The sequence below is a fragment of the Stigmatopora argus genome, chromosome 6, assembly GCF_051989625.1.
Source record: "Stigmatopora argus isolate UIUO_Sarg chromosome 6, RoL_Sarg_1.0, whole genome shotgun sequence".
Taxonomy (NCBI): Eukaryota; Metazoa; Chordata; class Actinopteri; order Syngnathiformes; family Syngnathidae; genus Stigmatopora; species Stigmatopora argus.
The window spans coordinates 1,922,272-1,983,219 of NC_135392.1; the positions used below are offsets into that span (position 1 = coordinate 1,922,272).

Consider the following 60,948-nt stretch of genomic DNA (forward strand, 5'->3'; position numbering starts at 1 on the left):
TCCTAACACACACACACACACACACACACACACACACACACACACGCACGCACCCACACACATGCGCACACACCCCCGTGCGCACGAACAGGCACCGCCGTCTACGCTGCAAACAAGTCTGGACCGGCTTTGTATCTCATCCTCCTCTTTGGATAAACACATGCAGGAAATGAATGCGGTTTTACAATGATTCACCCCATACTGGAAGCATTTGCCGTCAGAGTCGCCTTCAAAGTGGCTTTCGTTCGGGTTGTTCTCGCTACGCTAACGCCGTGCCTAACGGACGGCCGTCGAGTCGCTCCGTCGGCGACTTAGTCGGAGTTTTGTCGACTTGTGAAGGAAAATATGTCACTTTAAAGTGATTTTGTGGGCGGATCCACCAGGGTGGCATTGGGAGGAGGGGGAGGGGCTTATTTCCATTCTTAAAAGACAGGTTTGCCATTCCAGTCAGTTCATTCTCACAAAGGTCGCGGGGGGTGCTGGAGCCAGCCAATTAACGGGCACTAGGTGAGGGGACGGCCTTCATCGGTGGACAGCCAATGGGAGGGCACAAGGAGACAAAGTTATAGCTAGGGGCAATTTAGAGTGTTAGCTAGCTAGCCTAACATGCATTTTTTGGGCCAGAGTACCCGGAGAAAAGCCATGTAAGCACAGGGAGGGACATGCAAACTCGAACCTTAACCTTTGACACCAGAACTGTGATTTGAATCTAAATTGATTAAAAATGTTGAATTATTTTAATTTGTGCCCAATAAAAAAAATTGTAATTTTCATCAACAAAAGACCAAAGTCACAATTTTAATGATCGTTGATGAAGGTTCGAAATATCCCGCGTTCTCACGGTAAAAAATGGAGGCCGAAAGTCACGATATGGAAAGGCCGCAATTTCATCGCTACCATCTTATGACCGGGCGGCGTGTCTGTCAATCATTTACGGACAATTTGGAGGTCAGCAGGGCGCTGACGTACGACGGCGAGGCGATTGGCGGCGTGACGAGGCCGGCATGATGATGTCATCGATGAAATCGGCGTGACGTCTTTAAGGGGCAGTATACTACCTTTCCATGAAGACAATAAAATGGGGGTCTTCCTCATCGATGACGGAAGATGATGATGATGTCACGGCATCGGGTCGGCAAGATTCCCTGAGAAACGCCAACATCTGTTGTCTGCGGGTGGGGGAGGGGCGAGGGGTGCGAGGGGTCCGCTCGACGGCTAATTGTTGAGAGAAAAAGTAATGACCCCCACTCGCCCCCTTTCAAACAGGCAGGCGCTTCCCCTCCCTTTGGAACTCCGGCACCCCCCACCCTCAAACACACACACACACACACACACACACACACATACACACACACACACACACATACACACACAGCATAGTCCAGACTCATCCTTGTAATTTAGATTAATTCCTTCCCCCGTTTCCTTTGGGATTAGGCTGTGAACCCATTAAGCCCCGCCCCCCCAGACCCCCCTTTTAATTGGCACATTTACTTTGTCTGGAGTTAAACTTTCCTTCAATTTGTTCACGGCAAAGGTGGAAAAGCAGAGGCCCGGGGGCCAAATCTGGCCCACCGTATCATTTTGTGTGGCCCCTGGGCTACCCGCAATTTTTTTCTAACTATTTATTTATTCATTTTTTAATTCATAAAAATGTGAAAATCCACACTGTCTTCCACTTGCTACTAGGACTCAGCATTGAATAAAAACAAAATTAAAAAAATTAAAACAGTAATTATAATAGGGGTGACCCTACTTTGCCATTTTTCAATTTTCACTGCCATGTTTGGTCGACATTAATTAAATATTCGGGATTACTGTACTTGAGTATTAATCGCGGGCTCAGCCAAACTATGGAAAATAGCGCGACTTATAGTCCAGAAAATACGGTAATATATTATCTTAAGGTAAGTTTATGGCCACCCAGGGCGCAAAATTAGCTTCTTATGTCATCTATGACTTCCATCTGTTTACGTTGCCAACAGCGACACAAGTCCGAATCCAGATTTTCTTTCCACGTACATGAACGCCCCGTCCGATACGAGGCCGTCATGTCCAAGTCGATTTAAAACGGCGAATAGCGAAGCTAACGAATCGGATTAGGGAAACTTGTTAAAGTGGAAAAGTGGCTTTTCTCAATGTACAACCTTCTTTGTTGGCGAGTTTCGCCCTTTTGGAGTTTTACTAGCAAACAATAGGACGCTTTTGGTCACGCTTAGTAGCCGTTCCATCATGGAAAATGATGAATGGCGTCATGCGGTATGAGAGGAAGGTTGCTCGCCCTTTCACAATAAGAGAGAGAGAGGACCGAGAAGACGTAATGGAGGTCACCGCTTGCCTGCTCGTTTTTTGTTGTTGTTGTTGTTTTTTAAAATTGGGAGGAAAACAGATGTGAGTGAGGTGAGCTCTTTTTTTAAATTTTATTTTGAAGGGATGATGAGAGAAAATACTGCACTTGCAAAACATCAGGAATGAAAAGAATTCAACACTTTCACTTAAATGTGGATTTATAGATCTATATTATTCATTTATACTATGTATTATTCATTTCATCCACTTTCAACACAGGGGTGTTTGCTATCAGGGGGTGCTGGAGCCTATCCCAGACCACAACTTTGTCGGTCGGGGGGGCACACACAGACAACCACTGTTTATTTAAAGCATCATGAAGATGCAAAAATTTGTAGGTGAATGACTGCACGTAGCTAAGAATCAAAAAGTGAATTTGTGTGTATGTTAAGATTCTCTCGCTACGTTTGTCCAAATCGTGCAACGTAGAGAGTTGAAATTTTTTATGGTGGCCAGAAACGGCTGTCAGATTCTAATAGACACCCATTTTTTAAAACTGATTTTTTTTAATAGCGCAAAAATTGTCTTTTGGTTCTTCTCCAGTCCACCCTGCTTGTTTATCTATATATTTTGTCCATCCCACGTGATATTAACCCTGAATTTTCCCATCAAGACCACCAAATCTGCACGTCACTCCGCCATAGCCAAAGTCTTTACATCAATCGTCATTCAAAGACCTGCCGAGAGATCCCATCAATCACCTCCGTGTTTTGTTGAGCTCGACCGGTCGTCAAAGTGCCGATCCAGCGCGCCGACGCTGACGCGTCCGGTCCAACCGGTTCTAAAGGGAGAGGCTCCAAAATAGCCGGCGAACACGTACTCGCTAAATGTTACGTTCGCGAATAACGAGCGCTTTCCCAGGCGGAAAGCCCGGGGTCAAAGGTCGCCAAACTAGCCGAAAGCTCTTAAAAGACATCAAAACGGACTAATCTTACATAAACATGTTTTTTTCCTCGTCTCATTGTGTATTTATAGCATCGCGCCCAGAAATGTGACGAATCCTTTACAATGGGGAATTTTGTCTTTTTATTATTTTTTTTATTTTGAAAAGAACCATGTGAGTCTTCCTCGAGCTTGAATGGTTTATTTTCCTGCTATTTTTGAATCTTTTCGCTCATTTCCAAAACAAAGACAAAAAATAACATGCTCGCTGGCTAACTGGCTACTCGATAGAAAACTAACCCGTTTGTTATAAAACACGTCGTCGTAAAAACCACACACCGAGAGAAAAACAACAACAAAAATAGTGAGCGTTATTTACAAAAAAAGACAGCCTGTTAAATTACAACATAAATTAAAAAAAATATTTACATCTGAGGAAAAGCTCATCGGGGGAGGGGGATAAAATTCTATGTTGGGATTTGGGGTCTAATTAGAAAGAAATATTTACATTTTTTTTCCACATGCTCACAACATACACACACGCAGGAGTAAACTCGTCAATATTTTTTTTAAATACTAAAAGGATGAACACATAACGTGGTAACAAATGAACATTTTAAAGGTGACGGATTATGACGGAAAATGTTGCAGGGGCCACCAAAATATCGCATTTTCCGGACTATAAATCACACTTTTCTTATTTTGGTTAAGGCTGCTAATTATAATATAGAATTGTGTATACAAAAATGTTAGCATTCTTACAATATGGATTGCTTTTTCACCGTAATACAGTTTTGCTAGCCATGGAAAAAAAATCTCCAGGCAATTTGACATTTACTAGGTAAAGCTCTAATTTCCGACTGCATTGAACGCACCACGAGTTCTACTTTACCACGGACTCTTATCGACTCCAACCATGTAATTTATCACGAAAACACATTAAAAATGAGATAAAAACGTCACTGGAACAATACCAGGATATTTTTTTTTGTTTTATGCGCAATTTTTTTCAAATTTAAGGCTCATAAAAACATATTTGCAGTCCATCATGACTGAAAAAAGACCAGAGTCGATAATGCAGTCCTCAAAATGATCTCGCCTCCCTGTCAATCTATTTTTTAGACCCGTCCCTGTGTTTTAACTACCCCAGTCTTGTCTGATTGAATGACCCTAGAGCGACTTATAGTCCAGAAAATACGGTAGATAGAATGTCTCCTTTAAGATGGTCAAAATGGAGGATTCAGTTGTGTGAGCCGTTCGTTCAAACGGCACAAAACGAAGCACGAGTAATAATAATAACGTTCGTTCTCATCAAAATAACAACGGAAAAAAAGTAGTCCTTTTGCGAGTCCGTCGAGACACAGGAAATCAGAGGATTTGCCTCCAGACGCCGTTGACGAGGAGGATGAGGAGGAGGAGGAAGAGGAGGAAGGAAGAGGAGCTCAAAGCGACTCATTTTGAAATGATGTCCTCTCGACGGGGGGAGAAAAATAACAAAAAAAACGAAACAACGAGCGCTACGAGTAGCTTTGTTAGCTAAAAGAGCGATGCTAGCCGTCCGAAAGACAGATTTGTCGTGCTTTGACGTTCTAACTTGTCGAGAAGTGACACTCATGATGTGAAAGTAATCACGTTAAAGTGAGAGAAATGCCGTGAAACGCGACGCGTTCAAGCGTATCGCGTTAAATGCAGAACTCATTACTTTAAAGCGTGAATTGTGTGACTTTTCACACTGGGATCGTCACTTTTGAATGGAAAACTCATTTGTTGTCGTGTTAAAGTTGACATGAAAATGTCAAAGGTTACGTAGAAATTCATCCTGGTAAAACACGTTACTTTAAAACTTGAATCTTGTCACGTTAAAACTGATCGTGTAAATTGTAGAGCTTATTTTATCACAACAATGTGAAACTTGCGTGTTAAAACAAAGAAGTCACGAATTTAACATGTAAAATTTAAAAGGTAACTTGTTAAAAAGTAGAATTTGTCACTTTTAACCATGTAAAAACTGAAAACCAGTTAAAACGGGACAAGAAACTTGTTTTCCCAAGTCATGTCATTAGCAGCTAGCTACTAGCTAGCTTGCCGGCTAGCTCGCTTCCTTCCGAATACGAGCGTTACGCTCAAAGTCTTTCAAGAAACAAGATTCCTCAAATGTGTTTCTCGGTATTTCAAGTCAAAATAGAAACAAAAAACACAAAAAAATAAAGAATGTAGCATCTTAAAGTGGCGTAATTCCAAGTTTAAGTTGAAGTGTTGTTAAAGGGGCGACTATATTATTTTAGGAAGCAGCCACGTGCGACAATACTTGTTTGTAAGGGTTGGGGGAGGGGCATTTGAAGTTCGCGGGGGAGAAGGGGTCCACGGTGGCGGGGGACGGGGGGGTTAATGGTTTCATTTCCTGTGCTTGTCCAGTTTGTCGGCGGATTTGCCGACGCCGTCGGCGCCCCCCTGAGCGTCGGAGTTCAGGTACATCTTGTCCACGTGTTTGAGGGCCTCGTTCAGGTAGTTCTGCAGCGACGTCATGGCGGCGCAGATGGCCGGCGAGCCGAAGCCGTGGCTGATCAGGCTGAAGTGGGTCAAGCACCCCTGGATGCCCGGTTCCAGGATGGGCGCCGGACGCGAGTTGCCCAGCGGGGAGCGGTCCTGCGTCAGCAGGTCGGTGAACTCCTTGCAGATTTGCCTGCAAAAGTCATTTCCTGCATTCAGTTTTTTGGGTTGTTTTTTTTTTACTTGAAAAGATACAGATGGAAATAATGAAGGGAGCTAGAAGAGGTTTTGATTTGATCAAAAAACTAAATCAAATAGTAGTAAGATGGGGGAAATGACGAGCTAAATGTGCATGTGTTAACATTGTTTTTTTTCATGTCATCAGTCTAAAATAAAAATGTAACTGGCTATATTGGTGGTCAGAGAGGGAAAAAAAACGCAAGTTGCCCTTGAGTATTAGTGGCAGGGCCAGCCAGCTAAACTAAATTTTATTTTAAAATAATTACATTTTTTTTTTAAATTTAAAAACACAAAATCCCACACTTAAATGTAAAAAAAAAATCCTCACTACCGTATTTTCCGGACTATAAGCCGCTTATAAAAAATAACCTTTTTTAAAGCGGCTTATAGTCCGGAAAATACGGTAGTGAGGATTTTTTTTTTTACATTTAAGTGTGGGATTTTGTGTTTTTGAATTTAAAAAAAAAAGGATTTTTTTTTAAATAAAATTTAGTTTAGCTGGCGGGCCCTGCGACTAATACTCAAGGGCAACTTGTGTTTTGTTGAAAAAATCCTCACTACCGTATTTTCCGGACTATAAGCCGCTTATAAAAAATAACCTTTTTTAAAGCGGCTTATAGTCCGGAAAATACGGTAGTAAGGATTTTTTTTTTACATTTAAGTGTTGGATTTTGTGTTTTTTTTCCTCCGATACACCCCACCGACCGCACTGACATGTTGTGAGAGAAAATTGTAAATTAAAAAATATTCTAAATAAAATAAAGATAAAACTTTTCAAAAATGTCATCAATAGGACAAAGTATAAAAAAAACAAAATGAAACAATCTACTGTAATAAATACGCAGTTCAACTCTAACATTGATGGCAATAGTCGTCCAAGGGTTCAAAATGCGTTTTCAAAACAAACCTTTTTGATTGGATGCCCAGCACCTCTTAATATCAAAGGCGACCCATCAAAGACCCCCCGCCAGATTTCCCAAAAACGACGGGCGAGCGACTCACTTGGCTGCCAGGAGCATATTCTTGCGCGAGTTGACCTCGTTGCGTTCGGCGTGCGGCCGGCCCAGGTACTCGGCGATGGCCTTGGCGGGGAACTCCGTCTCGCACACGTATCCGAAGTCACGGGCTAGATGAACGGCTTCGCCTGAAGGGGGGACGGAGACGAGACGGCCGTGAGAAGGCGCTTCTTTCCATCGTTCAAGCGCGCCAGGCCGCCGCCAAACTCGGACCCGGCGGCGAACAACCCCGCGCCCGATAACAAGGACGTATTCACGCGGCCTATTCCCAAAATAACCGCGGTCATCAGACTTTTGGATCAAAGCGAAGACGCGGCGTCCTTGTGACCGTCATGGCCGCGGGGCCCAAAGATGCCCCGCCCACCCGTGTTTACAACGGTGAGGTCTAAAGAAAAGATGGACGGGCGATATAAGCGGAATGAATTGGACCGCTTGTCCGCTGACGAGGCAGGGGCGGAGCTAAGGAGATGGTACGGCCGGGCCCGGGACCCCCGGGGGTGGGTTGAATGGGGGTCTGGTGGGGTGGCGGGGTGGGAAGAGAGCGTAAAACAAAGGTTAAGGTGACGCGCAGAGCTATAATATAGTGTTTAAGTGTTCAAATAGGTCTGTGACTCCGCCCCCTGTCCCCTCGCCAGTGAGGGATAATTGGCTCCTTCGCTTGGAGGGTCCCTCTTTGTCTTAAAGGGCCCTCAAGTGACCATTTATTTAGGATATTTGGATATGGTGGTTGATGTAGATCAGACATGGCCACAGAAGACAAAGGACTTGGACTAAAACTTTTTTATTTATTTTTTATTTATAGCAAGGGTGTCAGACTCGGGTTGGTTTGTGGGCCGCATTAACGTCGACTCGATTTCATGTGGGCCGGACTATTTTAGATATAATATTTAGATTTTTTTTATAAATGGATTAAATGAACTGGATTAAAGGACCTGAATATACAGTTTTTTTTATAGATCTAAAACAATGTTTATTTTAGCTTTTTTAAAATATATTTTTAGAGTTTACAAAATGATTTTTGAACTAAAAACACAGAAAAATGGATTTAAAAATTAAAATTATTGATTTAAAAGGGGGAAAATTTCAGGAAATTTAATATACATCTATACTCTTCATTTTATTTTGATCCTAAAATAGAAAGTCGGCACTCATGATTGACTTTCTCGGGCCACACAAAATAATGCGACGGGCCAGATTTGGCCCCCGGGCCGCCACTTTGACACATGTGATTTATAGTAAGTGGAGAACAACTATTTTCACTGTGAGTACAGTATTTAAAGTAGTTACATTTTTAAAAATACACATTATATTTAGATATTAATTACATTTTGACATGCTTATAGCTGTAATATTTAATAAATGTACACTTTGATCATTTTACTTGGGTAAAAATATGAATTGTGGTACAGTAATCCCTCGAATATTGCGGTTAATATGGACCAGACATGGCCGTGATGATCGAAAAACTGCGAAATAGGGTCACCCCTATTAAAAAAAAAAATAAAATAAAAAAATCCCATACGGGATGAAATAAAGTTCTAATCTAAAAAAAATCTACTCTAAAAAATCAGTCACTTCTGGTTCCGAGTTTCAGCATGGATTTTAACATTTTTATGAACTTTTAAAAAGTAAATAAAAAAAAATAAATAAATAAAAATACATTTTCAGAAAAAAATCCACGATGTAGCGAAGCCGCGAAAGTTGAACCGCGAAATGGCGAGGGATTACTGTAGTTCAGAAAGAGTTGAGAAACCCGATGGGACCGTTTTCCAATGTTATTTTACAGCGGCGGGTCACATGACGCAAGCAAGGCTCACGACAAACCGGTCAACCTGGGTGAGATTATCCCATTCCTTGCAGAAGATGAAGAATGTAGCTTTTTGCGCGTATCGCGTCGCAAAGCCGTTTTTTAGTGGTTTTGAAGAGTCGGAGTTTCCGTGCTGTTGTTCAATTGCTAAGAATGTCAACCATGAGTGGCGTTCAGGGCACGGCGGTCACGCCGTTCCCACATTCTCGCTTTATTGTGGCAGCATTCCAGCGGCTCGCTAATTACAGCGGACGAGGAAGACGCGGAGGCGACGCACGGCGACGCATCTCACCTTCCACCAGCGACGTTAGCAGAGTGACGTTGGCCGCCTTCCGTCTTCCCGCCGGCAAGTTGAGGCCGATTTTGTCCAGTTTTTCCCGCAGCGAGCGTCCACCGTTTTTCGATTTGGCTCTGTGAACACAAACAAGCTAACATTTTAAAGCAAATCTTTCCAAAAAGAACATCACAATCGATATTTAGGATATCTTATCTCATCTGGTAGTCTGATTAGACATCACTACTTATTTATTATGTTGACTACTTTTTTATGTATGACTTATTTATTGATTATTTATCTGTTTGTGGTTCTTTTGTGGTTGTTATTTATGCACTCCCTACTTATTTATGTTGTTGACATACTCTTCATTTGAATTTGATCCTAAAACAGAAAGTTGGCACTCATGATTGACTTTCCCGGGCCACACAAAATGATAAGGCGGGCCAGATTTGGCCCCCGAGCCGCCACTTTGACACCTGTGGTGTAGAATGACAATAAAAGCGTTCATCTCATCTCATTTTCCGGACTGTTTTATCCTCATCAGGGTTGCAGGGGGTGCTGGAGCCAATCCCAGCTGTCTCTGGGCCAGACTTGGGGGACACCCTAGATCAGTGGCCAGCCAATCGCAGGGCACAACGAGACAAACAACCAATCAGTCTTACCTAAGGGCAATTTAGTGTTAGCCAGCTAGCCTAGCATGCATGTTTTTGGAATGTGGGAGGAAAGCGGAGTACCCGGAGGAAACCCACCCAGGCCCGGGGAGAACATGCAAACTCCACACAGGTGGACCAACCTGGATTTGAACCCAGGACCCCAGAGCTGTGAGGCCGACGCGCTAACCACTCGTAAAAGCGTTCAATTCAATTTTTAAAGAAAAAAAGTCCTGTTAAAATGGATCAAAACTTTTAAAAAGTAGAATATTATTCATTTACATACAATTACTACAACCTTACATGCTACAATGGCACCGCCTACGTACGCGAACCCGAATGCTAACGTACCAAGTACAGAGCTCTGAGGCACACCAAGCAAAATCTTCTCAACTCCCACTGAATGAAACCCTAGACGTCTATAAAAAAAACAAAAATAAAAAAAACAGGTGTGCACACCTGAGCTCAAATACATACGTTTACTACTTGTCAAGAAGCCAACGCTAAGAAGCTATAAAAACTAGCATCCGCTGGCTTCAAAGCGTGAGAAAGACGCTACCTTCTTCCCTTTCCTCGCTGAACCGCCTTGGACCAATTCCAAGCATTTTATGAAATCAAATTCGTAAACAAATACACCTGACAGCTCTGGAATTTCTCACCCACACACGGGTTTTATCAGCGTCTGATGACACACAAATGAATACACTTTTTTTTAACAAAACACACACACACACGAATCCCCCGCAACGCAATCTTCTGCATGAATGCCGGCCGCATCTTTGCTACATGACCCCCCCAGTGATAGCCCACCTCGTTGCTAAATGACCTACTTAAAAATGCTTGTGAATGTGTGTGTGTGTGTGTATGTTTGTGTGTCAGCAAGATTCCCGGGCACATGGGAAGCAGCAAACGTGCGTTTCAAGCACAAAATTTCCAGTCAGGGGAGTCTGGTGTGTATTGGACTGTCTCACAAGCACACACACACATACACACATACACACACACACACATATATATACACACATACATACACCCACACACACATACACCACATAGCATAATTGAGGAAATTCCCCACAAAGCACATTTAACACGTTTTGACGCTTTTCCAAATGCTGTCGCTGTATATTTTTGCAGTAGTGTCTTGAAATAAGAGTTTATTTGGCCCTGGATTCATGCTCTTAACTCAAAACATTTTTAACGAGATGAAAATCGGCGCTTTCTGACCGACAAAGACAAAAAGAAATTTGATGTTGCGACGGAAAGTCATTTTTTTGTGCAAACAGGTTTTTAAAAAGCTGGCAGAGAGCAGGATAAAGTGGGTGGCTTAGAAATAATCATAAAATAAAATACTTATGTATGTTACTTTCGGTTTATGAGCAAGTTTGTGCACAACTGCGGATTGTTCAATGCCGGGCCTCCCAATCAAAATGGATTGGACGTCTAATGACGATGAGGAGCCACTTTTTCCGGTTTAAACGAATAAATAAGACATTCATCTTTGTCAAGGTCCAAATGTTAGCATACTAAGCTAGAAAGTCGGATATCAACGAGACCCAAAACCGGACCGACAACGCTTGAGTCTTTGGAAGGTTTTCTGACCTGCGTAAAACTCCGCCCAGCAGCGACGCGTTGAGGCACTCGGGCGGCGAGAGTCGCCTCTGGACCTCGGCCACCGTCACCTTGTACTTGGAGGTGGAGCTCAGCAGGGAGAGACGACCCGGGACCGAACAGAAGACCTCCGTGGGGTTGGACACCATGCCCAGGAGGGTCTCCTTCTGGAAGGGGAGGCCCAGCGTGTTGCCTTTGGGGAGGGTCACGGGTCCTGGACGGGGGGGCGGGGAGAAAAAATCGGGGTGAGATGGCGAATTTCCTACATACAGAATTAAATGCTTTTATTTTTTTTATTTTTGCACACCGGCGCTTTAAATCGGAATTTTTGGAGTCGTGCAGTCAGAATGGTGGCCAATACATTAACAACGAATCTTAAACTGCACCAAAAAATAGGAAGTATAATTTGTGGGAGTGGCTAAAAAGTACCATTGACGATGCTAGATGTCCAACTATTTTTTTTCAAAGAGGGTCGGATTGAATTTCTCATAGCCTCAAATACATAAATTCTTATTCCATCAATAATTATTGCGTAAAATACATAACATAAGCGGCTGGCCGTCAGAGTGAAAAATAAGAGAAAATGACAAGTCGCATTTGAAACGAACTAAGAAAAAAGTGCCACTTTTAGTCTGGGGAAATACGGTACTACTTTAATTTCTACTTTTGCCAAATCCTAAATTTGAATGAAATTCCCACAAAAAAAACACAAAAAACTACATCAACAAAACAGGTAGCAAAACATGGCCGACAACTCGTGTAATTCAAATATTAGCAAAATGTACTCAAATATTAGCAAAATGTACTCAAACATTAGCAAAATGTACTCAAACATTAGCAAAATGTACTCAAATATTAGCAAAATGTACTCAAATATTAGCAAAATGCACTCAAATATTAGCAAAATGCACTCAAATATTAGCAAAATGCACTCAAATATTAGCAAAATGTACTCAATTAGCAAAATGTACTCAAATATTAGCAAAATGTACTCAAATATTAGCGAAATATACTCAAATATTAGCAAAATGTACTCAAATACTCGACATTTTTCATTTTTTACAAAACCGAGCTAAACAAAAAAAATTCATTCGTTCATTTTCCAAACCGTTTATTCTCACAAGGGTCGCGGGGGGTGCTGGAGCCCATCCCATCTAACAACACCCACCCTGAATCAATAAGCCAGCCAATCGCAGGGCACAAGGATACAAACAACCAATCACAGCTAAGGGCAATTTAGCCTACAATTAGCTTAGCATGCATGTTTTTAGGAATTAGAAGGAAAGCGGAGTACCCGGAAAAAACCCACGCACGCCAGGGGAGAACATGCAGACTCCAGGTCAACCTGGAATCGAACCCACGGCCCCAGAACTGTGAGGCCGACGTTCTAACCACTTTACCTCCGGGCCGCCCTCAACAAAAAAAATGTAATTCGCCATTTTACGACCCTGGGAATCGGTCCGACGACAATGACTGCACGCACACACAAGCACGGCACGGCACACTAACACAAATGAGAAAATGGCGTCGCCGGCGACCGATCCTCACCGCCAACGATGCCCCCCTGATAACAAGTCCTCTGTACGCGATCAAAGCTCCTGGCCCCTCGCAGTCCTAATACTGAGACAAAAATCACACAACAAGTCACACGTGCCGCCCGCCGTCTCGGGGGAAGCCCACTTTGCCCGTGGCGTGCCCGGCGGCGTGGGAACGGGACGCCATGAGTCATCACATCTTCCCATCCTGCTGCATTTGGATTTTTTTTCCACATCTTTTGTCAAATTGACAACATCTTGGAACCTTTTCTTTCCAAAATGGAGTCAAAAAATGATCTCCAGCTTGTTTTGAGCGTTAAAAATGAATTTCCAGGACGCATTTTCTGGACTATAAGTCGCACTAGTTTTCATAGTTTGGCTGGGCTTTTCACCAATACGGAAAAGCGACTGCTTTTATTTTCTTTCTGACCACCAACAGCTTGTTATGTTGTTGTTTTTACTCTATTGTTATCTGAAAAACATTTATGCTAACAAAAGCCTATTTAGCTCGTTATTCTCCATTTTACTGTTGTTACTGTAACAGATGCTAAAATAAAAATTGGTCATCTAAAAACACTCGAGTGCGACTTCTGTCTTTTTTGTCTTATTGGTGAAAATAAATAATATTTGGCTGCAAGTCCACTCGCGCCCACTAGTTGCCGGCTGTTAGCCGTCGTGCGCTAACATGTAGCAATCGTGTCCCAATGTTAATCCCATATTGAGTGCTATTCATCCTTTTTCATATTTAGAATCCCGCATTAAAGCAGGTCGGCATTAAAAATTGGGAAAATAACACTACAATAAAAGCCAGATGTGTACGTGGGGGGGGGTGCTGGAGCCTATCCCAGCTGACTTCGGGCACGAGACGAGGGACACCCTGAATTGGTGGCCAGCCAATCGCAGGACACAAGGAGACAAACAACCATTCATGCTAACATTCATAGCTAGGGGCAATTTAGAGTGTCCAATTAGCCTAGCATGCATGTTTTTGGAATGTGGGAGGAAACCGGAGTACCCGAAGAAAACCCACGCCGGTCGGGGAGAACACGCAAACTCCACGCAGGTGGACCGACCTGGATTTGAACCCAGGACCCACGCTAACATTCATAGCTAGTGGCAATTTAGAGTGTCCAATTAGCCTAGCATGCATGTTTTTGTAATGTGGGAGGAAACCGGAGTACCCGAAGAAAACCCACGCCGGTCGGGGAGAACACGCAAACTCCACCCAGGTGGACCGACCTGGATTTGAACCCAGAACCCCAGAGCTGTGAGGCCGACGCACTAACCACTTAAGCCACCGGGCCGCCGTTTCCCAAATTAATGGATGTCAATGTACTTTTATGCCTTTTTTGATCTATTTTTTAATCCAAAGTGATATACAAAAATCGCAACAGACACTGTGCAGGCTGGGATTTACGCATTTAGTTCCGTGTGGCTGAAATTTGACGCACTTGCGGCCTTCTTCAACGAGTTTGACGACATATCGTAAAAAGCGGCACGAGTTCCGTGAGGAAATAATTTTGGCGTTCTCTGGTCTGGGATTAAATGTGCTCTTAGTCAACATGCTGTTGCTGTGACTCAAAGCCCAATTTAATAGGCTCCCGATGACAAAAGGTTTGGGAATTGAGCTCCTTAATCAAAACCGTTCGTGTCCCAACAAATGACGGAACTGCCCTCCTTCACGTGCGAGCTCGGGTGGGTGCCGCACCCCGCTGGGATCGGCCCGGAAGCTAAGCGCGCTACGACGGGCCGAATAGAATTTTTTTTATGCCAAGTTTGATCATGTGATCGGAAATCGAGCCCGATTACGTCATTTTCGGAGGATTAGAATTGGGTGGAAAAAAGGAGTGGGGTTTTTAAAAATGGATTTGTTGATTTTTTTAAGGATTTGCTCATGGGCTGCCATTGACGGGGATAAACGTCCAATGCATTTTGCTCTTTTGGGGGTCTGACAGCAGCTTTTATTGCAATTGATGTTATTCAGTTGCTTTGTGGGTTTATACAAATTATTAGATTTTTTTTTAAATGTGGTTTGTCATTTTTCAGGATTAATTTATTGGCTGCCATTGACGTCCAATCCATTTTGAATGGGGTCCATCAGCTGTTAAATAATAATTAAATGGCAAAAAACGCCTATTCAGTACTATGGTATATATTTCTATTTATACTATATTAATTTTTAGACTAGTGAAACTAACTTTGGCATACCATTTTTAAAAAATCACAATTAAGAGAGCTTCATTCATCACATTGGATTATTTTTTAATTCAAGTCCATTTTTGAGAACCAAATATTTTAACGTCATTTGTCCGCAATTTTATTTTGTGCTGTATGTGTGACTAAAAAATAAATAAAATAAAAATGTTTTCACCCTCTTAAATGGCTTTAAATGTTGGATAGCTTTGTACAAACAGGTGATTTTTTTTTTTTTAAAGAAGCTATTTTGCCTCTTTAATAGATTTCCAAGGTATCTGACTCGGTATCGATCCGTAAAATCAGGCGACTCGCATGCAAAAATATGCCATCGGGATTCTAACCCAAAATTGTTGACGTGAAGCGACACCCGGACGGAAGACGTTAGCGGTTCGGAGGGTAAACTCACCTTTTTTGATGACTGTCTGGTCCGCCATAATAATACTGTGGTCATCCACGTGCTGGATGGGAAAAAAAGAACAGAAAAATTAGACCCAGAAATGATTTATTTTTTTATACGATGTAAGTTTGAAAACATTATCAACAACATTGAAAAACAGTTCACAGTTAAAACAGATATTGGTATTTTGGAGATCAGGGGTGTCAAACGTACGGCAGTTTTATGAGATTAAAGGCTTGGTAGAAGGTTTAAATGTCAATACACAAAAGTCTAAATGACCTCCAAGTTGGTGAATGGGAAATTTCTCATTACACACTTTGGCACATTCAGATAGAAAAATAAAAAATATATATAGTTGTGTGGGGAAAAAAAGGAAATAATTGTTTATCATTGGTTGCCATTGACGGCATTAGACGTCCAATCCTTTTTGAGAGGGAGCTGTGGCAGCGATTGAACATTGATTCAGAATATTTTGGACTTCTAGCGCTGTCAATGGTGGTGAAAGACGCGTACTATCAGTTTAAAGGGAGTGGATGTCGGTAGGCAAAGAGTTAAATATTATAAATTAAAATTAAAATAAGACAATAAAAAATCTGGAGCATTATTGGGGTCCATAATTTGTGTATTTCTGTTTGATTCAATTGAAATTATTTTTATGGGAATAAAAGCATATATGAAAAATAATGACTTATATGTTTTAAGGTCATACATCACATTTTTTAAAAAATGCCAAGTCAATATGGGGTTAAAAATTTATATGAAAAATAATGACTTATCATATGTTTTAAAGTCATACGTCACATTTTTTTTAAATGCCAAGTCAATATGGGGCTAAAAATGTATATGAAAAATAATGACTTATATGTTCAAAAGTCATACGGCACATTTAAAAAAAAAGCCAAGTCAATATGGGGCTAAGATAAAGTTGTTTTCCCCAAAAAATTAATTTCACAAAAATGACATAAAGTCGACTCGGTCATGCTCTATTGGGTGTGGTTCGGATATAACTCACCTGCACGTCGTCGATCCCGTGGCCCATGTCGTGCATGGCCATGCCGTCGCCAATCACCGCCGCCTCAATGCCGTGGGCATGCGGGGGAAGCAGCTCCGGCCGGCGGAAGCCTTCCCTCCGCAACCCGGACGAGCCTCCACCACCGCCGGCCTCTAGGCCGAGGATGTGGCCGGCCAGGCCGCCGCGGCCGTGGGCCGACAGCCCCTCCTGTCCCGGGCGCCCCGGCCCGGGCCACGGCTGCTGCTGAGGCTGCTGCTGCTGCGGCTGCTGCTGGTGGTGCTGGTGGTGGTTGGACGACTGCGATTGGTGCAGCGAGTTGAGGCTGAACGGGTCGCCCAGGTGGACGTAGGGATCGCCCGACTGTGGGTACGACAGGGGCTGGTAAGGGGGCGGGAAGTAGGGCGGCTGGAAGTCCGAGCCGGCCGAGTGTGACAGCGCCGGGGACGGGCTGTACAGGTGCTGGCTGACCGCCGGCAGGTGGGGCAAACGCGGGTTGCCATTGCTGCTGCCGCCGTCGTGTCGTTCCTGGAGGAAGCAAGCCACTTTTAAACGTTTACTTTAGCAATGGATCATATTTATATCTTTGTGATTTTTCGACTGGATGGTAACTTTAATTTTTATTGTGGTTTTTAAGACACTCGGTTCATTTTTGGGGGGTTATTAGAGAGATGAACTAATAGTCCCCCACTTTTTTTCTAAATAAATAAATTCCTTGTCCATAAGTTTGGTCAAATTATATCACATGTATGTATGTTTTTGAATTATTTGATAGATTTTTGCATTTTAATGAATGGGAATATACTATAATCCAATCTCCACTGGATAAGTACGGGTTGTAACATTACAATTACTAAAGTTAATTCTACAACAGCCCCCCCCAAAAGTTAAAACACCTTTTATATTCAATTTAACAATAAAACAAAAAAAACCCAAACACTGTGAAAAGATTCTTGCCACATATTTCCAACTTTTCTAGCCTGAAATACGTCACTTTCTCGTCCTCGAACTCACCTCGCAATCATCCTCATATTTGACGTTGTCTGCTAATTTCCACAACATGGTGATCTCCGGGGGAAAAAAGTGTTTGTCACCCCCCCAAAATAAAAATAAAAACCAAGTAGAGTGAATAATAAAGTGCTGTTAATCCAATTTGGTGCGGTGCGGAAGATCCCGACGAAGCACGATCCAAACGGAGACTTTTCCGTGGAAAAGAGGTAAAAAAAGAAAAAGAAATGGGGGGGTTGAACGTGACGTTTTCTCTTATCGGCGGCTCGTCGCGTGTGCGGAGAAAAAAGAGCGAGGCTTTGCATTTAACTGAAGAAACTTGACTCCCTCTCATGGAGGAAAACACGGCTTTGACTTTTGAGTCCTTCAAAGTCTTCGGAGTGCTTCCAGGGGGCGTGGTCGGGCCAAGTGGCGTCACCGGGCAAGAAACCACGAGGGGCGATTCTGATTGGCCGAGACAAAAGGGCCAATTGGAGGACGATGCGCCTGTCTGGCGTCAAAAAAAAGATTTGAAAAAAAGAAGTAAAAGTGGATAGGAATGAATAGGGAGGATGGATTTGAAATATAAAAAAATGATTTTTATTCTGTTTTTTCATTAAAAGGAGAGGATTTTCTTACAATTGTTGACACTGAATAAAAAAATGTGATTTATATACAAAAATTTGAAAACTGGAGGATAATGTACACTAACTTTGAAAAGATTTTACTTATTAATTGATTTTTTGATTTGTTATTTAATGATAATTTATTTGTTGTTGTTATTTTTGCACTTTATGGTGAAGCTTTAAATCTCATGATTCTTGTATAATGACAATAAAAGCATTAAACTGTTAAATTCAACGAAATACATTTAACAATGAATGAATGTGTACAATGTAATTTACACTGAATGTGAAATTCATCCACTGCCAATGACGCCAATAGACGCCCTATCTTTTTGGACTGGGAGCATTTAGCAGATATCGAACCATCGCTGCCAACCCTCCCAGGTATTCTCAATGGGCAGCCAATGAGTACTAAAATAAAATAAAATGCAGGATAATTTATGTCCACTTTCTTTTTTTAAAAATTATTTTATGAGATTGGAATGAAATTCGTCAAATTTCATCACCAGAAAACATGATCATCCCCCAAAATGCATTACTAATAGCAAAATATCCCATTTGGCTCCTCCCATGAATTGGACGTCTATCACCGTCAATCCAAACAATCAAGTTAAATTCCGTCAGATAAATCCTGCACCTCTTCACGATTAAAAAAAACGAGCATTTTCAGCATTTAAAGGATTTTCTCAGTGATTATGAGCCTGTTTAAAACTGCAACAAGCCCCAGGGGGCTAAACACAAAGACCCCCCAACCCTCCCCCTAAAAGCTCATTTGCATTTTCGAACTCGCTTTGAAGCTTGGCCGTGCAAAAAACAATAAAAAATCCCGCTCAAAACAATTTCATTTTCTTTCCATACATAGAAGTAAAAAAAAATCCCATCGTCTGGATTATAATCGCAGATTAAACGAGGTTCGTTCATGGGAACGGTAAAGATGCTCGAGATTAACTCAAGTGCGTGCTGATTATTAATTGACGTCACTCAGAGGAGACTTAAAGGCATGCCATTAATTACGCGTGGCCTCACCTTTTGTGTGTGTGTGTGTGTGTGTGTGTTTGTGTGTGTGTGTGTGTGTTGCAAAACACTCATAAAACATGTCAAAAGGGCGGAATTCGTTCCTTTTATCAATCATAAATCCTGAATTAATTCATTGTAATTGGATCAAATGGTTATAGTGTATAATTACGCAAGTGCAAATATTTAAAAAGGCATTAAAGATATGAGTAACTGCGTTTTAGGGTGAATGACGGCGATGGATGTCCAAATTATTTCCACAGTGTTGTCAATGGTAGAGCCAAGGAGTTAAGAACAAGGCTTGTTTTCGTGCTTTTAAATGATTTTTTCAATAAGGAGTGGTTTTTTAATGCATTATTTTAGCTGTTAAATGACTTCTTGCTTTTAAAAATACGATATAAATTATGAATGTTGTAAATATGAACTCACCCTCCAGTCTATCCTGTCCAACATAGACATCTGCAAGGTTCTGGTCCCGGCCAGTGAGTGAAACACACGCGGGATTCACATGGGGGCTTGTCACCTGGCCGTGCGCACTGCGCATGCGCGGGGCGAAACACACCTGAGTGGAGCAAAAAAAAGAAAAAAACACGCCAAAAATTTTTGAAAAGAAAATTCACTACATGTAATGAGGTGCGTTTATGGTTCAATCCGTTTAATTTTGACTCGAATTTAAGGCAAAATGAGAATCCGTTGTGAAGAATGTTTATAATATGGAGTTAAAAGATGATGCCCCCCACCCTAAAAAGGCCGCATTGCCTGAGGGGGGTCCCAAAGAATCAGCTTTCAAAAGCCAAACTGTTTTTTTTTTGAAGCACTAAAACGTCTCCTGTTATCTGATCTTGCAAATACTTTGGTTTGAATTGATGAACACATCAAAGTGTTGTCATGACGAGGGACGGTTGGACCACAAAGAAGAAGATGGACGATGGAAATGTCCAATTATTTATGCCGAGATGATTCATTGGTTGGAAAAGGACTTTTAGGGTTAAAATTCCAGGTGGTGCTTTTTTAAAAATGTTGGATAAGAGTGGAAATTGTAGTTGAAATGGGATTTTAAAATCTGGTTCAAATAGGATTCTAAAGCAAATGCACACAAATAAAGCATAACAGAGTATTAATTAATGTATTAACAGTATTTTTATGGGCTCCATTTCTGAATTTAAAGAAAGAATACTTACCAAAACGGGGTGTGGAATTGTATTCATGTTTTGATCCGAGAATGTTCACTGAAAGAAAAATATTTATTTACCCAAATGATAGCATATTTTGAGGATTGGAGTCATTTGTTTTGAGAAAAGTTTTAGTCATCACGTCAACAAGTGCTAATATTTTATTTAATTTATTTTTCGTGAAAGGGTGGCATTTAAATATATGAATGTAGAATAGAAAATTAATTCCCAATCGAACTTTTTTTTAATTCCTTGGGAATCGAAATTCATCAAAATCATTGATTTCGCCTGAAGTGGAAATGTTGGAAACTAAGCTATTTTGGCGTAATTGGAAAAACTATTCTTCATGATGTCATTTAAAACCAGGGAAAGTCACTAAATATATATTTTATGGTTTGGATATGAAACGTTACGTTACAAACTGTGGCAAACATTGCTACCTACTGGCAATGCAGCGCAACTGCAATATTTAACAGTAGCCTTGTGCAATTAAGATTAAGTCCCTTCAATTTAAAATGGCTATATTAAAAGTAGTAAACACTGTCAAAAAAATTGCACGTTAGTCTAATAAAAATGTATTTTTTTCTTAAAAAATGTAACATTACACCTAATTTTTAACACGTAATGATTTGCAGAAAAAAAATGTATATTACCATTAATTCCTCCTTTTGACTCACCAATGGCTGCAGCGTCTAAAGAATAAAAAAGGAATCTGCTGACCCCGTGTGGTTGGTTTTATTACTACATCCAAAATTAAAATAGCCACAAAGTTACATACACATTTATATATATGCAAGACAAACAATTATATGAAGATTGTGTTATCCGAACACAATTCATATGCTTACCTCATTCTCTGCCATTGACGTCACTATACGTCAAATTCATTTTACCATCTGCTCACCTATAAAAGAATAAAAAGAATACGGTCCAAACGCAATCAGAAATAGACTTATGTAATTAAAGAGCTGTCACTCAAAGGATAAAAATCAACTGTGATTGAATACGTTTGGTATTCTAGCTAAGCGTGAGAAATAAAACTAAAAAAAGAAAATATTCCACGGAGTAGGAACGCAACATATGGAGAGAAAAAGGAAAATGGCGTCGTGAGGCGTTGGCGCTAAGGGCGGCTACGCTAAAAGTGGTATGGCGTGTGGGTGACCCAGTTGGAGGTCTGATCTTTGGTGCGTTTAGCCGAACTGTGGGTGGTGAAAAGGGACTTGAACGCTTCCGATTTCTCCTGCATCTCTTGGATGGATCGCTTGGACGCGGCCGCCGCGGGTTTGTCGCCGTTGCTCGAGATTTGAGACGCTCCTGAGGTTCCCGCTTGATCTGACGGGGAAAAAAAGACCCCAAAAATAAATAAATACATCAATTTAAATGACATTTTGATTGCCATTTCGCTACCTGATTGGCTGCTTTCCCCACCGTTTTCGAGTGAGCCGTTTGGCACTTGTTTGGTTTCTGCGAAGGTTAATGCACATTATATGTTAAAAAGGGGGAGGAGTTTGATGAAAAAGTCATGTTGGTTTTATTTTTTATTTTAATGCTAGTAATTAGGGATGTTTAGAAGACTGGAATCGGGTAACAGAGGTTGTTATATTGTATGGATTCATTTTCATTCTGAAATATTAACTCATTGATGGCGATAGACGTCCTATTTTATTTGGACTGGGGGGGCTGGCAGCAGTCATTAAAGTCAGTTAAGATGGATTAGGCGTGTCAAAATGACATGGTCATTCAATGCCAGTTGAAAATGGATTTGAGCATTAATCGCTACAAATCACCCCCCAAAAATGGAACAATACATCTATAGTACTGAAATATATTTCTATTTACACTAGTGAAATAAACTTTGCAGAACGGAAGAGAAAATGTCCAGATATAATATATGAGTCAAGAAAATATCCCAATCATTGCAGTTTTCTTATATGAATTAAAATAACTTGGGAGGTATATTGCAAAAAATGCAGATATAGTACATTTTATACTATATTTATATATATACACACGAGACAAGACAGCTCCATGTATCAAATTGGACTATTTTTATATATGTGATAATTGTGAGAACCAGATATTTAAACGTAATTAGATATTTCGTGCTGCTCACTCATTTGCAAAAAAAATAAATAATATTTTTTATTATATGGCTTCAATGTTTGATAGCATTGTTACAAACAGGATTAAAAAGAAAATATTTTTATATATAAAGTTATATAAACATTTTTTTTAAATATATAAAAGTTATATAAAAAAAATGATTTTTTTTCAACCCAATTTGACCGCTAAATTGGGTTGGACGCCTGTCACCGTCTAAGGAGAAATAGTTATTCTCCGATCAACTAAAACGAGTGTTAGTGTGTTCAGAAAGAGAAAAGTGTGTGCGTGCACACACACACGTGACCTCATTTCACTGAAACCCACTTTGTGATTGGAGCTAAACAAATAAAGTGCAGGTGTTTGGCAGCCGAGAACCAAACAGGAAAGCACGCCAGCGATGGCACAAAGGAGCGAGGAAGCCTTCTGATCTCCCAACGCATTTCTCTTGGCTTTGTTCGAGCCCGAGAGAGAGCCATGTTGATATTTTTCATGCACAACTGATCTTGTCAATGATCATTTTAAGGCTCTGTCACAGTAAAATCGCATTTTTCAGGGGCATTTTTTTCTTCTTCCAATTGATCAGAAACGAAGGAAAAACCCTTACAAGCTATGCAAACTCATGTTAGCCGACACACTGCTAAACACAGGCATTAATGCTAATGCTAATGCTAACTGAACAATATTTTTTATGCATTATGCCTTTCTGACAAACCTTTTGCGTCCGATGGCGGGGGCATGCTTTCGGCGGCTTTGCTCTTCTTTGATTTCTATAAAAAAATAACAAATAAATCATTAAAAAATAATAAGTTGAGTGGTTGGTGCGTCGGCCTGACGGTGGGAGACCCGGGTTCAAATCCAGGTCAGTCCACCTGTGTGGAGTTTGCATGTTATACAATATAAAATCATTGGATATAAAAGGTTAAGGTATTATATTTGCTATCTTTTTAATTGAAATGTATAAATATAATTTCTAATTGCTGTTTTGTGCTTTGCATTTTCAGAAGAACAAATAATATTGAATATGTCTCTTAGTAATACTTGATTGCAAATGTTTATTTTGTTTTAATTGCATGCTGGGAAGGTTATATTTATTAATATATTTTTGTACTTAATAAAATTTGGATTTTTACAAGTAATTTCATATTCATAATTTGGATTTTTATTACGTAATTTCACATTTATACGCACGTTCAATGCGTGGGTTTTCTACGGGTACTCGCACATTCTAAAAACATGCATGCTAGGCTAACTGGCTAACACTAAATTGCCCAATGTATGAGTGTGAGCGTGAATGGTTGTTTGTCTCCTTGTGCCCTGTGATTGGCTGGCCACCAAGTCAGCTGGGATAGGCTCCAGCACCCCCTGTCACATAATCAGCCAACCCCGAAAGTGATGTATAACTACAATCATTGGACAATCTTGTTTTTTTATCGCTCAGTCTTACTTATCAAGTCTATATTCTATTTATTTACGTGAATGAGTATCTAGGTGGAATGCGGAAGTCACCTTAGTTTTGGCTTTGGCTCGCCTGTCCTCCATTTTCTCCCTCAGCTTCTCGCTCTCCTCCTTTGTTCCGTAGAGAACGACAATGTCCGCGTTCTGAAAGGGGTCGCCGCACTGAAGCAAACAAAAGACGCAAATGTTAAAGGGTAGAAACGACTTTCGTCACAATGTGAACATTTTCAAATCATTTTTTGATAGGAAGTTCATGTGGAATACATGAAGCTCTTTGCCTTGGTTATTGCACAGGAAGGGTGAAATTTAGTGTTACGTAAGATTAAAACTTTTTAAAAGTGTTTGTGTATAGGAATTAAAGTTCATTTAAGTTAAAAATGTGTTATGCTAATAGCGCATCCGTCAGGTTTCTCTCTCTCCCAACCGCGTTTTACTGAATGTCTCATTTTAGTATTAAATATCATAACCACTAGTTATTTATTACTCTGTTAGTAGATGGTGAAATAGAACCAATAAAAATGTTTTTCCATTGTGATATCCAGTGTTTTTTTTTTTCAGAGGGTCGGAACGAATTAATTTGTATTTAGTTCATTTCTAAGGGAAACGTTGATTTGAGATACGAGTAAATCACCATACGAGCTCAGTCCCAGAACGAATTAATGTGTATTTAGTTCATTTCTATGGCAACGTTGATTTGAGATACGAGTAAATCGACAGACGAGCTCGTTCCCGGAACAAATTAATTCGCATTTTGTTCATTTCTATGGGAAACGTTGATTTGAGATACGAGTAAACCGACATACAAGCTCGGTCCAGCAATGCATGAAGCTCATATCTCAAGGTATGACTGTATATGTTCATTAACATGAATTTAAATATGTTCATGAATATGTGCTGTCCTTTATTAAATAAATCCAACTGAATTTTCCAACAAACACAATGGAAGAAACGGTTGGCGATAACCCCGAGCGCGGCACGCCCCGCGAGACTGCCAGACGGATTTTCCGTCCAATACAAATAGGATCGCTCGGAGTTACCGGCGGGAGGGCGGGGGGCGGTTCCTATTGTGTCCCGGCGATATACGGGCCCGGTGGGTGTGAGCCGTTGCCATGCGCCGTGCGCAACACAGGAGGGATCATCTCGGAAGCTGAGCAAGCACCAAACAAACTCTGTGATTTGCAGGCAGGCCGGCGTGGCTTTTCACAAACGGGAAGCCGACCGACCAAGGGGACCAGGACGCTCCGATTCCGGACCGGAGCTAAAAACGCGGCCATGGAAAACGTCCCGGGCTTATGATGACAAGTCGTGAGTAGGTGTTTGTCCACGGTTGCTTTGCGGATCATTCGATTAAAAATATCACCATTTAAAAAAGGACAAAATTGCAGTTTTGTAATGATTATATTGTTAGAATTGTATGTGGCGACCCAGCGGGTGAGTGGTTAGCGTGTCGGCCTCACAGTTCTGGGGTCCTGGGTTTAAATCCAGGTCAGTACACCTGTGTGGAGTTGGCATGTTCTCCCCAGGCCTGCGTGGGTTTTCTCCGGGTACTCCGGTTTCCTCCCACATTCTAAAAACATGCATGCTAGGCTAGCAGGCTAACACTAAATTGCCCCCAAGTATGAGTGTGAGCGTGAATGGTTGTTTTTTTCATGGTGCCCTGCGAATGGTTGGCCACCAATTCAGGGTGGGATAGGCTCCAGCACCCCCCGCAACCTTAGTGAGCATAAAGCGGTTCAGAAAATGAATGAATGAATCATTTGAACATTACTGAACTTTTATGGGTGGTTAGCGCATCGCCTCACAGCTCTGGGGTTGTGTGTTCAATCCCAGTTGGGTCCTCACTGTGTGGTTTGCGCATTGCCCATGGGCTTGCATGGGTTTTCTCCGGTTACTCCAGTTTCCTTCCACGCATGCTAAGCCCAAAGCCCACATTTCTTAGTGCTACTACTTTTTTTTTTCCTTCTCCGAGATGGCGCCGTCACATGGCAGCCGGTGGCAGTAGCTCTGTCCACTCTTATTTTTATTTTCGTGTTTTACGGATAAGCTTGAAAGTGTGACTGCATATTTTCAACCTCGGTCACAACCTGCAGAAGTTCCCCATCTTGTGGAAGACTTCCTGTGTGTGGTTCCAGTTTTATCCAACTCTAGGACGTCTTTTTCTTGAGTCTGTCTGCGTTTTTGCTACTGGAGCCAAAATGGCGCCGCTCAAGTGGCAGCTGGGTAGCAGTTGCTCCGTCCGCTCTTGCTCGTTTTGTGTTTTGCTGCTTTTCTGTCTTAATGATTTGATTGAATGATTCTTAATGATCCCATATATGAGATGAAATAAAATTCTAATCTAATCTACACTACTCCATCTGACTTCGACCTTCTTCGATAGCCCCCACGAGGCCCGTTCCAAATGAGCTTTGTGGGTTGTCTCCTTTGCAGATTCCATGACGACGAGCAGGATGACGATAAGGTCTACCAAGTGCCACCTGGGGTGGAAAGGATTCGTCTTCTTGATGTGTTTGGGGATGAGCACCGTCTACATTTGGGCAACTCGCTCCACGGAAACAAAGTCAAAGGTCAAAGTGACCCCATGCCGCCCCTTTCACGCCCATTGTCGAGCTTTACTTGCTCCCACTGACGATCCGACGGAATGGCATCGGCGCGACTGTCGGGTAAGACTCAAAATAGATCATTCGGCGTCTTTTTTTCACAGAAATTTTTTGAATTTATATGAATCTATATTGTGAGTTCCAGAAAAAAAATTGAAAATTGATGAACTAAGCATGTTTTAAGGCAAGGGTGTCAAACTCTGGCCGCATTGATGTCAACTTGATTTTATGTGGGCCGGACCATTTTAGATATATTTAGATTTTAAAAAAAATTGGATTAAAGAACTGGATCAAAAGCCCAAAATATTTATGTTTTATAGATCTAAAACAATGTTTATTTGAGCTTTTTTTTCAAAGTAAGGGAAAACATCTAATTCATTAATCATTGTTTTTCAGTTTAAAATGATTTTTTTTAATTATGTTCAATATCAAAGTGGAAAACAGAAAATATTTTAATAAATGTATTTTTAGAATTTACACATTGCTTTTTGAACTAAAAACACAAAAAGAAAAAAAATGGATTAAAAAATTGCTAATTATTGATTTAAAAAATGGGAAAATCAGGAAATAACCTTAAGCTTAAGGGCGGGCGGCCCGGTGGAGTAAGTGGTTAGCGCGTCGGCTTCACAGCTCTGGGGTCCTGGGTTCAAATCCAGGTCATGTCCATCTGTGTGGAGTTTGCATGTTCTCCCTGGGCCTGCGTGGTTTTCCTCCGGGTACTCCATTTTCCTCCCACATTCCAAAAACATGCATGCTAGGCTAGCTGGCCAACACTAAATTGCCTCTAGCTATTAGTGATTGGTTGTTTATCTCCTTGTGCCCTGGGATTGGCTAGCCACCGATTCAGGGTGTCCCCCGCCTCTGGCCCGGAGTCAGCTGGGATAGGCTCCGGCACCCCCCGCGACCCTAATGAGGATAAAGCGGTTCCGAAATTGAGATGAGATCTTAAGTGCATTCTCTCTGGACAGATCAAAAGCTACATCGCCAGCGCCAAAGTGGAGTGCTCCAATTTGACGAGAGACCTTCACTTCATCACGAGACCTCTGAGCGCCGAGGAGGCGGCCTACCCGTTGGCCTTCATCCTGACCGTCCACAAAGAACTGGAGGTCTTAGTGCGGCTCCTGCGGGCCATCTACGCGCCGCAAAACCTTTACTGCGTCCACGTGGACGCCAAGTCTCCACCGGAGTACAGAAGCTCCCTGCGGAAGCTGTCCGGCTGCTTGGAGAACGTTTTCCTGTCCAGCCGAAGCGAGACGGTGGTCTACGGGGGCTTCTCGCGGCTCCAGGCCGACTTGAACTGCATGGGGGATTTGGTCCGCTCCAAAGTGGGCTGGAGGAAGGTGGTCAATCTGTGCGGGCAGGACTTTCCGCTTATGAGCAACCTGGAGCTAGTACGCTACTTGCGAGGCAAAATGTGGCGGGACCGGAACATGACTCCGGGGATAAAGCAGCCTGAGCACATAAAATGGCGGACCCAGTTTCAACACAACGAGAGCCACGTCTATTTTGTCCAGTCTAATGTCAAGAAAGGCCCGCCTCCTCATAACATGCAAATCTATTTCGGGACGGCCTACTATGCGCTCACCAGAGAATTTGTGGACTTTGTTCTGGAGAGCCCCAAAGCCCAAGATCTCCTGGAGTGGTCCAGAGACACGTACAGTCCGGACGAGCACTACTGGGTGACGCTCAACCACCTTTCAGGTAAGGTAGACCCGTTCCAATGAGTCGGTATATTCTCAAAAACATCCTTGGGAAGTTGGTTGAATGTTCTAAATCAGTGGTGTCAAAACCCAATGGGGTTGACGGGCCACATTAATGCCAACTAGATATCACGTGGGCCAGACCAGTTCATTTTCGGCCCAACAAATGAACTTATACTTGACGTCAAATGCGCTGAAAGATCAGCCTCCACAGCCAATAGAAGTGAATTGGACATCTATCATTGTCAATAGCTTCATTTTGCGCACACAATTCACAAACATCTGGTTGTGCGGCCCGAGTAAGTAAATCATGAGTGCTGACTTTCTGTTTTAAGGTCAAATTAAAATGATAGATATAGATGTATATTATATTTCCTGATTTTCCCCTTTTTAAATCAAGTCATTTTTAATCCATTTTTTCTGTGGTTTTAGTTCAAAAATCATTTTGTAAAATCTAAAAATATAAAAAAGCTAAAATAATCATTGTTTTAGATCTATAAAAAACTGAATGTTCAGGGCTTTTAATCCAGTTCTTTAAATCCATTCATTAAAAAAAATCTAAATATTGATGTTAATGCGGCCCGCGAACCAACCCGAGTCTGATACCCCTGGTCTAAGCCAAGGGTATATATATATACTCTTCATTTTAATTTAATCCTAAAACAGAAAGTCGGCACTCATGATTTACTCTCTCGGGCCGCACAAATGATGCAGCGGGTCAGATTTGGCCCCCGTGCCGCCACTTTGACACCTGTGGTATAAGCAGTATGCAAAACAAGTGAATGAATAAAAACAACAATCCAATAATGATTAGTAGTTACGTTACCACGCTGGGGACGTCACCCAAATTTCCATGAGAGTCGGATTTGGATGTTAAAGTTGCTAACGATACTACCAACACAAATTCAATGCTTTTATTGTCATCCAATTCAAATGAATTCAAAACCCACTCCGCCTTGTTCCCGCGTTCTATCCAAAGAGGCACCGGGCAGCAACATCGCCGGCGGCTGGACGGGAGGCATCCGAGCAATCAAGTGGGCGGATCAGTTTAGAAGCAAGCACAAGGGCTGCAATGGTACTGCACGCAACGCCACATTTTTTTGCCTTCGAGTCCAGGTCACATTTCTGAGGGCCAACTCTCGTTTACCAGGTCGTTACGTGCGGGGGATCTGCGTTTACGGGCTGGAGGACCTGCCGTGGCTAATCAAGCAGGGGAGCATGTTTGCCAACAAGTTCGAGAACGACTTCCAGCCCGAGGCGTTGGATTGTTTGGAGCAGTGGCATAGGAACAAGCTGCTGAGCAACGCCAACGTCCCCATAGAGTCATCGTGGCTACTGGCAACGCGTGATCGTGACGCCGCGTGAAATGGCGCCTTGAGACGATTAGGCTCTTCCGGAACGGAAATGTAGGTAAATTAAAAAATCTATCTTCCGGATCGTTCGCTCGAAGTCGTGTTGGGAAATGTGTGTAAATTAAATATATATATATATCATGATACATGCCACTTAATGTTAATGACTTGAAAAAAAATGTGTTATTGGGACAAATTGTGGCCGTTCTGCATTAAATATCTAAGGAGTAGCAACTCTGTGGGGCTTATTTTTTAATAAAAATATTAAAATTGATGATAGTGACAATAGGAGGGATTTATGAATACATTTTTTTAGGTGTTATATCGTTATATTGCACAGGACTACTTCAGGGCTGACAAAAACGACAATTTTGTGCTTCTTGCTTTGATTGATGTCTACCGTTTAGATTGTTTCATGTGAATTATTAGAACAAATATCCACTTTTTGGTCATTTATATTTTCTTCTGACATTAAATAACCCCAGCTTTTGTTTGTGGAAGTGCACTCACCTTGTGGCAGATTTCTGTCTTGACCTCCTTGAGGGCACGGTCCGAGAAAACGCAACCACACGTCTGGAGGTAACAGAACCTGTGAATTCAAGTCCAAGGCTTCATTTTTTGCACATATTTACTCGTTAAGTTTGTTAATATTACCTGTGCTTGCCATTCATCTCCAGCCCGACGACGGGGCAAATAAACATCCCGCAATAGATGTCTTCATATCGGTCTCCTTTAGTGTTCCTTCTCTCTCCTTCCCACTCAGGATTATCTGTCAAGTTAAGCTCTTTAATGTCCTGCGAACAATTGGACGAAAGAATCCCAAAATTCTGAGTGTGAACTGAAAAGAATAATAATGTACCGTAATTGTGACCAGTGTTAACGTACCCTAGTTCCTCGGATGTGGGTGACGGCATCGGTGTTGGGTCTTTCGGCAGTTTTATCCAGAAGGTATTCAATGATGGCGTCTTTGTTATAGAGCCTAAAACATAAAAACATTCGGTCTCAACTTATTGGCTGCCTTTGACGGCGAAGGACGTCCAATCAGCTTTCGTTCATTCGCTGTCTGACTCCATTTAAACTGGGAGGCTATGTATTTGAGTGATTAGCTAGTCAGAAACATTAAATAAATAAATTAACAGAACTAATATCTAATTATTTTTCATTGTTTTCTTACAGCAGATCGTTATGACTGGGTGATTTGTATCAATGCCACTTAAAGTTTTAATTATACTACAGTATAAAAATCACTGCTTTAGACAACAGACGTCCAATCCATTTTTTGAGAGGTCACTTACCTTCCCAATTCACAGGAGACGATTGGTCGCTTAAGTTTTTCCTGGCTTAAAGCACAATACTTCCATTTGGCGGCCAATTCCGCATTTTTGTCGACCTATTGGGCATTGGGAAAGCAATACACGTAAAATAGCCACACAAAATTCATAATGACTTGTATGAATTTAGTTTATTTCATGAGGACTAAAAACACAGCAGGAGAATAAGATACACTACGTGAGGGAAATATCATCAACGGAGCTTTTTAAATAGAATACATAATTTAGTCACGACAAATGCTAACGATGTAAACAGCTAGCAGTACAAACGGTTAGCATTGTGGTACGTTGATCGACGCAAGTGATTTAATAAAAGAATAATCGTAACTAACCTTCTCAACTTTCTTGGGACCTTTCACTAATTCGTGCCTTTTGGGGATAGTTCCACCATCACATCCCATTTTGGAAGTAGAAAGGACAAATTCGAGGGGAATTGTGTTGCTGTTAGCTAGCGTCGGAAAAAAGACAACAAGTTGCGAGACATCCGGAATTACGCCGGATATCCTGTTTCAAACACAACGACATCTGTTTTTAAATTAGCGGTAAGTAGTAGTCTTGTACTTAACAAAGAAATTGTGTTCTAAACAATTAAATGCGTCATTTAATGTTAGTACTTTCTGTAAAATTATTCAATTTTTGTTTCGTGACGTTTTGTAAGCGTGTTTGTATGTGTACGCAAATGATGTTGTCTCGTTTTAGATGACTAATTAGCATTTAGAATTCATAAAATGCTGCGTCATTACTGTTGTTTGGGGACAAACAATGTGTTTCACGTTATTTAATTGTTTTTTGCAGTCACCAAGTAATATAAAACTTTTGCCAACGGGTGGCAGCAAAATACATTATTTGAGAAAATGAATATATTACCTAATAATTCTCTGTTTGGAACAAAAATGTATTTAGTGGAAATTTGAGACAACGACACTAGTTAACATTTCGCCGCCATTTTATGTCGCCTGTTTTAAATTTAAACACCACCTTAATACAGCGATGTATGTTAAATAGTTATTTTCATTTTTCAGCCATTAAGCTATCTCACTGTTTGTGAAATGTGTCCACAGTTGCTAGGTGGGCAGGTTAATTTGCTGCTAACTCCCCCACCTGAAATGGATTGGACGTCTATCGCTGTCAATGGAAGCCAAAACGGTAAGAAATGCATTGAAGAAATACACAAGATCACAAAATAGTATTTGGTAAAAAACTAACGTAAAAATACAGTTAAAACGCAAGTAATTCAAACCTAAATAATATTTAAAATTATTTAAAATTAATATTTTTAATTCAAAAGAACACATTTATTAATGAATTTAAACTTTATTTAATTTAAAAAAAATCCAAATAGTTTTCTATAACTGCTTTGATGAAAAACAAAAAGTAATGGTATTTTGCAATTACATTTTCTACATTTTTGTGTATTTTCATGGGACTTCCAAGGCTTTTTGAGGCATATTTGTTAAATAGTTATTTTCATTTTTCAGTCATTTATCTATCTCCCTGTTTGTGAAATTTGTCCACAGTTGCTAGGTGGGCAGGTTAATTTGCTGATAACTCCCCCACCTGAAATGGATTGGACGTCTATCGCTGTCATTGGAAGCCAAAACGGTAAGAAATGCATTGAAGAAATACACAAGATCACAAAATAGTATTTAGTAAAAAACTACATTTGAAAAAATTAATGTAAAAATACAGTTAAAACTCAAGTAATTCAAACTTAAATAATATTAAAAAATATTTAAAATTAATATTTTTAATTCAAAAGAACACACTTATTAATGAATTTATACTTTTTATATGATTAAAAAAATCCAATTGGTCTTCTCTAACTGTTTTGATGAAAAACAAAAAGTAATGGTATTTTGCAATTACATTTTCTACATTTTTGTTTATTTTCATGGGACTTCCAAGGCTTTTTGAGGCATATTTGTTAAAGATAAATCCAGGCTTTAAGGGGTTAACCCCCGGGCATGTAAGTGACATTAGGCCGGCTTTCAGGCTCGCCATCTCAAGATGAAAGTTTCCTTCGAAGACAGTCGGATGAGCGCTAATAAGATCTACTTCCTGTGCCTCACAGTCTGCAGATTAGTTTACTATCGACGTCCGAGAGCCGCCGTTAGTTTGGGGAATACCTCTCCTCTACGGAGACTTCTCTCGGCGGCGCGGGCGGGAAACCAACGGCGTCGCGGCGTGCTCTAGACTTCGGCCCGCTCACGACGTTTCCCACTAATGTGCGTGCTCAGCAGAGTTGAGAAAAATGAATACATTACAGCAAAAATATATATATTTTTTTTTTTCCGCAGCCGCATGTGGGTTCGATTGCTTCTTCCTGTCATTTTTAAATCCTGTTAAGCATCTGATTGAATTTCCGCACTTTCTCACACGCTGCTAAATGTTTCTTATGGATTTTCATTAGAGGATGGAGGCGGGACAAAGTGTAAGAACTTAAAGTTGCGGCTACTTTGGAGAGTAAGTTGGAGTTGTGTAGCGTGTATGTTCTGTTGTAGTATGCACGCTTGGATTTTTGTTTGTTAATTCATCTTAAGTTTTAGATTTAAATACATTTTTTTTATTTGAAAAAAGGGGGGGACTCTATATATTTCTAATTTTTCCTTTGAATTTTAGCCTGAAACATGATGCCGACGGACGTGATTTACATTTTGGGGGCCGCATAAAAGGATGCAGTGGGCTGGGTGTTGGTCCCGGGCCGACCTTTTGACACTGGTGGAGTAAGCCAACACCTGAGGAACAAACAATGCTCAATAGCCACTGTACAAAAAGCACAATAGGCTTTTTATTCAGACCTATGATAGAGCTTTGTTCTTCCTCTTTAAACCATGACTAAGTTGTTCTCTCTAGTTTGAGGATTACTTATAAAGGCTATTACAAATGATTATTTGCATAGTCAATTAATCACTAATTTGTTGACTCGTATATAAATCTTTTATTGTTATATATGATCATTTGTTGGTGCTCAAAATGGCTATTTTTTGGAGTATATCACATTTGGTCCCGAAATGAAATCCGGTTAGGTAAGTGCCATCAAAAGAGCCATGTATGGCTCACACGCCATAGGTTACCTTGCCCTGTTCTCATTGTCCTTAGGTATGCATGATTGGTTGTTCATCTATTTGTGCCCCACGATTGGCTGGAAAACAGTTTAGAAAACTTTGTGAGGATAATTCGATCGATCGATGAATGAATGAATGATTTGTCATTTATTACATTTAAAAAAATAGATTTATTTATTTTTAATTAAAATCCAAAATGGTGTGGCTTTGTCGGACAATTGGCATGGCTTCATTTCCGAGGACGTTCTTTCCTTCGCCTGCCGACGCAAATGCGACTGGAGATCGAGCTCCGAAAGCGCCGGATTCGGCCCCTCGCCCGCTGTTTATATTTCCATGATGAGTCCAACCTGCCCAATCAGACTTCAACTGACCGGCCTTGAACTGAAACCGTATCCATTTTAACCAACCGAGGCAGCCGGTGGAAGCCCGGCCCTGCGTTAATTGCGCACGCCGGCTCTCGCCCTGTACCGAGTCCAATGCATTTAGCGTTTCTAATTGGGGCGGAATTTCTGTGTTTACGTTGGCGCTGGTCGCCAGAGACACGGACCCCTGGAGCCCCGCGGCCCAGCGGTCGAAAACTCGGCGGAGGGGGAAACCTAAACTGCCCGTCGCTTGATTCCTTGGAGACGGAGCTGGGAAGAAACAATGAAGGGCAGAGGAAACTGGAACTCTGTGGCGTATTGTTTTGAATGTTTGCGCGAGGAGATGGAAAACATCCGTGGTGTGCTGATTTTTCACGTCAGGGTTGGCCAAAACTCTTTCAGAAAAATCAAAGAACGCGAGGGCCAACTAGAAATCTTCCACTTTTTGTTAGAGTATTTTGGAAAAAAGATGGAGTCATTAAAATGTGTTTCAATGTAATGTGAGGTACAGATATTTGGTCACAAAGTTACACTTTGATATAGATTGCCTTGTGTGCTAGAAACCTTAGGACCACAATTCCCGTCCTAGTTGTAGTCCTACTGTGTACTTGGTGGAATTCAGTCCACTTCCGGGTTGTTATTTTGCATTTTTGCTTTGGCCAATTTGTCTTGTGGTAATTGGAGTTTGTGTTGTGGGTATTTGCATTCATGGTTTCGCCAATTTGTGTTTATGTTGTGGGTAGTTGGAGTTTGTAGGGCTTGTTGCATTCGTAATTTGGCCAATTTGTGTTGTGGTTAATTAGAGCTCGTTGTGACTATTTATGTTGCGGCTATTTGGATCCTTGCTTTGGCCAATTGGTGTTTATGTTGTAGGTAATTGGGGTTTGTGTGTATGGCTAATTGCATTCGTACCTTAACCAATTTGCATTCATTTTGTGGCAATTGGGGTTCGTGTTGTGATTATTTGAATTGCTATTGTGGCTATTTGCATTTGTGCTTTTTTGCCCCTTTTTGCTAAGCGTTTGGACGACGCCGTTTGCCTGACACTTCTGGCCTACCATAGAGAATATAGAGACTTGTGAAATTTGTCCAGGTGGCCTTTTTTTTCTTTTTTTCCCCCCGCCTTCAGCCAGTTAGCGATTGCACTTTTCCACTGCGGCGAAGTCGACCGCAGCCTCGAAGCCGCTGACAGATAAATGGAGGTACACAAGGAAAGTCTCCGTACGCGAGCGGACGGCGGACGCGCGGAACAAATGTTTGTTCGCTGGCAGCGGAGTGACTCCGTCACATCTCGTTAGCGTGATTGGACACCCGAGAGGTTCTGACAGCGCGCTGGCGTCCACCGCCATCGCCCCGGGTGACGGCGACATACCTGCGGCCGCCTCGTGTGTTCGGCGGGCCACGTGGTGACGATTAAGCAAACACGGGAGGAGGAGGCGGGGCCAGAAGGAGGCCGTGCCAATGTTGCGGTCGTCCGTGCCAGCCGCTGACTCACCCAACACGTCCCCAGAAATAATAAAACACTCTATGCACTTCACTACGACTACTCTTTATTACTCAAATGTCGGCATCAATTGGCCACTTTTTGTAAAAACAGGGAGATTATTTCACGCTAATCCTTCAAATCTTTGTGTTTTCAGATTCTTAACTCCGTCTCGCTAATATCTCATTTTGTTTCGTTGTTATTATTGTTATTTGAATAGCACAATTATACACGGTGCATGAAAAATGAAAAATACTATTGAAAGGATACATAAAGGCACATCAAATCATTGAAATAGTTGGAAAAAAATTGTAATCCCCATTAAATTTGAAACCCCTTGTTTGCAATTCATTCATTCTCTGAACCGCTTTATCCTCACTAGGGTCACAGGGGGTGTTGGACTGACCTGGATTTGAACCCAGGACCCCAGAGCTGTGAGGCCAACGTGCTAACCACTTAAGGCGGCGGGCCGCCCCTTGTTTAGATATTCTCCTTTATTTTTTTTAGTCATAAAATAAATTCTTATGGCACAAAAGGTAAGAATGGGAGTTAGTTACTCCCTCTTGTGTGCTCAGTTAAGCCCACTAGAAACATTTGACTCCAAAACAAAACGCCTCGCAATGGCAAGATGCAATAAATCCATTTTTATTTCAATATCCAATCCATTTAATTGGCCCCATTTGCGCAACGGATCAAATTGCCGAGACCCCCGTCCCTCAACATCCCCTCCTAGGGACCACCGTCATGAAATCAATTTCCTCACGGCAATATTTTCTCACAATTTTTCTTTTTTTAGTAGCTGTCACCGTCCAAACGTCCCGTAACCCGCGGTCTACTTGGGTTTATCTTCGAGGACATCTTTTAAAAACAACAGTGGGAAAATGACCCGTCAGCCGGCAGCACGTTTATCCAGTCGCCCCCTCGATGTCTCTCCGAGGGCCCTTGGAAGGAGAGACACGTGTTTGTAATAAGGCTCTTTGCGTCTGGCCTTGCGTAAATGTTTAGCGCCGTGCCTTCTGGGAACAGGGGCTCCACTCGCTCGCCTCGGCTGTAAATCGTCTTTTAAAAAGGAAGGGGAAGGCACACAAGGAGTTAATCTTCTCGGAATCGCCGCGCGCCCCCTCCTCGGGAGGAGGAAGACAAAAAAAGGCTCAAATGCTTGCGTTGAACAAGTTAGCTTTTTGCTTGTGTATTTTTTTTTATCCATTCATAACATTGCTTATCCTTTTCAGGGTCACAGGGTGTCAGGGCCTATCCCAGTTGACTTCAAGGGAAAGGTGGGCTCCAACCTAGACTGGTCGCCACTCAGTTATAGGGCAGACAACCATTCACAGCATCACACAGCAGGAATTGAACCCACGCAGCCCGCATCAAGGTCAGATGAACTACTGTGCTATATTATTGGACTTGTTTAAGTCTGTTTATATCAAAAAGGGATAGCCATAAAATATTGAATTTTTTATTTAGAATATATTTTTTAGCCATTCATGCACAAATTATTATATTTTTTTGTTAAATGAGTGCCCTATAAGGGAAATTAAAAAAAAATATTTCTATTGTAAAGAATGTCAATTAGTCATCACATTTTACTGCAGTTAACAGCAATAGACCTCCAGTCTGTCCAATAAACAAATACATTTTTAAAAGCCAATCTTTTTTTAAAACTAATTCTGATCTGGATTAAATTCTTAAAACCATTAGGGAAAAAAAATCTTCATTTTAATATCAATGCATTGACTTCAATGGGAACGTCGCCTGTACCAACATGGCCGCTCGGAAGCCATTTTGGTCGGGGAAAATTAAAGTTTTTTTTTTCTGGTTTCTGCCATGAATCAAAATGAGTTAATCACTATCCGTTTAAACTTTGTTTACTCGCTGCCAACCCACCACATTTCAAATGGATTGTGCGTCTATTGTCAATGAGTGAATACTTTAAAACAAACAAATACACTTTAAACAACCGATCTTTTCGACCCGATTCCGATCCTCGAAAAATCACACGATCAGGAATCGGGAACTTTACTTCCCAAAGCGTTGGGGCCGTTTTGGAAAAACCGGTCACGGCACTTCCGCGGAAGACCCTCTTACTTTCCCACACCTCCCTTGTTACTCGACGGCCCAATTAAAGCTGATTTAAGGGTTCACCTGCGCGCCCAACGGCGAGGCCCCCCCTCCCCAAAAGGGGGTGAGTGATGGCTTGATGAGATAATGACACGCACACAGCCACGGGTCTCACCCGCGGTCGCCGTCTCTGATTGGATCATTATCTCGGACGGGACGGACCCCCACCACTCCCTCCCGAAAAGGAAAGGTCATCCTCGCAGTCGGGTCGCTTTGAAGAATGACAAGGCGGTAATGAAAAGTTAACATGGCGCCGCCCACTCCAGTTGCAAATCTCTTTGCTTTGTACTTTCACGGCGGCTGCTTTTTTGGGGGTCGGAATCACAGATGAATGGTAAAAAATGACATTTGTTGTAGGTAAAAAAAAATAATAAATAAAAATAAAAAGCAGAGTTGGTTTGATATGAACTACTTTTTCGCTATGGTCAATGAATGGAGATTTAGGAACACTGCCTGGTTTAGCATTTTGAAAAAGAAAACACGGTGGAGAGTGGTTAGCACATCCGGCTCACAATTGTGAGATCGCGGGTTCAATCCCCAGTGGGTTCAGACCTTCCTGTGGAGTTTGCATGTTCTCGCCTCTGTGGGTTTTCTCCGGGTACTCCGGTTTCCTCCCACATGGCCAAAACTTGCATGCTAAGCTAATTAAAGGCTATAAATTGCTCCTAGCTATGATTGGTTGTCCTTTGTTTCCTTGTGCCCTGCAACTGATTGATCAAATATGATTTTTTTGGAATGCAATTTTACATTTTGACCCCTGAGCTAACTGTGTAATTGACTGGCTCCAACTAGTGTTCTACCTGAGAAATGCAACAGAATGTAGCTTGAATTCAAGCTTCTTGTCCGGGCCAGAAGTAACGGACCTGCTGAATTTACAAACATGAAAATTGGGAAAAAAAATGATCTAAACTGAAGAAATAAGAAAGATCGTTCACCATTTTGTTATAATGACAGTACTATAGTCAAACTGGGAAGCTTCCCACATTCCCGCGGAATCGGCGGCTAGCAGCCGCTCGTCGCGTCCAATCACCGTCACGCCGAAAACCAGCAGTCCGATTCTCCGGTTTCAGCTCTCGGCGGAGCTCCCTCCGATTCTCATTACCTCGTCTGTGTGTGTGTGTTCTTCTTCTTCTGAAGGAATGCAGGAGCTTCTCACCCTTGCGTTCCTCAAATCAGAAGGCAAAGCTGAAAGGGATTGTTTTTATTTTTTTTATTCTGGCCATCTTGTTTTGATGGGCAATTAACTTTGGGAATACAAAGCAGGTTTTTTTGGAGGGAGTTTTTTTTTTTTTTGCTGGCGAGCCTACTGCTGTTCTTCTCATCTTCTGCCGTGCCTCCACTGCGAGTTTGGCTTGGCCGGCGCGCCTGCGCTTGATGGCTTACGCATACGAAGCGGTGCCATGAGGTTCTTCTCGCACTCCATACGTCTGCGCGAGAGTGACAGCAAAGAGGTTCGCCGTCCCGCTTTGGCCGCCACCGTATTTCGCTAGCCGTCTCCAGATTGGAAACCAGATCGTTCCAGGAGGGGGAAGAAAAAAAAGAAAAAGGGCGCGAAAAGTGTTTGTTTTAATTGGCTTCTACTTCTCATTTAATCATCTGTCTCATTTTCCTGTCTTTTTTTTCCCCTTGAGTTCCACGCCGTACTTGGAATTTTCTTGTTTCTTGTGGCGTAGCTTCGCGGTGGAGAGGGTCTAGCGTTGAGGTTTAACCCTTTGAGGGGAGGATCTATATTTTGGTTATTAAAAAAAACACTAAAAGGTCAATGAATTCAAAAATAATGTCATTTTTACGTTGAGCAATAGCAGAGAAAAAAATGCAAATTAAAGTCAGGAAGCGCCTAAATATTTTGGACATAAAATAATGCAAAAAAGGAAAAAAATACTTGTATTGTGTTCATCCCAGTCAAAAACAGTATTACATTTTTTTTAATTTTAATTATTATTTAATGTGAGTATGCAAAATTGCTTTCATTTATACCCATGTTCAAATACACACGTTAGTGTGTATGTGTTTGGGTATAAGTGACATCATCAAAGCCCTCATTTTTGCAGCCAAAACACTACAAAATTTTAAATTTAATTGGGCATCACTGCCTATTAAGATGATAAATCCATTTTTTTCATATCACAGTCTTCAAAATCCACGCATCAAATATAATCCGTTTGGCTGTACAGGGTTCAAAGGTCAGAGGTCTTCCACCCGGATTTTTCTTCTCTGTTGAATTTTATTGACATAAAACGGCAAGCGCGAAGCAACATTGGGACGCCACTTTCTCCGCAGCGCGTGTTCGTCAATTAACGATCCACTTATTGAAAAACAAACAACACGGGCTTCCCTTGAAAAGTCCCGTCAAAACAAGCGGCAAAGGCCGGCTTGTCCTACGCCGCCGCCGCTCCTAATCAGAGCCAGATGTCCACCTCCAAAACTATTTCTCCGCCCCCTCCTTTTCCTGTCTGAGACGGCCGGTGTTCGGCGGTGGCCATTTGGCTCTCGTCTCCTCGCCGTCCTGCTTTTTTTTTCTCCCCCTACTCCGTTGCCGACTCTCCTTCTCGCTTAACTCTTTGGCCACCGCGGGAATGGAGAGTGCTTTCTACAGTTCTTAGATTGTTCATCCATTCCGTTTCTGAACCGCTTTATCCTCACTAGGGTCACGGGGGGTGCTGGAGCCTGTCCCAGCAACTCCGGGCTAGAGGCGGTGGACACCCTGAATCGGTGGCCAGCCAATCACAGGGCACAGCGACCCAAACAACCAATCAGTCTTACCTAAGGGCAATTTAGTGCTAGCCAGTTAGCCTAGCATGCATGTTTTTGGAATGTGGGAGGAAACCGGAGTACCCGGAGAAAACCCACGCAGTCCTGGGGAGAACATGCAAACTCCACACAGGTGGACCGACCTGGATTTGAACCCAGGACCCCAGAGTTGTGAGGCCGACGTGATAACCACTCAATCCACCGAGCCGCCACGTCCAATTGGTTTGTCCATTTTTTTCCAAGAACTGTTCTATAATTTTAGGCTGGTAAACATTAATTCATATTCCATTCGACTTCTCCTCAAATGGGTCGCAGGGGTGCCGGATCAGCCTTTCGCGCTCACACGCGGACCGTAGGACGGTTCGATCATGTTTTTGGGATGTGGGAGCAAACCGGAGTACCCGAGGAAAACCCACACAGGCACGAGGAGAACGTGCAAACTCCACGCAGGAAGGCAGGAACTGGGGATCAAACCCTCGGTCCCGGAACTGTGAGGCGGTCTTGCTAACCACTCGGGCCGCCTCTTGCGACAAATTACGGCGATACAGTCATACCTTGAGAGTTTAATACGTTCCGGGACCGTACGTGGATTTACTCGTATCTCAAATTGCTCGTATGTTGGAGCACTCGTATGTCAAGGTATTACTATATATCGCCATATCCGTATAGTGGCAGACCGATCTCGTTTGGTGTCTTCCCGCCAACTTGCGCTGACTTGAAACGGCGTTGGAAATCACCGCAGGTGAAACGTTACACCCCCTTCGGTAAAGAAGCACCTCTCGCGGAACCACTTCCACCCTTCCCATTTGATGTCCAGCTTATTTTGTCAAGAAGGAGAAAAAAAAGGACTGGGCGGCCCGCTACGTCAAGTTAAGCGGGCTAACCCTCTGTTTACTTTAGCGCAAGCCGCGTCGCCTCCGTTCCCCTATTTGGAGAAGGCCATCCGGCAGGTTCGGCAGCTGCGAGCGGGCCGGCTAATTGGCCTTTGCGTTACAGAATGAGTCGTGAGCTATTTTAATAGAAGCTTTATTAGAAGATTTATTTACGGGGCCGTGGAATGTTTTGCTCTCTGCTTTAGTAGCGCCATTATTGGCTGTCAACTGCGTCATGTACTTCAGGTTAATTATGGAACGATTAACACGTGTGACTATTTTTGGTCCTTTCAAAAATACTTTAGGTCATGTTTGTTGCAATATTAGCATTTGCTATACAAATAGGTAGTACATATGTGGATGCCAGGTCTAAATTATAATTATTTCTATATGTTTTTGATCATTCATCAGCATTTTTATATATTATTATATTCATTGATACAATTATGCCTATACTATGTAGTTATAATAGGGGTGACCCTACTTTGCGATTTTTCAATTATCGCGGCCATGTTTGGGCTACATGAACCGCGATATTCGAGGGATTACTGTACAATAGTTTTTATTTATGTTCATCAATTTTAATTTAAAACAAAATATTTAGATGTAAAGTAAATATAAAGTAAAAAAAAACATCTATAGTTTTTTCCATCTTTTTTAGTTTTAAAACTTTCCAAAAAAAAAAGGGAAAATATTTACTATTAAACTCTCACATGCACTTGCTGCCAAACCTTCATGATTAATCTTTCATCATACTAATCATTAATTCAATTCGATTCACTATTTCGATACACCACTTGTATTTTGAGTCTTTTAACTCATCGGCTGCCAAGGACGGTCCTAGACGCCCAATCCGATTCGACTGGAAAATCAATTGGACAGTCTCCCTTCCACCAATGAAAAAAGAAGAAGAAGAAGAAGAAGAAGAGATGGATTCTTGAGAAAGGGACTTTGGGGGCTTTGGGTTTTCGGAAAAGCCTCTCATTGCAAGAGATCAGCTTGTGTAAACATTGGGGTTAATGAAGCTCAGTGGGCCTAATCCTCAAGCCCCTTTCTCACTCTTCCCTCACCCCGGCCTCAAAGCCCGTCACCCCCTATCCCCCCCCAAGACACCCCCCCTGCCCGTCCTCCACCGTAATCTCTTGCAGGAGCGGGCGCTGTCAATCAAGAGGACCTTGGGGAAGGACGGCTTGCGCGGGAGTCCAGAGCAGGGGTGTTCAAACTTTTTATCTCTTGGGGACCACTTTCAAATTGAAAATCTTGAAATCACATAGACGATCAGAATAGGGTAAAAAAAATATATAAAATTTGTAACCTGAAACTTTCGTACCGAGAGGCATTCGTAAGTAGAGGTATGACTGTATGTTTCAATTTGTACATCTTTGATAGGCTGTTTAAAAATGGCTACAAGAGGAGCATTGTGGGTCATTTTCAAAGCCGAAACGTGGCAGTATTCTTTTACGCGCCGTATTAGCTTTTCTCACGTCTCATTTTTCTTTCTTTTCCTGACACGGGTTGACGGTTTGACTTTTACGAAGCTCGACAAAGTTGACAACGATGATTTATGCTCCCGTCAATAAATCAAGGTGGCCGAAGAGCAGCGCCCTTTGGGACTTTTACGACGGCGCCTTCATATCGTACCGTAAAATTCAGATCGTCCGCACGTTGTCGCGCGTACGCTCAACGACTTGCGGCTTATGTAACGTAAAAATAAGTCATATATAACCACTTTACTCTCTTTTTTTCGTCTTGATATTATTTAAATCTCTGGTCAGAAGCAGTTTTGGTTGATACAGACCTTGCGTTGCCAAAAGTCAAGGCCCGTGAAACCAAAAAAAGTAACAATTTTAATCTTGTAATACTTTAATCGATTCTATTTCAATTCAATCAATGATTTAGTCAAAACCTGACATTTTTTCTGTCGTGTAAATATGACATTGATATTTTTGAACATCCTTTGGATTATTTTTATGCTTGAAAATTTGGTACTGAGTCATCATATGCAACTGCCATTGACAACAATAGACGTCCAAGTATATGTTAAAAACACATTTTTAATACTAATATTTTTTTCTCCATTTTTACTCGATTCCAATCAACTATAGAAAGTGGAAAGATTTCAAGTTGGCCCTTGCATCTTTTGATTTTCTCTCGGCGTCCCTCGTTTCGACACCCTGTTTTCGGGCATCCCTATTGGTAACACAGGCATAGTTTGGTGTGTTGCCATTTGTCCTTTTTTATGATTATAAAATGTGTTTTTTTGTCCGCCGGCATGTCAGGCTTGAGTGCGCACAGCTGTTTCTCCTCAACTTGTGTGTTTTTCTTGACTTAGGAGGTACTTTTTTGCACAATGCCATTCTTCTCCCCCTCAAGCTTCTGTCTTTTGCTTCCCAGTACATTACAGCTACTTTCACAGGCATGTGTTTATGTGTATATTAGGGCTGCCACTAATGAACAGCTATTATCAGTGGACTAATTGTCAGCCACCGCCAGACCTTTCAGTTAAGGTGGAGGATTGGGTTCTACTCGTGAAAAAGACTTTCAAATTGCTGCGTAATAGTGACACTCTTTTCAATGACCTTAAAACCATAATATTGCAAGATTGAAATTGAGATCAAAGCCGTAAACATTAAGAGAATTAAATCATAGATTGTGCAGTTAATGGAGACCGGACATTGCCGCGATAGACAAAAAAACGCGAAGTAGGGTCACATCTATTTAATTTTTGTTTATTTATTTATTTTTTACTTCAGTGCTGAGTCCTAGTAGCAAGCGGAGGACAGGGGAGTGGCTTCCGCTTGCGAGTTTCAGAGTGGATTTTCGCATTTTTATGAACTTACAAAAAAATTTAATTAACAAAAAAAAATCCTCCAGAAAAAGAACCCATGATGTAGTGAAGCTGCGATAGTTGAAACTGCGATAATCGAGGGATTACTGTATTTTAATTTTTGTAATTTATTTTAGTTATTTATTATTATTATTATTATTATTTTTAACTTCAGTGCTGAGTCCTAGTAGCAAGAGTGGCTTCCACTTACAAGTTTCAGTGTGGATTTTCACATTTTTATGAACTTAATTTTTTTTTTAAGTTCATAAAAATGTGAAAATCCATGCTGTGAGTGGAAGCCACTCTTTGCTATTAGGACTCGGCACTCAAGTTAAAAAAATAATGATAGTAAATAAAAAAATATTGTGGTTTCACTACATCACAGGTTTTTTTCTGGGGAAATTTTTTTTTGTTGATGAAATTTTTTTTGTATGTTCATAAAAATGTCAAAATCCACGCTGAAACTGGTAAGTGGAAGCCACTCTTGCTACTAGGACTCAGCACTGGAGTTCATTTAAAAAAAAAATCAATAGCAGAAAAAAATCGTTGTAGTGAAGTCGCGCTAAGTGAAGTCGCGATAACCGAGGGATTACTGTATTAGTCATTTTATCAGATTAAACTCAAGTAACATTCCGAGAAAGAGTTGTAATACTACAAGATTTTATTTTTACTTATTTCGCTTTGTCGACGTACGGTTTGTATCACCACAAAACTACTTTTGCCCCAATGTTCATGCAATGAATCGAGATTGAAAGTAAAAAGTCATTGACAAACTTAATGTCCTTATATGTCTTATTTTTACGTCACCCGGAAATTGTCGACTTTAACTTTTTACGAGATAAAGGTCGGTCTGAACCCAAAACAGCCATTGGCGACGGACCCGGCAAAGCGTGGCCAACACGTCGTCGTCAAACTCGAAAAACATTCAGCGGCGTGTTAACGCGAACGTCTCACATGCCGTTACGGTGACATCAATACTTTCGGGGACGGCTTGTCCGGCCCTTCTATTTACCTTGGCAACCCAATCCAATTCCGTTCCCGCTAACGGCCACTATTTCTCGCCCGATTCCCCGTCAAAATCCCGGTTATAAAAAAAAAAAGAAGCCATCCTCCACAGCCTACTAAAGTCCTAATAAATACAGACAAGACAGAAACGACTGAAAAGTGTTTCAACGGCGCTCCGCAGCCATAAATTAGTGTAATCTTTCACTCACAATATGTAATTATGATTGAATATGCATGTGGAAGAGGAACGGATCGGTCACACCAGAACACGCTTGAAGGAATTACTGGTTAGGATCAAAAACATATTTGAAATAGACACGACTTCCTCGCGGTGCTTAAGTTCGACTGGGAAGATTTACGCGCCGCGTTTTGGTCGATCATTCATCACGTAGAAACACACACACATTAACACACACACTCACACACACGGAGACATCAGGACGCTAATAACCCGCTAGTGGAAGACCGATCAATAGGGCGGCTCTGGTTTCTCGGCGACGCGGGAGAAAGTGCGGCAGCTGTTCGGAGACGAAAAGGACCTTTGGAGTCGCGTCGGGAGGTTTTGCACGTGGGTCACTTTGGGGTTTCTTGCGCCCGCTCGCATTCCTTTCGGTCATTTTCTCTGGCCGGGACGTCTGATAATCTTGGCAACGGAGGAAAAGCTTTTGTTTGGCTAGGGGGATTCGCGCTGGGGTTTTGGAATCCATCCGTGAGCTTGAAAAACAAGGCCCGGTGTGGATTCGGGAGGGATTTCGGAGATGTCCTTGGGACTTTTTGACGGTATTTGGAGAATGTAGGGGGAAAATGGGGATTTTTACAGAGGGATTGGATTGAATCGGGCGTTAAAGGTGTTCCGCAGGGCGCAATCTCGGAGCCCTTGTTGATCTGAAACTTCATTCTTGAAACTAGTTTTGGTCATTTTTAAAAAAGTCCTGCCGTCCACATACGTGGATATTGTACTTGGATTCGTTCAGGCCATCATAATTATACCAAATGTTAATATTGACCCAAAATGTCAGGCCTCGGTTGTCAATCAATCAAAAGCCTTTATTGTTATCGTGTGTATAGCTTTTTGTTTTTGCTAACTAATTTTTTAAAAGATTTTTTTGATTCATTAATAAATTCAGTAATAAAATCTTTCAAAGAAAATTAAAATGAATGAAAATTAAAAAATACTTTGGTTATGGTTGCCAGCAACACTCTGCAGGTGATTAATAATAAATATAATACCATTTAATATCAATTAACATTTTATAGAAGTCCCATTTTTGTTTTAAATGAATGCATAAAAATTGAATAAATAAATATTTGTATTTAATATATTGAAAAAGACGGATTTGTTGTTTTCAGTGAAAAAAAATCAGCATTTCTAAACTGTTGAATGCTCATCTTTTAATGGCAATGGCATTAAAAGATACACATTCACACAGTTTATAAATGTAGATTTTTTTCAAAATATTTTTTTAAATGAAAACAACAAATCCTTATTTTTTAATATATTTATTTATTCTGTGTGAATGCTCATCTTTTAGTGCCACTGCCAGCGCTAGGCGTCCAATCCCGCTTGAATGGGATGTCTTGTAGTGATTATTTATTGTCAGGCTGCATCAAAAGGGATTGGACATCTAGCACCATCAACAAGTTGATTGGCTCCCCTCCGAAGGTTCAGAAAAAGAGGATTTGGCCATTTTAGGTCAACAATAACCCCAAATCAGTCTCTCTACCAGTCATTGCATGTCAAAGGTGTTCCGCAGGGCTCGATCTCGGATCCCCTGTCGTTCTCAAAGGAAATAAACGAGCGCCGCCAGTCACTCCAAAATCAAATCTGTCTTTAACGCCGCCAGCTGTTGGAGCTGACTTTTGATCGACTGGTTGTTTTCTTCTCCATCCCGACCGTTCCACAACTGCACCCCTAAATCGTCCCCCCGGGCCGGAGTTAGCGTCTCGGCCCCGAACGATTCCGACCGCACCGGCCCACGACGCGGCGTCTTGTCCGCCACATCTGAAAGATTTCGGGGGCCAAATTCGAAGGCCGCCACTGCCGCTCAGAAGCAGAAAACATGATTCACGCTTTTGCGGCTCCCCCGAGGCCCATTATGGTCACCCCGCCCCGAGCCCAGAAGAGCCGCCGCGGGTTCTCCGCCACGCTCTCCCGGGCCGGGCCAAGCGCCATTAGGAAAACGGCTGCCATTTGTCAAAATCACAGCGCGGATCACCGGCTACATCGGAAAAGTTCCGCCGTGTTGAAAGACATCACTTTGACTCGTGCAATTTGACTGGTTTGGACTGGATTTCAAGTCACGCCATTACCTCAGGCGGGGTGCTTGACTCCATTGGATAGATTGGACTTAACTGAGCCATATCCCCTAGTCTTTTTCTTTGTAAAATGAACCAAAAAAAAAACGCAAAACATGATTTTAATGTCATTTCGCGGCTGGCCATGAAGACAGTCAATAACAGGAAGTGATGTCATCTTTTTTTTATCGGAAAAATGGCTAACAATAGAAAAAAGCTCCAACACAAATAATGCTAGTCTTGTATGATGACAATACTAATTTGTTTATAAATGTATATTATTCTAAATATTCATAAATAATATTACAATTTTAAAAAAATATTTAAAAATTTACCATGTTTTTGGGATATGGGAGCAAGCCAGAGTACCCGAGGAAAACCCACGCAGGCACGAGGAAAATGTGCCAATGACTATTATTATAGAATTATTCAAATATATAATATTATAAATATAATGTATTAATTCATTTTCTGAACCGCTTTATCCTCACTAGGGTCGTGGGGGGTGCTGGAGCCTATCCCAGCTGACTTGGGGCCAGAGGCGGGGCCAGGACAAGAGTAGAAACCATTCACACTCACACTAGGGCCAATTTAGTGTTAGCTAGCTAGCCTAGCATGCATGTTTTTGGAATGTGCGAGGAAACCGGAGTACCCGGAGAAAACCCACGTAGGCCCGGGGAGACCTGGATTTGAACCCACGACCCCTGAGGCCGACACGCTAAACCACTCAAGCCGCTAATATAGTTTCTATTATTTGTTTTTATTTATATCATAATTCTTTATTACAAAAAAAAGATTTTATCGCCCAATTTGATAGTTTTGTGAGTCTCGATCATTGGTTTTTGAATAGTCTCGCATAATAATTAGTGTACAAAAAATCGGGACGTAACACTTGAATACAGATTTGTAAACTGGATGCAGTTCCGTAATGGGTACTAAACTGGATCCAGTTTAGTCATAAAAAAAAGTCATTTTTGGATGGAGGCAGCTCCATCGTTAAGTGGGATTTTGATCAGCTAGCATGTTTACGAGCATGTTTGACGCTGGAACGCAAGCGCGCAACCGCGTCTAATTGGAACAAGATGATTGGAAGAGCGCCAAACATATGAGCGGGGATATTTGAAAAGACTTTTTAACCTCACATTCCCGTCTTTCTGGCAAATCCTGCCGTTCACCCACTTTTAAATTGTTTAAAGGCCGCGGCAGAATGAAAAGCTTTGCGTAAATGGAGCCGCTTAATGGCGTCGATTAATTATGCATGAACACGGCCCATCAATAATGCACGCGCATTATCGGCAAAATGTCGCTACTTAATTATCCGACAAGTAAAGCTTTTAACGAGGGCGTTCTTTGGCATCGATGAAATGTTTGAAACATTTTAGACTCCTCCCCTTCAAGCCGCCGGCATTTTACCAGATAAACATGACTCACTTTTTTTGGACGGCGTTGCCACTTTTAGAAGAAAATGTTCCACTAGTGTAAAATTAGCTTTGACACAGAATGAGGAATCAACTCTCACCTCAGAAACTTTCACTCGCAATTTAATTCTTATTGTTCTGGTCTAGTCGATCCGCAAACTAGCGTTGGGAAAACACCTGAAGTCAATTTTAAGATTTGTATTATTATAAGATATCTCAAGCTAAATGCGAAAGGTGGTTGCGCCATTTTACATTTGATTAAAAACAGAATTATTATTTGATTAGGGGTTTATTTGGCCATTTTTCCCCCCCAGATTTTATAAATTAGGATTTGGGGTTTTTTTTTTAAGGAAAAAAATTCCATTAATTTGTTGCAAATTGTACTCAGATTCCAAATTTATTTTCAGTTTTGGAAGAAAAAAAAACATAAAAATTAATGGCATATTATTAGATTTGTTACTATCATACCTGCACTCCCTCCAAATTTAGAACGTCATAATATAGTTTTTATTTCTTAAATCTAGACTCCTCAAAATGGAAATTAGAATATAAATTAATTAGTTGCTTGGTATAAGTGATTGAATCTTTTTTAAAACATTTAAATTCCATAATTTGTTGCTTAAAAGAGACGATTTCTCTTTATTATATGCAACATGTTATTTCAAAGTAGTTTGTTTTGAAGATTTAATATACTAATGTATTGCTTAAAATGAAGCTGCTAAATGTATCTTCCTTTTAATGAAGGTATCGAGTTTCCCTATTTGATGAGTTAGTCAAAATGTAGCAAAAAAAGAACTTATTTTTTGTAGATTAACACTAAAAAAATGTACATTGTTTAAAGTAGGTGTTTTTTTTGCAGTGCGCCAATTTAGCTTTCCCTTGTGAAACCTCGCTAATGACCCAAATTAACACTTTCCACATCTTTTTACATCAGTCAATTACTTCTAAAATCATTGAAAAAATATTTGTAAGAATGGAATGAAGCCTCGTCGAATGTGGCTCCTCCTCTCTGCGTTTTCGCCACTCGGTGGGCGGAGTTTTCACACACTTCGAGACAACAAGGTGAGGCCGGCGTGAAAATCCGACGCCTGGAGCCAGCAAGCAAACGCCAAACGCGGAGAGGAAATGAACACGCCACTCTTGATAAGCCTTCCCATGCCACACACACACACACAGGCCTTTACCTGTAGCGCAACACCATTCACTGGCTCGCTCCGACACCCCAGGCATCAGGTGGATAATCCCGAAAAGGTCACCTACCCCCCTTTCTATGCCCCTCCCTGTTAGTTTTTTTTTGTCGTGGAAAAAAAAGGCAAGAAAATGAGAAGAGAAACCCCTGGGGGAGTTTCGCTGCCGTAAACTGGGAGTTGAAAACTTTGCTTTATTTTGTTACTGTCATTGTTGTTTTTTGTCGATTGGACGTCTAAATCCGTCCATGGCTAAAATTGATGGTAACTTTTTGTTGTCGGAACTGTTCCAGACAAAATTCAGCTCCCATTTGTTCACAATAGTTGTATTAAAAAGGAAATTGTAAGTTTTTGGGTCATTACGGTAAAAAACAAAATAAAATTGAAATAATCTTACAAAATAACAGCCTAAACGTGAAGTACGGCTAGAAATTCTGTTATAATTAAAATTATAAACCGCGACTTTTGTACTGTTTTTTTGTGTGTAGTGGTTAAAATGTCTGCCTCACAGTTCTGAGTTCGAGGGTTCAACCCCCTCTGGGTTATGACCTCCCTGTATGGAGTTTGTATGTTCTCCCCATAGCCTGCGTGGGTTTTCTATGGGTACTTTGGTTTCCTCCCACATCCCCAAAACATGCATGCTAGGCTAATTGTATGCTAAATTGTTCCTTAGGTATGCACGATGGGTTGTTTGTCTCATTGTGCCTCGTGATTGGCTGGAAACCAATTTGGTGTGTCTGCCGCCTGCTTCCCATAGTTGGCTCCAGCACCCCACAGAACCCTTGTGAGGATCCGCGATGCAGAGAATGAATGAAGGTCGAGTGCCTTTTAGTTTAAAAAACTCAACCATCCAAAATTGAGTTTGGAGTTCCTCAGGGACGTCTTCTCTGACCACTGCCGTTTAGATCCTCCAAATCTCATCCGTAACGCCGATCATTAAACTTTCTTTAGAGAAATGAAGACGAGGAGGCGTCCCCTTTTGAAATCAAATCTGCCTGCGATTGGTCCCCGGCCGCCAAAGCCACGTCGGGCGGCTTTTAACCGGGCCTCGCCATCCGTCTGCCTTCCTCTCCGGCTATCGGCTTACGTCGTTTCCATCGAAATAATTGATTTCCACGGGTCACCCGCCGCGGCCTCGGGTGAGAGGCCTGGGAGTTCAAAGGTCAAGGGCGGGTCGGCCAACGTGCGGGTCCATCCATCGACCCACGTCGAACAGATGGCCCAAACAGCCCAAGCAATTCGTTCGATTGGTCATTAGGACCTTGTTTTTCTCTTATTGTTTATGGGTTGTTTTAGAAAAGCTGTACTGTTTTGAAAAATGCGTTTTACTTTAGACAAAAGTTTTTCGAACATTATTTTCCCACTCGTACAGTACGTAAGTGTTGTTTGTATTCATATAGTATTTGTTGTAGTAATTAGTAACTAAGGAAATTATTATCAAAAATGTATTTCCCTCGCCTTTGCAAAAAAGTTCATTACAGTAATCCCTCGATTATCACGGCTTCACTACATCGCGTTTTTTTCCCTGGCAAATTTATTTTTGTTAATTAATTTTTTTTGTAAATTCATAAAAATATGAAAAGTCACACTGAAACTCGCAAGCGGAAGCCACTCCCCTTTCCTCCGCTTGCTACTAGAACTCAGCACTGAAGTAAAAAAAATATTATTATTGTTATTTTTTTTTTATATAGGCGTCACCCTACTTTAAAAAAAATATATATGTATATTTTTTTAAATAGGGGTAACCCTACTTTGCGGTTTTTCATTTATCATGGCCATGTCTGGTCTACATTAACCGCGAGGGATTACTGTATATACTTAATCCATTTCATTTTTTATTCTGGAATATCTTTGGTATATCTACAACCTAAAATTGACGCTGCACCGATACGATACCCTCCATTTCGCCAAAAGCGCTTGTCGTTGGATGAATCATATTCATATGATGATACTATGATTCAGATGTTAATATTATGAGTGTACTTCTATATTTAGTTTGTCGTCAAATCCTAGCTGCCTTAAAAATATGCAGGAAGCACTTCAACTTTTATTTTCCCACGCTAACCATCAATTAGCAATGTTAATCTAATTTGTGCATCCATTCAGGTAATTCCTGTTCCACACCTCCTCCGTTTAGCTTCTGTTGTTTTAGCACGTGGCTGCTGTTCCAACACCAGTTTTAAAGTTTATAGAATCTACGCACAAAAAATGCGAAAAAACACGCCAACGGAAATGTGAAAAAAGACGCTAACGGAAAGACATTCCCGAACCATTTCATCAATGGCGGGCGTATTTTGAAAGAGTTGAGGGAAAGGTCAACGTGTTAAAATATAATTAGGGGTAATTAATTCCACTCAGAGGGGAAGTCCTTGGCGCTGATTGATGGGCGGGTTAAATCGTGGCGTGCTGAGTGACGTGCTAATCCCTACGGTTGGATTTGGATTTTAATCTGCCTTGATTGTGAAAGCATGAGTCGGTAATTGTGGAAAATTGAACCCATTCGGGGACAAGTTATCATTAGTTAGCTCAGGGATGGGGAACCTAGGGATCGCGAGCCATATGTGGCTCTTTGAAATGGGTGCCGCTAACATGGAAGCTAAAATGAATGTCTAGCACTGCTGTGATCAGATTTTTTTTTACGATAGCCTCCCTTGTCCATGCATACTTTTTTTTATTGATTAGCAACAGCATGACAATGTCATTAAAATAATTTTGAGACTTTTTGTACTCTTAAGTGTTGAAATGACAAAAAATGCACACATTTTCATGTATTTGGACTTTTAAATACATTTAAAACATTTTAAAAATATTAACACTAAAGCCGCCATGATTAATTGACTAAGTGACAAATTATAAATGAACCAAAAAATATTTTGCTGGTAAAATTCCTCTTTTTTTCGCCTCATAATAGCAAGTATTCTTTTACCTACAGTTTTTTTTCTATTAAAAATGTCCATTTACATTTTTAATTTTTTTGCTTTTTGTAATTAAAAAAGGGTCCAAATAAAAATGGTCAATATCCATGTAAGCCAGTTAATTGGATACAGAAAAATTAAATCATTTTGAGCCTTTTTGTACAAAAAAGCACACATTTTCATGTATTTTAGGACTTTTAAATTCCGAGTATGGCTCTTAATGATGATGACAAAGCCTATGTCCGATTATTATTATTATTATTAAGCGATAACATTTAAAAATATTAATACTAAAGCCGCCATGATTAATTGACTAATTTGTAAATTATAAATGACCCAACAAATATTTTGCTGGTAAAATCCTCATAATAGCGAGTATTGTTTTACCTACAGTTTTTTTTCTATTAAAAAAATGTCCATTTACATTTTTTATTTTTTGCTCTTTGTAATTAAAAAAAGGTCCAAATAAAAATGGTCAATAACAATGTAAGCCAGTTAATTGGATATGGAAAAAATAAATATTTTCTTTTCATGTTTTATTTATCGTTACACTGTGTGTTACTGTCAGTAGTTTCGAAAGAGACAGATTCATCCGATACTGTCACGATACTCAAAAAAATAATTTCAATATCTTGGCAGTTTTGAAAAACCGTAAAAAAAAAAAGCATGATATTTTTCCTTTTCAGGGCAAACCCGTCCCGGGAGTTTCTGCACCCCCAGCGAAGGACGCCGTCCGGCCCCCCGCCGCCGAAAACAAGCCGCATTGTCAACAAAACAATCGCCCTTGTTGTCGCCAAGGTATTTCACCCCGACCCGCCAGTCCGAGAAACCCGATCTTCCCGACACACCTCGTCTTTGTCGGCGAACGCGGCCGCTCTCGATCCGGCCCACCGTGGAAATGCGGCCTCGAAAAAAATTCCCGCCCCCGTCACCCCCGCGAGTGAACTTATCGCTCACCTCGGGAAACTGAGCGCAGGAAGCCCAGTGTGTTTTGGCGTGTCGCTTTTTGGGGGGTTTCACGAAGCAGAAATTCTCCCAGGAGCTCATCCATCATGCGGGTTAGGCAGTCCGGCTGAGGTTTTTGCTTTATTTTGCATTCGATCAATCACCCGCGCCGCCACGCCGATGTCAATGGCGCTCCAGACAGCCCATAAATGGTCGTATTTTCCAGCTAAAATTACACAAAGTGCCAGTAAACGTTTCATCTGCTCGCACATGTGCGAGCTGTAAATTTGCTTGCTTTTTATTTACATTATTACTCCCGTGTTGTGGTGTCGATGATCATTTTCGTGCCGTTTTTTGCAGGGGTGAGCTGCGTTGCCAGCGATTGGTTCTAATGTGGGACAAGAGGCGGGGCTTGGAGAGGCGTGGCGTTCTCGATTAGTGGGATAAGACTAAGGTGAGTAAAAATGTGATGTCAAAAGGACAAGGAATATTGTACTTTTGAGAAAAAATATTTCCATAAATGTTGACGACTTTATGTGTCTAATTCATTTTGACTGGGAGGAGCGGCAAATCTTCGTTTGGCTCTCCAGTCTAAATAGATTTGGATGCCAAGTGCCGTCAATGGCATTGAAAGATGAGAAATGTACAGTTCAACCAGCTAGGCTAGCATGCATGTTTTTGGGATGTGGGAGGAAACCGGAGTACCTGGAGAAAACCCACACAACCCCTCGGGCTTGAGAATATGCAAATTCCATACAGTGGGGACCAAACTGGGATTGAACCCTCGACCCCAGAACGGTGAGGCCGATGCACTAACCGCTAGCCTGGAATCATGTATGGACCAAAAAAAGATGCGGACCTAAGATTGAGCCTTGGGGCATCCCACATTCAATTTCATTTTTGGAGATAGGCTTTAAAGCGGGGGTCTCAAAGCGATTGCGCAAAGGGCTGACCGTACTGGGTCCTGGTCTTTGGTTTAACCAATGAGGGATCTTTGAAAAATAAGTAGCACCTGGCTGCAATTAACTGATTACACTTGCAAAAGGTGTCCAGTTGTTTGGTTTGAATGAAAACTTGCACCCCCTGCGGCCCTTTGAGGACTAGTTTGAGACCGCTGCTCTGAAACCAAGGGATTCAAACCGGGTTGGTTTGCGGGCCGAACATTAACTCAATTTCATGTGGGCCGATGGAATATTTAGAATTTTTTTTTAAAAATCTGATTCAAAGAACTGGATCAAATGCCCTAAATATTCTGTTTTTTATATATCTAAAACAATGTTTATTTGAGCTTTTTTTCTTAGTAAGTCAAATCATCTTTAAATTTCAAAAGGAAACAAAATATATTTTTTAATTCTTTTCAATATTAAAGTGGAAAGCAGAAAATATTTTTAAATTTTACAAAATGGTTTTTGAACTAAAAAGCAAAAGAAATTGCAATGATTGATTTAAAAATATTTTTATATATTTCTTTTTAGATTTTACAAAATGGTTTTTAAACTAAAAACCAAAGAAAAAAATTGCAGTGATTGATTTAAAAATATTTTTATATATTTATTTTTAGATTTTACAAAATGCTTTTTGAACTAAAAACCAAAGAAAAAAAATTGCAATGATTGATTTAAAAAAGGGGAAATCAGGAAATATAATATACATCTATAATCTTCGTTTGAATTTGATCCTAAAACAGAAAGTCGGCACTCATGATTTACTTTCTCGGGCCGCACAAAATGATGCGGCGGGCCAGATTTGGCCCCCGGGCCGCCACCTTGACTAAAACCTAGACGCTTAGAGTTGGATTTCCCCTCAACCGCGAAGAGTGAGCGTCAAGTGCAACGTAACGTTGAGTCACGGCGTGTGTACTTGAAGCGATGCGTCTTCCCAAGGTTCACACAGGTAGACAGACGCTTTACACGCCGGCGTACGTACATGAGAAAACGCGCAGAAACATATCGCTAGCTGCCCCGAGGATGCTCAATTGGATATTTCCGCAGCAAACATTCCTTTCAAAAGTTGATCGCCCCCGCGTTACGCTCCCCGCGTTGGATGGGAAACGTGTCGAGCAGTCGTTTCTCACGGGTGGCCGGCCAACCTGACGGGTAACTTGCAGATAGTAGAACCAAAAAATAAAATAATAAATGACAGGAAGTGGAAGGGTAACATGACCTTTGGTTCACACCCAATTACAATTTTCATCCGGTTATCATTAGGTGTGTCATCAAAAGTTTCGTGACCATACAAAACATCAATTTATTTCAACTTCAATAGGATTAGACATCAATCTCTGTCTATGTATATTAATTTTTTGATTCGTTGTTGCACACTTACCTTATTTTCTCGAGGGTACGGCTTATATCCGCACAAAATATTCATGTGCATCTGTGTGTATATGTATATCTATATATATATATATATATATATATATATATATATATATATATATATATATATATATATATATATATATATCAGCAACACGCTTATTTATTTATATATTAGCTTATTTATTACCTATCTACTTATGTCTAAAATGTCTTTTTCTGTGTCTGTATTCTCACCCTCTGCTACTGTGACAATTAAATTTCCCAAATATGGGTTGAATGAAGTTATCTATTCTGCTAATATGCGGCCAATACGGTCATTTATTTCAAAATAGAGAGAAATAATACTGATAAAACGCTTAACACATTTATTTTGATGTCTATGAATGAAATTCAAGAAAAAAGATAAACCGTATTTTACATAAAGCGTTAAAAAACGTTTACGTGTGGCTGCCATTGCTCGGTCAGGGTGCCGCCATCATACCTAGGGAGGACAAATGAGACCGCTACAGACACACTTCCTGGTTGTACTGCTCACATGACTTCCTTTTTGAATTTGTCTACGTGCAGACAACACCCTTTGGAATGTGCAATCCAGGAATCGATTTATACAATATATCATAAATACCACGTGTGATGATTTTTATCAAGATTTTCCCTTCAAAGTAACACATTTGTACTCCCTATAAAAAAACATGAATATGGAGGTGAAAATTGTTAATCAGGAGGCGGCTTATACGAGAGAAATAGTAAAAAATCTATGATTTTAAGGCAATTTAAGGGTACGGCTTTTATGCAGAGACATCTTATATTGAGAAAATATGGTAACACAATTGTTCTCCTATTAAAACCATGAATATGGAGGTGAAAATTGTGAATCAGGGGGCAGCTTATACGAGAGAAATAGTCAAATTCAACGAATTTTAAGGCATTTTTAAGGGGGCGGTTTATACGCGGAGGCGGCTAATATGCGAGAAAATACCGTAACTCAACTTAACGTTTGTTTTCCAGCTTGTATTTTTTCAAGAACATTTGACACGGCGGTCAGAATAGTAAAAATCACTGATTTTAAGGCAATTTAAGGGTACGGCTTTTACGCAGACATCTTATATTGAGAAAATACAGTAACACATTTGTACTCCCTATTAAAACCATGAATATGGAGCTGAAAATTGTCAATCAGGGGCCGGCTTATACGAGAGAAATACTGAAATGAAACAAATTTTAAGGCATTTTAAGGGGGCGATTTATACGCGGAGTCGGCTAATATGCGAGAAAATACGGTAACTCATCTTGACGTTTGTTTTACAGCTTGTATTTTTTCAAGAACATTTGACACGGTGGTCAAGAGGGCGAACGGGGAATGGCACAAGTTTGATTCCGCCGCGTTTTACTATCTCCTATCCAACGTCCGTCTTGAGCCCCCTCCGTGGCGGCGTTTGACTGAGAAAGCGTTAGTCATATTGTGCCGTATATCAAAGCGGCGCGCCGGGCTCCCGCGGGCTGAGGTTTCACCCCGACGTGTTCGGAGCCCCGAACATCTGTTGTAATTTCTCTCAAATTGAACTTTTATTAGCCGCCCATTAAAGCCGCGGCGATGGCGAAACCAGATGGCGTAGAGCTGACCTTACAACCGAATTTTGGAGGGGGCGGGGTTATTATTTTTTGGGTGTGTTTTTTTTACAGCGTTGGTGGAAATTGAAGCAAAGGAAGCCGTGCGCTTTATGAAATTAAGGCAATCATTCCCACATTCCTCAAACGCGGGGGGCCACGCAGCGGACGTCTGCACGTCCACATCGCTCGTCTATTTATGTTCCAGAACCAATACGGCTGTAAAATATGACCCGTGTATTTCTTGCTTTTGCTCATATTTGGACAAGAGAGGAAATACTTCCATTTGGGGGCGTTTTAATGCCGCAATAGCTCAATTCTGTGCTTTATTAACTTGCAAAAAAGTGGAATAACAGATACAAATTTTCTCGTTATGAGCAATGTTGGTCCAGTTTATGATGACGGATGTGCAATTCGTTCATTTTGCTGCCTGATATGGACGTTGAATCATTTTGCTTTTAACAAATAAACATAAAGAGCATTTGTGGAATGCATAAGTCAATATAAATAGTATTGTTTAAAGTTACATTGAAGAATAGAAAATCCAAATAGTATTAATTAAAGTCACATTGAAAAATCAATTTTTATGTTTCGAAGTGGAGGGAGGTTAAGAAAATAGAGGGAAAAAACGTTAAAACATGTTTTAACATGAATTAATTGTTTAATAAATAATAATATAATAATATGCCATATTTGATGTTCTTATTTCTATATTTTTCTCTTTTAAACCATTTTTAAAAAAGTTTCTTACATTTTAATTTTATTTTTAATTCCTTTTCTGCATTTTTGCCTTTTTTAATTCATAATTTTTCTTTTTGTTTTTTTTATTCACTATAGCAATTTTTATTGATAATATTTGTTGGCATTGACCAATATTTTTGAAGTATATTAAATGTTAATTCAGCCATGACGACCTACCTTGATGAAAGTGGACGTTGCATCATCCATTCATTTTCCGAACCGCTTATCCTCACACGGTTCGCGGGGGTGCTGGAGCCTGTCCCAGCCAACTACAGGCGTTGGGGGGGCACCCTGAATCGGTGGCCAGCCAATCATGAGGATGTTCCATCCATTTAACTCACTCCCCGTCAATTTGTCGAGAGGGAACAATCGTTCCGTGCCAGCCCTCCCATCTCCGATAAATTGGACGCCCAACAGTCAACAACAGCTTTTTAAAAATTCATCTTTTTCACATCACGCCAATCGGCGTAAGAGTCCACGCCAGCGTCGACTTCCCATCGCCAGTGTGGCCCTAGGCCTGCTAACGATTCCACGACCGGGTCGCAAAGCGCTCGGCGTCAAACCCGCGGCTCGCTCACAAAGGCCAACTTTGAGCGTCGGCCAGCTGGCGGGACGATAGACAGATGGCCGATCGCAGGAAGAGCCGGACAATGGCGGCTTTTATTTCTCCTTCGGACGTCTGGGTGGCGGCGGCGGCGGCGCTACCTCCCCGCTTTGGCGGCGGTCACCACAACGCTTCTGGAAAACACGTCAGCGGATTTCCCGCGATGACGGCGACATGTTATTAAGCGCCGGCCGCTCTTATTTTGCCGTGACCTTTTAACCCTCCAAGGTGAACGCCAGTGGCACGGCCATTGTGTCGTCGGCGTGTTTTCGCAAAGTCGCGTCACGGCGGTGGGTGTAAAATTTATGCTTTCAACCTTTCCACTTTATGAGAAGTGTCATGTGACATTTTCCTTCTGCTGCAGCTGTCCGTTTTTTTCGATGGATTCATTAGTTCAACTAATAACAAACTTAAAACGTGGCAGAATCATTTTAGATGGAGAAAACCAAGGAATGCTTCTTGGCTTGCAATAGCATTTATTTTGATCCTTTTTGCACCAATTGGAGTACCGTATTTTTCTGATTATAAATCCATAATTTGGCCAGGGGTGCGATTTATATGTGAAATTATCTCCCTAAAAATGTGACTTATACTCCAGTGCGACTTATGTTTTTTTTTTCCTTCTTAATTTTGCATTTTTTGGCTGGTGCAATTTATTGTCCATAAGATTTGGTACTAATTGTACCTACCGTAGGTAATACAGTAATACCTTGACACACAAGTGCCCCAACATACAAGCAATGTAAGATATGATCTACAAGCACTGGGCAGAGCTTTGAATTTTTTCCGTGTTTTTTGTGTTAGTCAGTGCAGAATTAAGTGAAAAAAACAATGGGTCCAAAACCAGCAGGTGCAATGAAGGGTAATGCCAAGAAAAGCCGTATGATGACAATCGATATAATGGAAGCCAATTGGTGTGATTTAAACTTTACGAACATTTCAATGACTTTTGCGAGCTGTCCGTTTTTTGATGTTTTTGCTGATCCTTCCAAAATAACCAAGATAATCTTTCACCAGGATTTCCGCAACCCTCATTTATTCCCTCTTCCTCTCCTTCTACCGCTACAGGTGGCGAGCGTTGGGCCTTCCTGTTGTCGTGCCTTCTGCTTCCCGGCGAGGAACGGCTCGGACATCTCGTCTTACAAAATCCACAGCGAGACAATGGCGGCGTCCACTGGAAGGGACCGGCAAAAATGATGACGGGCTTGTCAAATCTGGGTGAGCGCGACCTGTTTTGCTAACCTCCAAACGTGTTTGACATTTCCCCCACTGGCAACCAGGTGATGAGCTCCAGGCTCACACGCGCTAAATGTTGAATGCAAATCCACCGGGCAATCAATCAAATATTAAATCAAGTCACCTATATTGACAACTGTTAACGGCATTTGCGGACCACGCGTGTACACTTTGGGTCAATAGGGGGTGGTAATGTCCCGATAAATAGGCATATTTTGGGGGGTAAGAAGAAGAAACCTATGGATAAATCAAGAAAAATAATCAATATTTAGCCAAATTCAGAGGTTACATCACTTAAAATATAGAAAATTAAAGGACATTGACTGAGCTTTTATGGTAAATTATAAACATTGCACCAATACAGTATGTAAAAAAGGTAAATGTAGAATTTATTAT

General features: G+C 41.2%; 3 protein-coding genes and 1 long non-coding RNA gene across 8 annotated transcripts; 2 read left to right on the forward strand and 2 right to left on the reverse strand.

The window, feature by feature from the left end:
- Positions 1-3,417: 3,417 nt before the first annotated feature.
- tfap2c (transcription factor AP-2 gamma (activating enhancer binding protein 2 gamma)) lies at positions 3,418-19,628 on the reverse strand. 4 transcript variants are annotated; one of them, XM_077602977.1, is made up of 8 exons: positions 19,516-19,628; positions 16,463-16,987; positions 15,460-15,511; positions 12,871-12,942; positions 11,314-11,536; positions 9,077-9,195; positions 6,964-7,105; positions 3,418-5,914 (listed from the first exon to the last, which is right to left on the reverse strand). In XM_077602977.1, exons 1-8 carry the CDS (start codon positions 19,543-19,545, stop codon positions 5,626-5,628), a joined length of 1,452 nt encoding a protein of 483 aa, XP_077459103.1. In that variant the 5' UTR covers positions 19,546-19,628; the 3' UTR covers positions 3,418-5,625. The 4 variants fall into 4 exon arrangements, with proteins under 4 accessions (XP_077459103.1, XP_077459102.1, XP_077459105.1 ...); XM_077602976.1 differs by lacking the exon at positions 19,516-19,628 and adding an exon at positions 17,474-17,806; XM_077602979.1 differs by lacking the exon at positions 12,871-12,942.
- Positions 19,629-20,971: 1,343 nt separating this feature from the next.
- On the reverse strand, positions 20,972-31,300 carry rtf2 (replication termination factor 2). Its single transcript, XM_077602980.1, has 9 exons — positions 31,129-31,300; positions 30,761-30,855; positions 30,351-30,444; positions 30,120-30,259; positions 29,976-30,054; positions 23,868-23,978; positions 23,074-23,128; positions 21,666-21,722; positions 20,972-21,590 (listed from the first exon to the last, which is right to left on the reverse strand). Exons 1-9 carry the CDS (start codon positions 31,195-31,197, stop codon positions 21,394-21,396), a joined length of 897 nt encoding a protein of 298 aa, XP_077459106.1. The 5' UTR covers positions 31,198-31,300; the 3' UTR covers positions 20,972-21,393.
- gcnt7 (glucosaminyl (N-acetyl) transferase family member 7) lies at positions 24,635-29,857 on the forward strand. The gene is made up of 6 exons (XM_077601905.1): positions 24,635-24,657; positions 26,244-26,380; positions 26,424-26,476; positions 27,382-28,114; positions 29,093-29,188; positions 29,264-29,857. The coding sequence occupies exons 1-6, from the start codon at positions 24,635-24,637 to the stop codon at positions 29,476-29,478; spliced, it is 1,257 nt and encodes a 418-aa protein (XP_077458031.1). The 3' UTR covers positions 29,479-29,857.
- LOC144075678 (uncharacterized) lies at positions 31,291-60,529 on the forward strand. 2 transcript variants are annotated; one of them, XR_013300600.1, is made up of 7 exons: positions 31,291-31,338; positions 31,858-31,942; positions 32,314-32,398; positions 36,939-37,081; positions 53,784-53,895; positions 54,403-54,496; positions 60,385-60,529. It is a non-coding gene; the product is annotated as an uncharacterized LOC144075678 (long non-coding RNA). The 2 variants fall into 2 exon arrangements; XR_013300601.1 differs by lacking the exon at positions 31,291-31,338 and adding an exon at positions 31,365-31,402.
- Positions 60,530-60,948: the final 419 nt, after the last annotated feature.

Coding starts and splice junctions, on each gene's coding strand:
- tfap2c (XM_077602976.1), bottom strand. CDS start 17,521: ATGTTGTGGAAATTAGCAGACAACGTCAAATATGAGGATGATTGCGAG. Junction 15,512..16,462: donor ACGGGATCGACGACGTGCAG/GTGAGTTATATC, acceptor TTTCCCATCCAG/CACGTGGATGACCACAGTAT. Junction 12,943..15,459: donor CCAGACAGTCATCAAAAAAG/GTGAGTTTACCC, acceptor TTTTTGTCTCAG/TATTAGGACTGCGAGGGGCC.
- gcnt7 (XM_077601905.1), top strand. CDS start 24,635: ATGCATGAAGCTCATATCTCAAG. Junction 24,658..26,243: donor CATGAAGCTCATATCTCAAG/GTATGACTGTAT, acceptor TCTCCTTTGCAG/ATTCCATGACGACGAGCAGG. Junction 26,381..26,423: donor CCACGGAAACAAAGTCAAAG/GTCAAAGTGACC, acceptor CCCATTGTCGAG/CTTTACTTGCTCCCACTGAC.
- rtf2 (XM_077602980.1), bottom strand. CDS start 31,197: ATGGGATGTGATGGTGGAACTATCCCCAAAAGGCACGAATTAGTGAAA. Junction 23,979..29,975: donor AGACAGAAATCTGCCACAAG/GTGAGTGCACTT, acceptor TGTTTGCTTCAG/TGCGGCGACCCCTTTCAGAA. Junction 21,591..21,665: donor TGGGGAAAGCAGCCAATCAG/GTAGCGAAATGG, acceptor TTTCCCCGTCAG/ATCAAGCGGGAACCTCAGGA.